The sequence below is a fragment of the Plectropomus leopardus genome, chromosome 18 (assembly GCF_026936395.1).
Source record: "Plectropomus leopardus strain MGB_pleo_1.0 chromosome 18, ASM2693639v1, whole genome shotgun sequence".
Classification (NCBI taxonomy): Eukaryota; Metazoa; Chordata; class Actinopteri; order Perciformes; family Serranidae; genus Plectropomus; species Plectropomus leopardus.
Window position 1 is genome coordinate 31,369,123 of NC_142193.1, and position 70,878 is coordinate 31,440,000.

Genomic DNA, 70,878 nt, shown 5'->3' on the forward strand with positions numbered 1-70,878 from the left:
AAAATATTGTGAAAATTTCTAAATACCATCTTAAAATAATGAGAAAGAGTCAAAAAAAAGAAAAAGAAAGAAATAGATTCAGGCTATGTATCCCAAAAGAAAAAATATCAAAATAATGAAAAACTTTCTTAAAATAATAAATTAGTTTCAAAATAATGAGAACTTTCTCAAAATAATGAATTAGTATTACAAAAATAGTGAATTTGTGTCTCAAAATGTTAAAAACTTACTCAAAATAATAATTAATATCTCAAAGCAATGAGAACTTTTTCAAAATATTGAGAAACTATTTTGAAATATTAATATCTCAAAGTACTGATGACCCTACTAAAAATGGAAAAGTCTTTACTTTGCATTTGAAAATAAAAAATCTACGTTCATATGATAACACTGTGAAAACGATCCTCGTGTACACAGACCGAAAACGCTGCTGTATGTATGTATGCCAGGCCAGTAGTTGGCGGTGTAATCTGACAAAAAATAAAAAAAAAAAAGGGAATGGATTTATTTTATATATTTAATGATGTTTGTCACATAATTTAAAAAATAAAATTATTACAACTATAGTTTTCCGGACATTTTCACCTATTTTTTGAGATAATTTTTAAATAATTCTCTCCTCTTTGTTTAAAGTTTTAGGTGGTTTTTCTTGTCACATTTTAGCAACTTTGTGCAGTTTGTGTTTGTTTTTTGTTGTTTTTTGTTCTCTGCCATGTTTTTAGTAGAAATCAAACCAATTTGCGTCCAACAGCTTGAAACCAGTGTCTGAGAAAACTGATGTCGAAGTGTTAAAGATGCTTTTCTCTAGATCAGAAAGCTGCAAACTCGACTACAACAACAAAGGAGGGAAAAATAACCAGTTAACTAATCTAAATGTCTGCAAAAGAAACCATATTATTTTGCCATGTGACGCTCTGTGTTTCTCCTCCTCGCCTTCCTGATTTAATTCAGTCCAATCAACGTCCGCCCCGCGGCGCTCACTGATCCCTCTCTGTGTTTCAGATCATGGACGACGCCGCTCCACGAACCGGTCGCTCTGCGTTTGCGTGGCTGGTGGGTGCGTCGCAGTTGCTGGGGCTGGCGGCGGTGGTGCTGACCGGCGTGTGGATGGGTCACTACCGCGGGGGCTTCGCCTGGGACGGCTCGGCACGGGAGTTTAACCTGCACCCTCTGTGCATGGTGCTGGGACTGGTTTTCCTGCAAGGTGACGGTGAGTCCAAACCCAAGGACGCTCAGAGCGAGATCGAACCCTGCAGGTGTGATTTTGGTCTGTTTGGATTTCTTTTTTCCAGGCTTGTTCTTTATACTGAAGCCCCGGAGCTTAAAAAAAGGAATTCAGGATTTCCCTTTCTTAAACTTGAGAAATTTGTCTCCCATCAATAAAAACGGACAGTAGAGATGGAATTATAACCTATCATGAGCTGTAATCATCTTATAATATGTGATTAAAACTGCTCTCCACCAAATAACAGAAAAGTCTCAACAGCGTTATTGATGAAGACTTGGATCGTTAAGGCGTCTCGATAATAAAAGTGTCTCATTTGGATTCAGTTTCTAAGGAGGCAGAGTGTCCAGCCAGCAGGGAACGTTCCCACAACGTTGGCTAACGTTACCTACAAGTTACAATAAAGTTTTAAAGAAAACATTTTAATATAAGAACGTTTTAAGGATGTTTATCAGTTCAAATAATGTTCCTGTAACATTCTGAGGATGTTTTGGTGATGTTGAGAGGTGACACAGCATTAAATATTATTTCATAAAACGTTCCCACAATGTTACATGAGAACAAAGGAGATTACAGACCTTTTTTTTAAGATACAAATGTGATGTGATATGTTAACAATATATTTTATTTATTATTTTTGATGTTTATAGATAATGTTGCCTGAACTTTAAGAAGAACATTCGAGGAACTGAAAAAAACAAACAAAAAACAACTTGCCAGTTTAACTACTAAAACATTAAGTGCATTTTAATCATTCTCGTAACGTTTTTAGAACCAGAAATTGCTAGCTGGGGTGGACGCTTTCTGCTCTGCAGCTGAAGACGATGCAGCTCAGTTTGCTGACTGCAGGGTCGCTGGTTCAATTCCCTGCTGGGCTTCTCTGTCAAAGTATCACTGTCCCAAAAAACACACACAGACTGCCATGTTCATAGACTCTGTACATCCCTCGTCCTCGCTGCAAATCAGACCGGCTGGGCGGGGGAACTGATAGTGTCTGGGCAGTTTTAGCTTAATGCAACAGGTCAGCTCACAGAGCCTGAGGCTAACACACACACACACACACACACACACACACACACACTCACACACACACTCACACACACACTCACACACACACGTTCTGCTGACCTTTGCTTGACTTAATTTACTAACTATGATCTGAAAATGATTTATTGTGACTGTATATACAAACGGATGTCAGACCAGTCGGGTTAATCTGAAAACATCAGCAGAGTCAGAGGCAACGCCTCACTTATTACAGTCAGTTTTTATGTTTTTAGCCAAATTAGAGCTCTGGGGAATGTAATCATCAGTCGTGATTTTTCAGGGAATAGATTCAGGAAATAACACACAGCATTAATGTAGTCCTCTTGGCTGCATTCAAAAGTCGGTCACTCCATCCTCTTGGACCAACCATGCATGTTTCTGGCTTTCCGGGTCTGGTCTTACAGTGGTTTGCATCCTACTGAGAAAACCAAAATCTGTGCCCTCTTCCGCTGAAACCATCTCCTGTGGAGTACCACAAGGCTCCATATTAGGCCCTAATTTATTTTCATTGCATACTCACGCTAATGTTAAAAACATTAATATTATTTTCTATTTTCATTAAGTTTTTTTTTTTTTTTTTTTTTTTAAATAAATAAATAATTTTAGAATTTTGACATTTTAAATGCCAGGTTTTTGGTATGATGCCACATTGTTTTTAGGTGAAAAGAAAAAAGGAAAAAAAATGATTTTTTTTCAATTAACTACATACTAAGTAGTTGTTTTTTTTTGACATGTCGATATGTCAATGTTTAGCAGCAACATTGATTGTGATAGTGCACTATAGTGGAAATAGCATGTATTTCCTCCATACGCCAAATATGGTCAAAATGACCTCATCAGGTGGAAAATAGTCAAAATGACAAATTCAGAGTCAAAAGCCCAGAATGACACCCAGAAATAATACAAGTCCTGTTTTTCTGCTCTGATGGCTGTGGGATCAAAAATGTCAGTTTGAATGGGTTTCAATGGAGCATTTTTGGACCTGAACAGTCTGAATGTAACTATTTAGTTTCCACAGTGTATTTTAGACTTATTGTATGATTCAATTAAAATGCACAATCTGGACAAAATCTATGCCATATGCATGATCACAGCCAAAATTATTAAAAAAAAAAAAAAAAAAAAAAGAATAATGAAAAGCGCCTAAAATGCCTCAAACGGTCCCTAAAGGGTTAAAGTTGAGACTTTCAGATTGTATTATCTGTCTCCTGAGCTTCACGCCTGCAGCTTACTTTTACTAATGACTGTAACCAGATTAGTTCAGAGCCGGATTGAATTAGAGCAATAAAATCAAAGGTCAGCTGGACATTAGACAAGGACAAGGGGGAGGTTTGTCCCCACACACAGACACAATTACACACAGACACACACACCTCGGAGCTGATTGTCTGTAATTAGGTTTGTTTTTGTTGCCTCTGGCCACCTCCACACTAATCTGACAACAAATGGTTTTCACAGTGTGCGTCCACACTCAGCAGCATCTGTGAAATCAGATTTTAACGCCTGACTCGTGGAGACTGGGTGTTGTGAACAGAAAAGCCACGTGTGATATTTTGTGATCGATATTTTGGAATCAGACACACTGTGGTCTTCGTGCTCGCTCTGAGAGCAACAAAAGGCTACACACTGTAAAAAATGTGAAGCTGCTTAGTGGGAATGGTATAAAGCTGCTGGCACAGGTGGCCAGCAGAAGAGATTTACACCAAACACAGTTAGCAGCTGTGTTTTCTCACAGCAGCTTATGTTTCACAAGATTTCAGTAAACAATCCAACAAACCAGAAAACTCGAGGCAATTAAAACCATTAAAAGGTATAATAACTAATAACAGCAAAACAGAGGGAAAAAAAGAAAGAACTACATGAAATAGATTAAAAAGACAAAACAGAGATTAAAAAAGGATTTAAAAGCTATAATTATACCAATACTACTACCACTACTACTACTACCACTACTACTACTACCACTACTACTACTACTACTAATAATAATAATAATAATAATAAAATAGTTAAATAAAAGCAAATCTAGATAAAATAGGGGAAAAAAAACACAAAATGAGAATGATGACAATAAAATACAGCGAAATATAGTGAAACAGTTAAATAAGCTGTATTGAAAAGGAGAATAAATTGATTAAAAAGACAAGTAAAAATTAAAATGCTGACAATAACATATAAAATAGTTTTGATAATAATAATAACGACAATAACAGTGAAAAGTTAAATGAAAGCTGGACTAGAAAGTAGATTAAGTATGTTAAAAAGCCAAGCAACAATAAAAATGCTGACAATAAAATGCAATCTATTTAAAAGCTATAATAACAACAATGCATATAAAACTAATAACGATACTACTAATAATATTAATAACAGTAATTATGGTACATCACTACTACTTCTACTACTACCATTACTAATAATAATACTAATAATCATAATAATACATAAAAGCTGGACTAGAAAATAGATAAATTGGATTAAAAAGACAAAATAAAGCAACACAGTGAATATAATGATGATAATAATAATAAATCTAATAATAATAATGACTATGACTGAAATTTTATGTCTCAGATAAACACAGTGATGGCAGTTTGTGTTTTCTCAAGAAAAAGTTATTGAAATTATTAGTACATTTACTGTCTCTCTCTGTCTCTTTGTCTCTCTGTGTGTCTCTGTGTGTCTCTGTGTGTCTCTGTGTTTCTCTGTTTGTCTCTCTGTGTCTCTGTGTGTCTCTGTGTTTCTCTGTGTGTCTCTCTGTGTCTCTGCAGCTATCCTGGTCTACAGAGTATTTCGAAATGAGGCGAAGAAGAACGTAAAGGTGCTTCACGGCATCATTCACCTGCTGGCCCTCATCATCAGCATCATCGGTGAGCGAGAGAGACAGACAGTAAATACCAAAGAGAGAGAGCGAGATGGAGAGAAAAAGATACCTTAACTATTTTGTGTGTGTGTGTGTGTGTGTGTGTGTGTGTGTGTGTGTGTGTGTGTGTGTGTGTGCGTGTGTGTGTGTGCGTGTGTAGGTTTTGTAGCTGTGTTTGACTTCCACAGAGCAGCAAAGATCCCAGACATGTACTCTCTGCACAGCTGGTGCGGCATGGCTACATTAGTCTTATTCTGCGTACAGGTAAAACACACACACACACACGCACACACGCACACACACACGCGCACACACACGTATTATTTCTGGGTGTCATTCTGGGCTTTTGACTTGGAATTTGGTCATTTTGACCATATTTGGCGTATGGAGGAAATACATGCTATTTCCACTCGGTGACCTGTCACAGTCAGTGTAGCTGCTGATCACTGACATATCCCAGACTGTCAGCAGCTACACTCACACACTGACATATCCCAGACTGTCAGCAGCAAAAAAAAAAAAAAAAAGACCACACAAACAAACAACACACATCTAAAAAAAATGACAAAAACCTGGTATTTAAGTTTAAAACTCGTGTAAAGCTTGAATTTGAGAAGCACGTGTGGTGCGCAGAGTGATACGAGTGTGTGTGATAGTTAAGTTGGGCCAAAGGGTTAAAGGTCAACTGTGGTATTTGAATGCTGTTTGTGAACATGCTCCTCAGTGGAAGTGGAACGGCTATACTTTTCGCCACAGAAGTAACGTGGACAAAAACAGGTACTGTAACTTTTCATTCCTCGTCTTTCCTCAGTGGGTGATGGGTTTGCTGTTCTTCCTGTTTCCTGTTGCGTCGTCATGGTTACGAGCCTCGTACCTGCCCGTTCACGTGTTCTGTGGTTTGGTTCTGCTGGTTATGGCCATCGGGAGCAGCCTGCTCGGCATCACGGAGAAACTCCTCTTCAGCATCATGTATGTCTCTATACATGTGTCCTTCATGCTCACTGTTGTGAATAAAAAAAATAATTTGTCTCCTAAAGCGTTCACACAGCGGGGTCATTTAACCGTTTGATTAACTCCTCGTCATTTTATTTATTAAACTACACAGTGGAGGTGAATGGATTTCACTCACTGTCTCTCTGTCTTTCTCGGTCCAGGCCAACCTACTCTCAGTTGGTCCCAGAGGGGGTGCTGGCCAACATTTTGGGGATCCTGCTGATTTGTTTTGGGGTGCTGCTGGGCTTTCTGATCACCAGAGACGAGTACAGACGTCCGCCAAACCCAGAAGAAGAGTCTCTGTCTGTCCATTTCAAGACCCTGACTGAGGGGGGGTCTCCCACCATGCCCTGAGCTCCGTGTTATGTCTGACACCTCCCCCTCACCTGGACACAATCTGTCAGTACGTTTACATGCACAGTTTACATGCGCTGTTAAAGCTGGATTAGATCATTTAATGTGACTCCTGTCCTTTTCAGAGTATACAACAGCGAGGGAGAATCCATTTTTTGATATAATTATGTCCGACTTCTGTGGCCGGTGAAGATACGCCCCCTTTCAGCTAGTTGCTATTGGACCTTTTTCCGTTTGACCTCTTACGTCTCAAACCAAACAAGCTAGCAAACGGCAAATGGTTGCATATCAGCGCTGTATATTTCATACACACTCTAAGCATTACTTGGTACCGTCGTCTTGTTTTGTTTTCTTCTCCTCTTCCTCTTCTTCTTTTGTTTGTCCCAGCTCTCTTCTACAAATTTATGCTTTTCAGCATCTGGGTCAAAGCCTGGCGTAGCAACTATGGTGCATGTAAAGGAGAGGTATACATGGAAGACTAAATCGACCCCCAATCTCATTATCTGGGTGTGTTAGTCTGACTTTGAGAATTTTCATTTCAAAATTCATTCACACCAACATGTTAACATGTATTTGAAAAGTCCCGTTTTAATCGGACTATAATTTGACTTTTTGTAACATGTAAACGTACTGAGAGTCCTGAGCTCTACTACAGTTTCTGTTCATACCTGAAGTCTAAACACACATGGACATAAACGTGGTCCGAAAAGACGGATTTCAAAATTTCACTGGCCACATGATGTCACTAGAAGTTGGTGTCTGGCACCATCTGGGCATATTTTAATAGAACTGTATTAACAAAAAAAGAAATAATCAAATTCCACTCCTTTCTTATGACAAAGCAGCATACTCTGGGACTAAAAAATGAAGCAAACTCTGAAGTGCCAAAAACTGCAGTTCCCCTAATGTCCACTAGAGGCTCGCTCCACGAGAGAGTCAATCCCCCATGTTAGCATTACCAAATACTCCGTGATGATGTTCGTAAAACAAGCTTTTGTGAAAGTTTTTTTCCATCACCCAATTTTTTAGGTGACAATAGTATTTATTCCCTTTCCTTCTCATTCTTCACTCCTCTCTTTGGAATCTGAGCAAACTGGCTGGATTTCTTTCAAAAACATGGGCAGAAGGCAATGAGTAATAAAAAGAAATGACCAAAAATGTGTTAATAGTACAAGAAAATTATCTGAAAATTAGTTTTTAAAAAAGAAAAAGAAATAAAAGAATGTAAAAACAACATAACAATGAAAGAAATGACCTGAAAAAAATTGCCTAAATTAATTATTTAACATGATTTTAAATATGTTATCATAATAATTATTAACATAGCTTTTTCCAACTTTTTTTCCACAAGATGTTTTCCCCTTTCTTTTTAAAAATAATAACTAATAAATAATAGTAATAAATAACTCCAGTGTCTTTAAATTTGTGAAACATTTATTACCAAGTTGCTCATTGTCATATTTTTGAAAGAAATCGCACCAATTAGGTCAGAGTTCAAAGCTTTAAAGTCTTTTTATTTGATGTCCAGCAGTATACCTGTCCACTCAGCACAGTTCATCCACAACATGTCAGACATAAACACGATCTAGTAGCTATTTATATTTCAATGGACTGTCATGTTATAAATATTTGTTCTGAAGTGTGTGTTTGGTTACTTGATGCACTAAAATATATTGAATTCATACCTTTGAATGTGTTTGGCCAAATTCTATGTGTATGTATAACATGTAGCGAGTTTTTTTGTCTTGACTTCAGGACTCAGCTCTAGTGCCTAATACAAAGCTTTTATTGAAAATAACTGGATGTTGTTTGTCTGATGCACTTCTTTATAATTTTATCTTTGAAAGATGAGTCTTAATCTGTAAATAAAGATATGTGAAACGGCAGAGTGTTCTGGTCCATTTGTGTTTTTTCAGGTATAATTCTACATGTTAACCCTTTGAAAAATAAGCACAGTAAAACTGATGCACATGATGAAATTTTGATTGTGGTTATGTTTAATTTAATTTAATTTTCTGTCTGCGCACACACTCTTCACAAGATGGTAACAGTCTTTATGTAATATTAAAGTCAGTGAAACAGACAGTGGAGCAATGCCAAGACTGTTATTAAGAGGAATTGAGAGAGACGGAGACATGATGAAATCTACATCAGACAAGCTGCCAGAGTTTAGTGGATGAGAGGAAACATTTGGCGATCGGACGGGATTAGAGGATTACTGACACAGCTGACTCCATCAGCATCACCGCTCTGTCTTTGTGTCTCTCTGCGTCCATCAGCTCCCCGCCTGCATTCAGCCGTGATCCAGAGGAGCGAGACGACACACGCGAGTTTATGATCCAGTGTGGAGATGTTTGGGTTCTTCATCAGCACAGGAGGTGAGTTATTTGGGAGAGGGGGGCTCAAAGTCAAAGATGATATCTGTGTCATGTGGATGCTGATTTTTTTATTTTTGTGTTATTTGAATTGTGCTCATTTTTTTTCTTGAAAGTGTAAAAACACGTAATGCCTGTCAATGTTTTGTTTCTCTCTTCTTTCATTAAAAATAATTAATTAAAAAATAATTTAATGTTTCTAGACAATACTGTACGTTATTTAGAAAATGTGTTAATAGTGAACAAGTTATTAGGAAAAAAGATTATTGGTTAGCTTCTGTCCATTGACCATGAAATAAATGCTGAAGCTTTTAAACCACGTTGTTTATTTCAGACAGACTTTAATCCTTTCTTTCTGCTGCTGTGCTCTTAATGACTATGATTATGTAATTACATTTAGATGGGACAGGGAGGATAAATCGGATAAAAAAAACCCCCCTGTGTTAAAAGGAGCGTAACAATTATGAGAAAGATTTAAAATAAGTCAGTTATGCAATAATGAAATTAGTTTTTTTCATGCTGGTATTTGATTGTAGAAAGCATTCGCATAAAGCGGCAAAAAATGTTTTGTTGTTGTTACTGGATTTATTATCATTTGTTTATTTTTTTAATATTTGTGTTTATTTATTTCATGAAGTTAATTTTTTTTTTTTAGATTTTTTTACCATATATTTTAACTTTTACTTTAACTTTAACCCTAACCCTTTTTTTCAATATATTATACTAGGAAACTGTTGACTCATTTTGTTAACATATTCTGTGGTCTGTAATGTGCAATTTTTTAAAGGGTATTTCTTAGCATGACTGTTAAAGGGTTAAATGTGTGTATTTAGGGCAATAAGTTACTTCTGATATGAGGAGATTTTCTGAGGTTCTCTATCACAAAGTAACAGCTGTAAAAGTTGTGACAGGATGAAGAAGTTGTTTGATGTAAATATATTCATAAATTAGATATCTATTGAAACCACAACCCTTAAATGTACAGATTTAATTAAAACTTGCTCTCTTATTTACAGGCTGACTACAAGTTTTGGCAAAAAGGAGCTTCTTTCAACTTTCCAAACAATAACTCCTCGTCTTCACGAGCTGCCCTCCGTCCTCTCGCTGTCTGGGGAAATATGTGTCTCATTTTCCTGCCCCTTCCCTTCTTTCTTCTCGCCTTTTATTCCCCGCCATCCCTTTTTCTGACCGTCGAGGGCTCTCGCTTGTGTCCACACCGCTGCCTTTGTTACGAGCACGCTGACCTGGTGGACTGTCGCAGCCGGGGGTTCGAGCACGTTCCCCGAGGCCTCCCGCACGGCACATGGCTGCTGGAGCTGGGAGGAAACAATCTGAGCGAGATCGGCACCCGAGCCTTCACCGGACTGTGGTCCCTGCGGGTGCTGGTGCTGACCAACAGCCAGATAGAAGAAATACAACCACAGGTGGGAACGACGGGACGAAAGAACTTAAAAAAGAAAAAAATATCTGAGGAAAATTGAAAAAAATGTAGGGCCGTCAAAGTTAATGCAAATTCATTTTAACGCCACTAAAGTTTTTGACATGCGATAAAGGCATTGTGTTACTGTGACCCTCGGCCCAGCAGTGACGTTGTGGATGGCAGCAGAAACAAACCTCCATGCGCAGAAATGGATTAAGAAAGGTTTTTTAAAAATGTTTTATTAATGACAAGTTGTGCTATAAAGCCCGGCCAGATGTTTCTCTCAACATGACCAAAGGTATTTGCATTTACTGTCGATGTGAGGTGGGTACCACCAGAGTACGTCCAGTCCAATTACTGGCCAATCTCATTCCTCAGTACCATTTTCTGAATGTTGCCTTGAAAAAGTTCTTCCGTTGTTCTCATGTAACATTGTGGGAACGTTTTATATAAAAGCATTCTCTGATCTGTCAGCTCTCAACATCACCAAAACATCCTCAGAGTGGTGCAGCTCAAACGTTACGTCTCATTTAGCATTTAACCTTACAGGAAGATTATTTACAACGATAAACATCCGTAAAACGTTCTCTGAACTTTAGATTAAAATGTTTTCTTTAAAACATTGCAACTTGAAGGTAACGTTAACCAGTATTATGGGAACGTTTCCTGCTAGCTGCGGACCATGCTGCTTTATACCACCATGTGCATTTGTTGACATCACGGTAACGGCATCCCGGAGCGTAAACAGCTGACGCGGAAGGATTCCTAAAACATAAGTAGACGCAGAAGGTCACTGACAGAGCGGCACCATGTGACGAGCTGGGATGAAAACGTGTTGGGCCCATAGATCAGGTGTACTAGATACTTCCTGCGGCTGAGTCGACTACTTCCGGTTAAGCGCTCTGCTAACTTGACAAAATTACTTAATCTTGTGGCACTTCTAGACTTTCCAAATGTTGTCAGATTGCATGGATCAAATCCTAAAAGTGAAATGAGTCATTTCATGATTAATCCAAAGAATTACAGATGATTCTGTCACAATCCAAGCTTTGGAAAAAATGTCTTTATGAGCCAAATGGTATCGAAAATTGCGATTTCACGGTTTGGCCACTACGAAAACTAGCTTAAAAGCCTAAAGGACTTCCTTGAGGGGCTGCTTTGTCCAGGTTGAAAGGAGTAATAGAGTTTGTTATCTTGATTTAGACTACAGAGTCTCTGTGTTGTTGTTTCATAATGTTCATTAGGTTTGTTGCTGCTTTTATTTAAAGGGCAAAAGCTCAGAAAAATCAACCTTGTTCTGAAGCTTTTTGGCTGCATAATATTGTCATTCTGTGTGAGAGTACAAAAACAGTCCAAAAAGATTTGCAGATGAGGGGTGGATAAAGTATGTTTGTGCCTGTAAAAGAGAAAAAAAGCGGCTAGTAGTAATATATATTCCTCTTTGTCTCTATTTTCTCTCCACAGGCATTTTTCTCTCTGTCGTTTTTGGAGAAACTGGATCTCAGCTGGAACCTTTTAACATCTCTACCTGTCGACTTCTCAGCCAGTCTGTCTGCTCTCCGAGAGCTGCGACTGGAGCACAACAACTTACACCACATATCTGGATACAGGTACCCATCTGGGCATTAAATCTGTCCTCCACCATCACACTCCATATTCCAGTAGAGCGCTCAAGTAATGAGTCCTAAAACCCTCTGTTGGCTGATAACGGCCAACGCTGCCACTAACAAACTCCACAAACCCATCGATAGATCCACCATCCACAGACACACACACGGCTGCTATTTTCGACTACAGACACAACTCATACCGACTCATACCTAATACCTACTCCATCATTTTGCAGACTCACGAAACATCCCCGTGCCAACTATTTCCTGGAGTTTACAGCCAGTCGGCGCTCCAAATATACTGCTGCTGGAATTAAACGGAATTAACGTTGCTGAGGGGTCTCCCATGACGATACAAAACTTTAACTTTCAGATCTGTTGTGATCTTAACCTCTGTGTCTCACCGTCTGTCCCCCTCCTGTCAGCTTGGAGTATTTGGACAACATGGAGAAGCTGGACCTGAGTTACAACCAGCTGGTGCTGGTGGGCCCCGGTGTGTTCAAGGGCCTCTCCAGGCTCAGACAGCTCTACCTGCATAACAACAGCCTGACCGCGGTGCAGCAGGGGAGTCTGGATATGCTGCCCGGACTGGAGGTGCATGCATGACTGCTGAAATAAATCTGTGTGGACACAACCCGGCTGAAAATGTTGGCATTGTACATTTATGCAAACTACAAATACGTTACAATGGCACATTTAATATTAATCATATCAAACCTAAGTGTTTTGAATCAAGCTGTCACTGAGTTTCCTGCAGCTATTTAGGCATCACGTCTCTGTCCTCAACTTTTTTTTTAGTCATAAAACGTGGATATTTTCTAGGAAACTATCAGGGTGTTTCCAGAAAATTTTAGGCATCAAATGTCTGCATTTTTCATCAACCTGTCAGTGTGTTTCCAGACACTTTTTAGACATCTAATGATGGTATTTTGTAGCAACCTGTCTCTTGATTTCCAGCTTGTTCTGAGGCATCAAATGTGGCTATTTTGTAGCGAACTGCCATTGTCTACAGCAAATTTTTAGGTATCAAATGGGGGTGTTTTGTAGCAATCTGAACACGTGTTTTCAGCATCTTTTTAGGTATCAAATGCTGGTGTTTTGTAGCAACCTGTCAGTGTGTTTCTAGTGGGAACTGTGCAACCAAAAATAAGTATTTAAACCAAAACATGATCTTTTCCTAATCATAACCAAGTGTTTTTTTTGCCCAAACATAACCACACATTAACCATGGCGTGTTTCAATGCTAATGCTTCAACATATCTGCTACATAATAACATACAAATGTATCTGTGGTTTGCAGAAATGCACAATACCCACAGGTTTCTGTTGACTGGTGTATACCACGTTGTTTGTATGTCTGTCTGATCACCTGTCTGTCTGCGCAGGTGCTCCAGCTGAGTAACAACAACATCTCTCAGATAGACAACGATGCTCTGGCGCCTCTCTACAGCCTGGCCGTCCTCGCTCTGGAGGGAAACAACCTGCATCACCTCAAGTTTAAGACCTTCATCAGTCTTCATACAACAGCGACACACATCCAGCTGTCAGGTTTACAATATCTACATACTGTTACCTCTCTGCTGCTCATCACCGCTGCTCACAACATGCATGAACGAATTCACTCCATGCACAGGAAGTCAACATAGTGGTAAAAGCTAATAAAATAATTATGTTAAAATGATGGCAGTGTATTGCTGCAACGAGAAAGAAATATTATTAGTTTCTCATTTAATGGGAAAAGTTTCTAGATAGTTTTTATGATATTATGACATATTCTGGCCATTCATAGATATAAGATTGTTCCACTGTTCCAGATTTTACCATTATCTTATAAACAGTAAAAAACCCTGTGTCAGAATAACCAGCCCATTCTCAGTGTGAACTTGTCAAATGCTGCCACTTGGTCAGTGATTTTGGCATCAGCTGCAAAAGCCACATTTTTGCCGTCTACAGTCACAACATTTAGCAGAGATTTTTACAGGCTGCTGCTGCAGCGTGCAGGCGTGCAGGCAGGATGTTTAGGAAGCGACTGATTTGAAAAGCAGCAGACTTTTCTTTACGCGGGGTTCGCATTATAAACCTCAGCATCGCAGAGGATCGTTTAACGTTTAACTGTGGGATTACAGTTTGGATAATTCTGCAGCCCAACTTTAAATAAACATGCTTTAAAACAAAATGTACAGAAAACTTGTGTGTCAGGCCGAAATCTCGCACTCTGAGTGTGATCGTTAACCTTTCTTGTCGCTCCTCCAGGAAACCCGTGGAACTGCGACTGCGACCTGCACCGCGTCTTCAGCAAGATCCTGCGCGTTCGCCACCTCCACATCGACGACTACCGCAACGTGACGTGCCAGGACCCGCCGCAGTTGGCGGGGGCCTCGCTGGCTTGGGTGGACAGCCAGCTGTGCATCGCAGAGACCGCCACCGTGCTCGTCATCACCATCACCGTGCTGGTCACCGTGGTGGCGGCTTTGGTGATGGCGGAGAGGAACAGGAAGAGGAACCGAGGGAAGAACTGGGACACGGAGTCACAGAATCAGACTTAGAGCCACCTGAGGCTGGAAAAGAGCAATCAGGAAGGAGATCCTGAGAGGCTGAAGGAGGACTCTCCGGTGGCGAGGAGGCGCGCAGCGAACAAGATGGCTGCCACACGTGGACGACTGCTTGAACGCACATTTTTCTGCTGATATTCAGGCTGCGGAGCGTCCTGTCTGTCTTACCTAAAAGGACTAATACTGTGGTTTCACTTTACAGTATAATTTTGTCCCTTTGTGTAGAATTTCCTTTTAGGTTTCTTGCTTTTGGAGAAAAAAATGTTTAACCCTTTAGGGCCCGCTTTAATATCACACACACTCGTATCGCTCAACACACACACTTTTCAAAATCAAGCTTTAAAAAATATTTTACATTAATACGATTTTCTACTTTCATTTACTTTAATGTTTTTGACCCACATCAGTTCTAATCATTAATATCAAATATTCACTAATTTTCAGAATTTTTTCCTTAAAATGGCAGTTTTTTTGTCATGATGTGTTTTTAGTTGAATATATATATATATATATATATTATTTTTAATATACTACATGCAAAGTAGATTTGTGTATGTAGCCAAGTACAAGTAAAAAGCAGCATAATATGGAAATACTCAAGTAAGGTATAAATACCTCAAAATTGTACGAGGGCCTACTTTAATATCACAACACTCGTATCACTCGGTGCACAAGATGCACTTTTCAAAATCAGGCTTTAAAAAATATTAAACATAAATACGATTTTCTACTTTCAGTGAGTTGTTTTTTTTGACCAACATCAGTCCTAATCATAAGTAATAAATATTCATTTATTTTTTCTGAATTTTAACCCTTTAAATGCCAGGTTTTTGTCATGTTTTACTGACTTTTAATTGACTGCTTTTCATTCTGTTAAGCATCTTTGAGTATTGTAAAAAGTGCTCTATAAATAAAATGTATTATTTTTAAATTTTATTATGATGCCACTATGTTTTAAAAAGAAAAACAAACACAAAAATGAATTATTTTCAATATACTACACGCAAAGTAAATTTTTTAAAATCATGACAGATAAACAGCTACATTGATTGTTATATATTATTATTTTTTCTGTAGTGTCAAATACTCACACTTTAACCACTCTGCACACAAAACACACTTTTCAAAATCAGGCTGGGCTGGGCAATATAGAATAGTCTTATCATGATATATTTTTTTTCAGTCGATATCGATATATATCATGATATACATCAAATCACTATTTCTGTCGAGCTTAAAGGTTCCCTTTGACTCCTAATGGAGATATGAAGATATCATAAGTTTAATTTTGGTTTAAATATTTATTTTCTGTCAGACATTGAACATGACAAATATACTGTAGAACAGCATCACCAGCTGGAGGACCTATTCTACTAAAACTCACAGAGAGCCAGTTACTAAAATTTCCTCCCAGCAAAGGTCACAGCCTCATACCTGAAATCAATCTATCTATTTTACTTTGATTATGATTGAAGAACGATTATTTTGCTTTTTTTTGTTTTGCTTTTTTGCCAACCTCTCCTGACTGCAGGACTCTGACTTCAGCTTCTGTCAAACTTCTGTGCTGTTAATCATTTTACTCAGGAATTAAAAACTTTTGAGTCGGCCTACTTCTCCTATAGCTGCCAACAGCCTGCCGACATTCACAGTTAGAGAAAGGCTGAAAATAAGCTCATCTGCTTGTGGCCCCGGGCCCCCAAAACATTACATCTGCCCCTGGTAATAATAATGAGAGCTCAGCGCGAGCGGCCGGATGAGACACGGAGCGATGCGTCCTGGTGTTTCTAAATAATTCATCCAAAGTCTGATTAAAGCTGAAGCTAACACAAAGTCGTCTGTAGAGTCTAAAGAAGTCACTTTCACCTCTGCAGATGTGTCTGTTTCAGCGCTGTGGCTGTCAAACACTCAGCTGTTCGACAGTCAAAGTCCTTCACTGCCTTTGGTTCTCCGTGGCGCTATTCTTATTATCATTGGCTGTTCGTGTCTGTCAAAACATGTCTGAAATGAGTTCTATCGACTACGTGTCACATTTCAATCAAGGAAAAGTTATATTGCGATTGATGTTGTTGCTGTTTTATCGCCCAGCCCTAAATCAGGCTATAAAAAATATTGTACATTAATGTGATTTTCTACTTTCTTTGTTTTTTTAACCAACATCAGTTCAAATCATAAATATCAAATATTCTTTAATTTTCAGACAATTTTCAGTCCTTTATGAGGAGCGTATGTGTGAGGACACCACACAGAGGATTACTGCTGACTGATGGACAGACAGAGACAAACTGTCCTATTGAGGTCAGAGGCCAGATGTCAAGATGATTACTGCTGGAAGGGAATATATTTATTAATATGTGTGTGTGTGTGTGTGTGTGTGTGTGTGTGTCGGGGGGAATTAGAGAGAAACCAGACAGACAGCAGACTGATAGTCTTACGTCCTTGCTGGCTTTTTTTTACTTAAACTGAAAGTAGAAACAGAAATAAAGTGTTGTTGTTCTCTTCTTTTAATTTGTAGGAACTCAAACAGAGATGGGGTTTAACACGACGGTAGTCTGACGGTTTGGAGGGACTTACCGATCATTCAGCAGCTTGTTCAGCGTCCGCCGGGGGGACAACACACAGCTCTCAGTGGGCCTGTGGGTTTGGAAAACATGTTTTCATCAAATTTGATGGTGATTTTTCTTTTCTTTTTAAAAAATAATTCTGTTTTTGCATTTTTTCTGTAATTTGATAATTTTTTTTGCTTTTAAAATGTCTTTTCAATGTTTTTAAACAAGACCAAATGGTATTGTTTCTTTTAAAAACATTTTGGTGATTTTTAAGAGACAAGCTGGTTGGGAAGGCACGTTTTCTTTTAAATTTTTTGCGATTATTCTTTTTAAATTTAAAAAAAAATTATTTTTTTTTAATTTTTAAAAAACCTTTGGCATTTTTTTTACCTCTAAAACTATTTTTTCTTTACTTTTGGTGATTGTTTTCTTTGAAAATCTTAATTTAATTAAAAAGATATTGTTGATTTAAAAAAAATCAATATCTTTACTTTAAAAAAGTTTTTCTTTTACAGTTTTTCAAAATTCATGTAAGCATCATTCAGTATTTTGTAGTCTTTGATTTGTAATTGTTTTCTATTTGTATTTCATGTAAAGCATCATTGAGTACTTTGAAAAGTGCTTGTAAGTCCAAAACAAGGTTTGATGATTTTTTAAAAACGTTTGGCATTTTTTTCTTGAATATTTTTTAAAGATATGTTTCTTTTTTTAAAATCTTAAATGAATATTAAAAAAACGAAAAATATTTTTTTGTTTTTAAAAACTTTTAGCTATTTGATTTTTTTGGGTAATTTATGACAGGCAGAAACTGTAAAAACACAATAATCATCGTTTTTGTTTTGTTTTTTAATTTCCAACAGTTCTCGAACATGATTCATGCATTTTCCCTCAATTTCCCTCAGTCACTCAATACAGCCTCTGATAAATAAAGAACAGTCCCTTAGGCCTGCTCCTATGTCTGAGAGTATACACACCTGTTTGCACCTGAGGCTGTTTTTTAAACATTCAGGTTGCTTTCTTCTGTTTAATTAGTGAAAAAATACAGAAAACAAAAGCCAGAAACACAAAGAAGACTCACGTGAACGTGGATGAAGTCTGCAGTCCAGGCATACCTGGAAATACCAAACAGATTTAAAAACTTCCTGGACAAACTACCTCACTAACAGCGGGGAGAAATTTAACCCACAGCTGAATCTGTAAGACGGTCGGCGCCATCACTGTTTCCATTAAGGTGTTAAGATGGACAACAACTCTGACAAACACTTTTCAGGCTCCACTTTTTATACTAAATCGTAAAAAAAAATAATACTAAAATAAAACTGACTTCCTTCTCCCCCATTACAAGGTCCCACTTGGTACAGTCCACACTGGGAACACCTGGGCTGCGTTCAGACCCGACAAATCGTTGCAGAATGTTTATTTGAAACCCGAGAAAATTTTGTTTAATTTCTTTTAAAAGCAAAGGAAAAGGCAACAGGCAACTTAGCAGGAATTTACAAAAAAACTTTAAAACTAACCGTGAAAAAGGGAGAAAGGTAAAATAATAAAAACAGGAAAAGACCAAAAATGATTGCAGAATAATATTTTACTGTAACCTAATTGTAAAAATATAATTTTAATAAAAATAGTTTTCTTTAATATTTTCCATATTTATTTACCTGTTTTCTAATGGTGCTCCACTCTGTTTCAGTGAAAGCTAAATTTCAGGTTACTTTCTTGTTACCTTTTACTTTTTAAAAAAAATGCATTTATTTATTTTATTTTTTGCAGTTTAGAGGACGTTTCATGCTCAGTTGATGGTTTCCTTTTTCCCCATTCTATTGAAACAAATTTAACCAAATTTGCTTATGTTTTAAAAGGGTTAAATGTTTGTGAAAGGCGTATAACAAAGCACACGAAAACTGACGTTGATCCAGGGTTGTTTTATTGTTATTTGTTTTTTCTTTTAAAATTTTTGCTGATTTTCAAAACAAAAAAAATCTGGATTTGTTTTTAAGTTTGATTATTTAAAAAAAATACTTTTAGTAATTGTTGGGGTTTTTTTCTTTTTAAATTTTTGGTGATTTTTTTTCTTTCAACTTTTTTGTTCTTTTTGTGATTTCTTTTAAAAAGGTTTGATGATTAAAATAAATGTTTCGGGGTATTTTTCTAAAATACTTTTTTTTATTGTTTTAAAAAAAATGACTTTTTTTTTCTTTAATTTTTTTTTTGGTGATTTATCAGAGCCAGAAACAGTATAATCAAACATTTTCGTTGAATTTGTTGGAGTCACGCCCCCTACCACATACAAGGGTTAAATGACAAAAAAAATCTGCGAAACTGTAACTTTTAATTTCAAACTTTTTAAAGGGAAGAAAAACATCGAGTCAAAACAAGTTACATCCAGAGCCACGAATAAATCAAACGGAACAAAATAAAAGCTTGTACAAAAAATAAAAGTTGGTATCTATGTTGAAGCGGCGAGGAGGCAGCGGAGCAGCAGAGCGGCGGCCACGCTGCACACGGACGCCCTCCGGCCTGCAGAGCTGGACATCACGTCCCTGCTGCGTCCCGGGCCGAGCAGAGGACAGCCCGAGCCGTACTTCGCTCCCAGCGTGGACACCCCCTCGCTGGCCAGCAGGACGCCGGAGAAGGTGATGGTCCTGGAGGTGGTGCTGGCCCAGGCGCAGCTCCCCACCTCCTGCTTCACCCACACCTGGTCGGCCCTCCTCAGCTCCTCCATGTAGAAGCAGGTGTTCAGGGTGGTGTCGGTGCCGGACACCTGCAGGACAGACAGCAGAGGGGGACACCGTTATTGGACACAATACCAGAGGAGATCCTCGTCATCTTCACCACAGACAAAAAAAATAAATATTTTTAGGTGTAAGTGTGTGTGCATAGGTACACAGGCACATGGTGTACTGAGGAAACACTATTATAAATACAATTAAACCTATAGATAAAATGATAAAAGTAAATAAATATAATATTATACATAAATAAATAATTTACTCTATATAGTAGATAAAAAGTTAAATGAAAGGATTCACAAACAATAATAGATATAAATATTAAAAAAATAAATAAATAAAAATAAAAATAGCAAATAAAATAATAAAAAAATCTAGTGGAACAGACTAAAATGTATAAATAAACTGTAGATAAATAAACAGGTAAAGTTCAATTTAAAGCCAAACTTAAAGGTTTGGTCTCGAGTTTACGTCTAAAACGCTCTCGTCTCCTTGTAGCTTCCACGTTGTTCCCACTTTTGGGCCTCAAAGCTCACGAACACATGAAGTCGGAAGAACGACTTCCAGACTCGGAAGCTTTGACCTTCTGACGTCACATGAACGCAGCGAATCTCCTCGACTGTCCTCAGGTTTCTGTTGACTTTTGATCACCTTTTTTTTTTTGAGTCTGGTTGAGGCTGGCGTACCTGAGCGTGGCACGCCATCCTCTTGTTCCCGTTGACCATGAAGTGCCACACGTTGTTGTGGTCTCCGCGGCAGAGCTGCGCCGCGAACACAAACTGGTAGACACCGGCCGCCGGCGCGATGAACACGCCCGTGTTGTTGTCGTAGCCCGCGCCCTGGTTCACCACCACCTGGTTGAAGACGATGGGGTTGTACAGGATGTCTCTCAGAGAGCCCTGGAAGGACACGTAGAAAAGGACGGCGCCCCCTGGGACACAGAGTCACGTCTCAACCATGTGTTTGTCCACATCACGTCCAACGACAAATTCAATATTCATTTCAGGGCTGTCGCCGTTAATCATGATTGTTTAAAGTCCGTACATAACACATTTTTAAAAAAAAAAACGACATTAATCGCTGCCTGACATTTTCATCTTTCAGACGTCGACTGTACCGGCCTGCATTTTAACCCTTTGAAACCCGGATCGACATCAGTTTTATGTGTTGAACTCTTTTCAAAAGCATTTAAACCTTTGAAACTTGAACAAATTGGTTTGATTTCTTATAAAAAAAAAAAGTAATCAGCATTTTGCCAAGAGATGCCAGAAAACTGCATAAAATTATGAAAAAGTGACAAGAAAATAAGCTAAATATTGGTTTAAAATTAGTTTAGATAAACAGGGAGAGAATGATTAGAAAATTATTTTCAAAAAAAGAAGAAACATCTCCAGAAAACTTTATTTATAATTATTAATATGACATATTTTAAATTATTTAATTATGATCATATATTATACTATACATTATTTCATTATTATTATATAATTTATTATTATATATTATTGTAATATGTTAATTTTTTAAAATTATTATTATTTATTTTTTTGTTTAAGGGGGTGAAATAGCACTCCGAAGTTTAATTTTGGCGATGGAAAAACAGCATGGTCATTTCAGGGGCCCCTTGACCTCTGACCTCCAGATATCTGAATGAAAGCGGGTTCAGTGGGGACCCATGAGTCTCAGCTGTACAGACGTGGACACTTTATGACCGTCCTTTGTGGTTTTTTGTTGTTTTCTTTTCATTCCCAATCAAGACAATCTGGTGAAAATCACTTTAAATTGACAAACTGGAATTAAATTGAATTGAAGTCATTATAAAATGTGATTAATGGTGAAAACATTATAGAAAATACCGGAGATTTAAAACAATGAATTGTTTGACAGCCCTGGTTAACGTTAATGTCTGCACAGAAACACATGTAACTAAATAACAAATAAATAAAGACGACAGTCAGTTTTTAACTCACCCTGCTGCCTGGCTGCTCTCTGACGGCGGATCTGTGGAGAATCAGCACACAGGCCGTTATTTTAAATCTGAAAAATATAAACTCACAGAAACACGTGAGACGACCACGACCTCTTAACACGCTGAGCTGAAATTATGTGGCGACACCACGGAAACAACGCCCGCTGAGAGTCAACCAGGATCCTTTGTTGTGGTGGAAAAAGTCTCTGGTTCAACGTCACGCAGTGGGTGCTGGTTCAAAAAAAAAAATCAACGTAAGAAAATGTTAGAAGAAAAAAAAAATGCCAAAAATGCCAAAAGTTTTGCCGATCATTTTTAAAAGAGAGAAATATTGCCAATTTTTTTTTTTTTAAAGAAAAACAAAGCTGCAGGCCTGCTTGTCTTAAAAAAACTTTATATTACCAAAAATGTCAAGAGAAAAGAAATCAAACATTTTTTAAAAAAACACCCCCAAAAAAAGGAAATATCTTGGGCCCACTTGTCTTTTAAAATCACCAAAAATTTGAAAGAAAAAAATTTGTGATTTAGTTAAAAAAATACCATCTTAAAGAACATTTTGGGACAAAAATGGAAATACGTTGGTTTATTCTGCATTTGTTCTCATCTTTATTTTTAAATAAAGATTAAATTAAAGGGTTTTTTTTTGGCTCATACTGACTGCAAGTTTGAACAACTTAAGTCCAACGAAACTCAAAATTTGAGAGTTCATAAATACTTTGTTTGTTTGTTCCTGATAACTGGCTCTGTTTACTCACCTTATATTTTTGCAGCATAAAAATTTGATTTGTGATTGTATGAAACTATAAAAAAGGATTCGGTGTATGTGAAGAGTTTAGATTGAGAATGTCTTTTTTTGTGCAATGTTGCAAACTTTGACATTTTTTTAAAAGTGAAAGTGGACTTCTTTTGTCTTAACATCTTTTCTGTAGTTTTGTCACGCTGCATGACATAATTTTGTAACTTTATAACGTACTTCCGTCTGTCCGTCCGTAACCAAAAACACATCTTTTTCTAAACATGAAGTTGTTTTGGTGTCTAAACCCGACGTGATGCCACCACCTAACTTAAAAACAGCATGTGCCGCCACCGCGTAATGCGGTCTCAAGGGGTCATGGACATTTCACATATGTGTGAGAGATCATGTTGGGATGTCGGTCAAAGGTCAAAAGTCAATTTACTTACTGGTTCCACTGGGCCGTCTACAACCAAACTGGTTACACACAACGCTGTCAGAAGAACAAAAACACAACATATCTGCAAGAGAAAGAAACCGAAAAAACTGAGACCAAAAAACAATTGACACACTGAGAACCAGACAGGACAGAGGGACAGACAGAGGGACAGACAGAGAGACAGACAGAGGGACAGACAGAGGGACAGACAGAGAGACAGACAGAGGGACAGACAGAGAGACAGACAGAGGGACAGACAGGACAGAGGGACAGACAGAGGGACAGACAGAGATACAGACAGAGGGACAGACAGAGGGACAGACAGAGGGACAGACAGGACAGAGGGACAGACAGACAGGACAGAGGGACAGACAGACACCTTGGCGGAGCTCATCTTCCTGCTGAGATCGCTGCAGCGCTGACTCGCTCTGTCAGGATCCTGCCGAAATATTTTTGTGCCCAACAGCCAAAGTTCAACTGCTGCTGCTTCATTACAAAATCTGTTTGAATAACTCTGCACACAAACACACACATTAACCCACACACACATACACATTTAATTTCACACACATAAATGCACACGCACACACACACACACACACACACACACACACACACAGACGAACTTAATTTACAATTTTCATGCTTCAGGAAAAACGGACAAATAATAAAAGAAAGAAGCCCTGCGATAGTCTGGCGACCTGTCCAGGGTAAACCCCGCCTCTCGCCAATGACAGCTGGGACAGGCTCCAGCCCCCCGCGACCCTTACGAGGACAATGAATAAATAAGTGCAAGAAAGACCCCCCCAACAAAGTTTTTATGCTCCCATGAGGTGATATTTCAGGTGCTTTAAAAAAGCCATATTTGTCCAAACTGCAGTGGAAACCCTGTTTAGTCTTTTCTAGGTCACATGACGCCGTGAGGTCACATGACGCTGTGAGGTCACATGACGCTGTGAGGTCACATGACGCTGTGAGGTCACATGACGCCGTGAGGTCACATGACGCCATGAGGTCACATGACGCCTTGAGGTCACATGATGCTGTGAGGTCACATGACGCTGTGAGGTCACATGACGCTGTGAGGTCACATGACGCCTTGAGGTCACATGACGCTGTGAGGTCACATGACGCCGTGAGGTCACATGACGCCATGAGGTCACATGACGCCTTGAGGTCACATGATGCTGTGAGGTCACATGACGCTGTGAGGTCACATGACGCCTTGAGGTCACATGACGCTGTGAGGTCACATGACGCCTTGAGGTCACATGACGCTGTGAGGTCACAGGAACTGGCTCCCTCATGATGCAGCAGCAGCTACAAGAGCTGTTATTGCATCACATAAGTCTGAGAAAGTTTTTAACCCACAATTCCTCTGTGAAATCGTGGACTACATCTCCCAGAAATCCCTCATACGTGGTCGCTCCCACGTATAAGGGGCTCGCCTTTCCATCACAGCTCCATAACACGCCTACGTGGCCTCGGATTGAAATAATGACGGCTAGTGCGGCGGCTACAATAGAAATAAAGCTGACAGAGAGCGTCGACTCTGCGAGGCTCAGCGGCTGCAGGGGACCGGACTTTGACCTCACGTTGGAACCACAAAAACAGTCCTGTATTGCTGTCTGCCAGGGTCAGACCAGTACACGTCAATTTCAGGTCAAGTCAGTTTTATGAATAAAGTCCGTTATCACAAAGTTTGACTCAGAGGGCTTTACAGCATATGATATTCCTCTGTGCTTAGACACTCACATTGACTCAGGAAAAACTAAAAAAAAAATATTAGAAATCTCAGTAAGAGCGACTTAGGAGGGACCCCTCTTCAGGATGGACAGAGGTGCCTGAGACATCATTAAAAACAATTAAATTACAGAATATAATTTATGATAGCATGTGATTTTACATGCAGATATTACAATTTATGTAAGTGGTGATAACAGTCACAGGTGCATATTAATAGTGGAGGCATGACTGATAGTAATGACGGTAGAAGTTGGCATCAAGCAGGACTACAACATCAGTGCAACCTCGACACAGGCACAGCCACAGACAGGACCACAGCAACAGCACAACAATGACCACGATCCAAGCTGAGCTGCAGGCAGAAATACAACATCAGCACAACCATGACTGTGATCCAGGCCAAACCAAAAGCAGGATCACAGCATCAGCACAACCATGACTGTGATCCAGGCGCAGCCAAAGGCAGGATCACAGCATCAGCACAACAATGACCACGATCCAAGAAGCCGAGTTAGTGTTTTGCAGTAACAGGACCATGAGTGTAAGCAGATAAAGAACATCCACTCACTCCCTCAACTGTCAGCTAAAAAGCTGCTTTATCCATATGTGCCCATATATTTTACAAAGTTTATGGATATATGTATATATATATATGGATACACAAGGAGGAAAGTTAAGCTACCTCAACTGACCTGTTGTATCATAAAAATAAAAAAAAAAGCCTCCAAAATAAGAAAGAGGGATCGATTAATGGTAGATGGTAGATTTATCTATTTACAAAGAAAAAAAGGGAAAAGATTGCACGCACATTTTTATTCATTTTTGAATCAGATGGGAAAGTTATTAGCAAGTGAGTTTTTAAAATCATTGTTCTGTTGTTGTAATACTCATTTTGACCACAAGAGGTTGACGTACGCTGCACGTTATTATCTGGTTTCAGTCGCTGTATTCTCGTTGCATCTGTGCATTTGTTGTTCAGATCTTGATGAAATAAAGTTAAATGTGATTTTGATGTCTGACATGTTTGTTTTGGGGTTTGTGTTCATTTAATGTGCAGAAAAGCTCAGTGCAGGAATTTAACTGCTGAGTTTTAGATTAAAGGTCAGTGCTGTAAAAGAAGTCTCTGTCCAGCAGATGGAGACACTGGACTGATAATGTCCATTTATCCCGAGACAGGACGTGGGACTTCATTCATGTGCTGCATGCTCTGAGGACAAATATTAACATAATTTTATGAAAAATAAGTAAAATGTACCTGTTAAGGTGGGAATATTATTTATGTAATGTTGTCAATAAGCCTGTTTTTTTTACTTTGTAAAAGGAGATACACACATTTCTGTATTTAAATAAGTTCAGACACATAACTTTATAAATGTGAAGGCCTGATATGCATGTCTTTTTATGTGTGTATAAATATGTTTGTTTATATGTGTATATGCTGTATATGTCTTTACCAGCTGAGCTACATAGACTCTATCACTTAAGTTTTCAGCTAAGTTTCAAATACTGCTGTTTTGTCCACATTTGTCTCTGCGGGATAAAAAGGAAACACTGACTCACCTGATGGGGACAGACTGAGGAACTCAGCTGCTGATTCGATGTCGTTGATCACATCTCATCACAGCTGCGTTGCCCCTAAATAAAAAAAACACTCAGAAACTGTTGTGTTGTGGCTTTTAGCTGTTCCTCTCTTTCCTATTAAGGGTTTTATTGGATTATCTGCAGATTAAAGGGAAAAATTAAAGACATTTGTCTGAGGACAGAGGCATGTGGTACGCTGTAACGCTGTGATTTGTGATAACGGGCTTTAGAAATAACATTGACTTGACTTGTACTTGTGGGTGATTTTTGCTTTCAGAATTCATGACCATCCGAACAGACGGAAAAAAACCCCACAAAGTATCCTAATCAAACATTTAGATTTGTGCTAATTATTTTTATGTTCATTTAGAGTAGAAATAAATCAGTGCATTGTGTTTTGTGTGTGTGGGTGTGTGTGTTTGGAATATATTTGATCTAATTATTACTAACGAAAAAAAATAGTTGCATTTGAGAGAAATGCAAAAGAGAAGCATCTCGGCTTGTGTTGGAAGATTTTTTAACCCCACTGAATATGAACCACCGCAGGCTGAATTTAAAGGATGTCGACCTGCCTGCTGCCCCGCCGCTCGGTCCGCTTGCTCTCTGCGGTCCGACACCGCTCAGCGTCGGCGCTCCACTGACGGCTCGAAGTGAAAACTTCATTGTGAAAAGGGAGAACCTCCACAGTCAGTCTGCTGCAGAAACATCTCTCATCTCCTGCAGGCCCACACCTGCGCCACATCACCTCCCTGCTCACTTCAACACGCCTCCTTTCAAGCAGGTTAATCCTGCCCCCTCCTTATCCTAAAATTTAGAGAGGACATCAGTCCATGCACCTTAAAAAACGCGACAATCTGCACTTTACGCATGCACATTAGCCACAATAGTTAAAAATAAAGAATATTTTACACGAAGGCTGAGCTGTTTGTGACAGTTTTTAGGTTATTTGCCAAGTTTGAACATTTGTGACGCTTCAGTTTCATTTGGCGTCTCTGTTTTTGAGGTCATCTTTGCAAATTTGTAAACTGCTCCAGACTGTATGCAAGTGTATTTTTAAAAGCTGCAAAATGCATGTAAGGATCTGAAACCTGAAACTGGCTTGATGATGAACATGGAGAAAAGGCAATGAGAAATTATTTCAGCGTTACAAGAAAATGCCCCAAAATTAGCCAAACAAAAATAAAAATAAAAGTAAAAGAACCAAAGCAGGAAATGACCTGAAAGGTGCTTAAATAAAAGAATAATTTCTGATAGTTATATTAAATATAAATATAGTTTTTTTGTTATTTTTCCTCGGTAATTTGAAAATTTAATAATGATTCTCTCTCTCATTTTTAGCTCATTTTTAAGGTAATTTTCTTGTCACCTTTTACATATTTTTTTGTAAAAAAACATTGTGTTTTGAAAGAAATCACACAAATTTACTGAATGTGTCAAAGGCTAAAAGGATTTTAAAGCTCTTTATGTCTGTGTGCTGTTACCTGGCCTCACCTCTGATATTAACCATCTGTGTACCGCTCTCTCCTGCAGAGCTTCCTCTCAGCACACAGAGCCTCCTCTGTGTGTGTGTGTGTGTGTGTGTGTGTGTGTGTGTGTGTGTGTGTGAAACTGGAGAGGTCAGCATTCCTCGGCCCAGGCCTCAAATAAAGACCCAGATTCTTGCAGAAATAATCCAGATTCCCGCTGGGACTGCAAACCTATCCGGGCTCCTGGGCAGCTGCCTCTCTCAAGGTGGACAATCGGTGTCTTTGTGATGCCAGCAGGCTGAGGACGCAGCCGGTCCACGTACCCAGCAGCCCTCAGTCCTGCTGCCGGACCTCTGTCTGCACACACTCTCCGCACACCTCGCCGTGGAAACACTGGATTATTTGGGACAAATATCCTCGACATCAGCGCTGGATTATCAGAGCTGCACACGTTTTATTGATGGATTACGGGTGTAAAAACTCTTCTCAGATTGGATGTATGATCAGCAGCTCTTTGGGATTACCTGACCATGACAACACGTCTCCGCCAGCTGAGAGGTAGGCCGCAGTTTTCCCTCTTTTGCACCCTGGGCTTCATTTTTACAGCACAAACCTACAGGCCCAGAGGGGACGACTATTTTCAGTGGTCAGTCTGGAAAACAAAGCAAACAAAATATTCAGTCTGCGTTTTTAAGCAAACAAGGACACACAAAGTGAGGAAATGTGCTGCTGGTTTCTCTGGGTTTTGTCTCAGTTGCATCTTTGTCTCTTCACACACACTCTGCTCTGTGTCTCCGCGAGGAGCACAAGCTTCAACCCAACGAGAGACAGGTTATCTTACTTTTTTCCTCATTCAGTCTCTGCACAACTTTTGAGTTGGTAAAAAACTGCTTTAACCCTTTGAAACCTGGAGCACCATCACTTTACTTCACAAGTATTTAAACCTTTGAAAACAAATTGGTGAAATTTCTTTAAAAAATGTGAGAAAAAAAGGCAGCACTGAGCAACTTGGCAAGAAATGTCCTGCAAATTTATTCAAAATTTTACAGAATTATTACTTTTTCTTAAGCACCCTTTTTTCGAGTACTTTTCTTTGCTATTTTTACTTTCCTTGTATTTTTTAAAACATTTTTTAAGGTATTTTTCTTGGCATATTTTAAACTTTCCTTATTTACTTATTTTTTATTTATTCAGGTGGTTTTAGTTGTAGTAATTTTCATGTACTTTTTTTTAGACTTTCCCCTTTGTTGTAAATATTCAGGTATTTTTCTGGGCTTTTGTTTTTACTTTTCCCTTTTCCTTTTTTTTAAAGGTTATTTTCTTCCATTTTGAGAATTTCCTTTTTTTCTGATTTTTTTCCCCTTGAGGTTTGTTTTTGCTAATTTTCAGGTAATTTTTTTGTATTTTTTCAAACCAATTTGTGCTATTTTCTGGGGTCATTTCCTCCTTCTCATTGCCTTCTCTCCACTCTTTTTTTTTTGGGACAGAAATCATGCCAATTTGCTCAGGTTTCAAAGGGTTAATTCTGGGCCAGTCAGTGAGTCAGTCAGGCAGGATTCAATGTTAGACCACTTAACATGCTTTATTTCAGCATTCAAAATAATTAAAAACATCTCAATTTATTATACATATACAAAATAGGTACAGATCCTTGTGGTGTTTTCCCCCATGTCTGCCTTCTCTCACAAACTCTTGGCTCTTTCTTTCTGTGCACTTTTAAAAAAATGTCAAATTATTATGATTTTTGGTTGTTGTTGGTGAGAAAATTCACCCTTCGCACAAGACAACAAGAAACAAACTACAACAGGAGGGAAATTTGGAGGACAATGAGATTCGGGGAGATTTGAAACATTAAAAAAAACAAACAAAAAAGGTGAAGAGAGATCACTTGAACTCAGAGATCGAGATAGAAGAAGTCTGTCTCAGTCTGGACACCAAGAACAAAAACTGCGGTTTCATTTTAGCACCAAGAGGAGCCTGAACACAACAGCCAGGAGACCTCAAAGAAAGAATAGCACCTTATTAGTATTTTTTTAGCTGTTTCTGCTTCTGGTAAAGTGTCGGGAAACCTCGACGCCCCGCCGACCGCCACAGGCCTCACAAACACTGGGCCTTTTTTTTTAACAGTTGGTACTCCTTGTTTTTCTGAGGTAGGATTTTCAAAAAAGAGGTTTAAACCCATGTTTCTCTGCTGGTGGTTTTAATGTGACTTTTCTTTCAAATTAAAAAAAAGAAAAAAGGGAGAAATAGAAACAAGAACAACAAACGAATCACAACAGCTGCATCACAACAGGACGGGCAGAACAACAAAGACAAAGTGGCTGTCAGTTTCACCGTTTATTCATCAACACCTGAAACGTGGTACAAAGCAATTGGGTTCTGTCTGTTGGGACTGTCCTTTCATTCCTCTCACCACAGTGGTGTATAAAAATACAAAAGTCACCTGTGTGTGTTTCTGTAAACTCCAGAGAGGCCTGGTTTGGCTGGATGAAGAGGGGAAGTCAATTTTTTTTACACTTTACAGAAGCATATATTATTTTCTTGTTGCCAGTGAAACAAAATGTCTTCTCTACAGGATCCTTGGTGTTGGTGATGGTAAAAAAAAAACAAAAAAAAAATCAAGAGTCAGGAAAAAAAAAAAAAAGTAGTGGTCCCAAACGCGACGATGCAGACTCCGCAACATCGCCGCCGTCTTGTTCGAAGTGCAGGTTTTTAGGCAAAGTGGACCATCAGAACAATGGCCGAATGGAAATCAGGAGGTCAGATTTTTTTCAGAAAAATGGCTTTAGAGAAATGTTTTGTTGGGCTTTTTTTAGAGAGAGATGACTGCTAGAAAAAAATAAAACACACACACACACACAACAACAATTTCAAGTCCAGATTTCTCTTTTTACAAGAAACAGACGGGTCCAACTTCAAGGCCAAACTCTTGGTCTGGAGCACCAACGTCCATAGGAGCGATATCAATGATGGGCAGGCGAGATGTTTTCGTTGTTTTGTAGTCGATGACTGTCTTGCCCCACGCACCGGTGTGTGACTGCAGCGAGAGGACAAGAAACGGAAGTTAGCGTCCAAACTTTCACCTGATTTGAATTTTAGCAAAATATTATAAACATAAAATATTCAGCTGAGGAGACGACCCTCCTTTTTCAGAGGTACCCACTTTAAAACGAACGGTTGACAATGTAAAACTCAAAAAACATCAATTGGCCAAAACTATTCCTTTTTAAATAGGTTTCATGTTTTTGTTATGTTTCTTTCTTTTCCCTACACTTTATTTATTTGTTGTGCGATTACGTTCATTTATCCTGAAATATTTTCTTTGCAATTTTATTATGAAAATCTAGAACATACATACTCCATGCAACAAATGCATCCAATTACGTTTGGAAAAAAAGCTCAAAATTTTCCACTTGGTTATTGCAGACATAAAATTACTGCTGTTGACAATTAAAAGTTAAAAAAAAATAATTTTATATTGGAAAAATTGTTTGACTATTTAGACATCTCATTTTCACTGTGTCTAAAAAATGATTTGTTTTGGAATTTAATTTATTTTTACTCAATTTTTATATTGTGCAATATATTTACAATATTTTTTGTTAAAATCCGTAACATGCATTCTCCATTTAATAATTGCATTCAATAAAATTTGGAAAAAAGGGGGCATCAAAATTCATACTGCACAGTCGATGCTGAAAATTTTGCCTGAACTTGCTCAAAGCAGATGAACTGTAAGACGAGCAAACATGTCTGATGAACTCCCTCAGGTCTCTGCTTTGACTCAAGGTGCTGAACCTCCGACCCTCAAACTCATGCTACTGGTTGTTGCAGGTAAATCTGCATAAGAGTATCGACTAACGACTTGGACTTTCTGTGTTTTCGTTGTGCCCAAAGTACGACGACTGCACGGACCGAGCTACAGATTTCGAACTAAGCAGAAATCTGTCTTTAAAGGAGAAATAGAAAATATGTTGCTTTTCTCACCGTGCATCCGTCTTCCAGGACACTGTAGGTGAAGCGGCTGTTGCCCTCGGCTCTGATCTCGATCTCGTTGGAGCCCTGGAGGAGCACGGCCTTCTTGAGGTTGCCGGCGGAGGCGTCCATGTAGGCGACGCTGTTCTTGCAGTGGTAGGTGACGTTCTGGGAGGCCTCAGTGGACATGAGACGCAGGAAGGTCAGCTGGATGTTGACGTCCTCTGGCTTGGAGCCCTGGCTGCCGTACTCGAACTGTGGAGGACAGGAGGGACGGGGGAGACGTTAGTGAGTGAGCGCTCAGAGGTGGAGCGGTTAGTCGAGGATGGAAGAAGAGCTCCGTTTGTTCACCTGGAAGCCGTCGGTCATGGCCTCTCCGAACCAGACGTGCTTCTTCTCCTTGATGTTCTTGCTTGTGTACCAGTTCTTCTTGGCGACCTGGCTCTGAGTGGGGGATACGCAGGTCTCTCCGGTGTCCATGTTGCAGTAGACCTTGATGGCGTCCTCAGTGCTGCCCTGGTCGGGGTCGATCCAGTACTCGCCTGGAGGAGTTCGGAAAAGGGCAGAAAAAAAAATCAGAGCTCCAGCACTTTTCTCGTCCTTCGTGCAGATTCGACCGCTCTGGCGTCAAAACTCACCGCTCTTCCAGTCAGGGTGGCACATCTTGAGGTCGCGGCAGGTTCTGACGGGGTTCTTGCGGGTACCATCGGGGCTGCGGATCTGCTCGATCTGCTGGCTCAGGCTCTTCAGGGTGCTGTCCACCTCCAGGTCGCGGTCGCGGAGAACGTTAGCGTCATCAGCGCGGTACATGCGGAAGGGATCGGGGGCCTTCTCCTGAGGCTGGGAGATGAAGCCAATGTCGAATCCGCCACCAGGGGCACCGGGTGCTCCAGGAGGTCCGGGAGGTCCAGGAGGACCCTGAGAGACAGGAAAGGGGAGAGAAGGCAGAGAGGAAGCTGCTTACTTGCGGATTGAAGCTTTGAGTTGCTCCAAAAAATCGCAACCTCTATATTCTGTCAGGTAAGAGACAGAGTGAAAGGACAGATGGACTCACAGCAGGTCCCATCTCTCCAGAGCGTCCACGAGGTCCAGGAGGTCCACTGGGTCCAGGCAGGCCAGTCATACCATCCTTACCAGCGGCTCCAGCAGATCCAGACGGGCCCTGCAAACAGCATGAAGGGGATTCTTAGAGTGCTGATATGAAACTTACGGCCTAAAATTTTATAAACGTCCTAAAATCCAAGAAAGTCCAAAAATCCTAAAAGTGTCCTAAAATCTGAGAAAAATCCAAAATGCATCCTAGGATCCTAAATATGTCCTAAAAATGTACTAAAATCCAAAGAAAACCTCAAATCTGAGAAACATACAAACATCCTGGAAATGTCCTAAAATGTCTTGAAAATGTTTAGAAATGTCCTAAAATCCAAGAAAGTCCTAAAATTTTATAAACATCTTAAAATCCTAAAATTGTCCTACAATCCAGGAAACATCCGAAGATCCAAGAAATGTCCTTAAATCCTGAAAACATGTATGGGGCTGCTGTAACTGGCCCCTGTGATTTTGCAGAAGTGGCCCCTGAGCGGAGCACATTGAGGCTCCCTGCATGAAAGTGTCTCCGAACACTTGGAGACACGAAAACCTCCAAACCTGTAAAAGTGCTCAGAGCTCTGGAGGACTGTGTGGTGTGTTGACTCACTCTGGGTCCAGCGGGTCCAGCAGCACCAGCGGGTCCCATCTCTCCAGAAGATCCCTGTGGGTCCACAGCAAAAACACATCAGAGACTAAGTTTGTATATTTTGTGTGTGTTTTGTCGGTGTGTGTGTGTGTGTGTGAGAGAGGGGACGTACAGCGGGTCCAGGAGGTCCCTGCATGCCGGTGAATCCTCTGTGTCCCTTCATGCCTCTCTCTCCAGCCTCTCCGGTCTCTCCCTTGTCTCCACGAAGACCAGGAGCTCCCTGTTTTGGGGGAAAAAGGAGACGAGTGTTGTTTTGCTTCACTCCACGAGCTGTTTTTTCTGTTTGTGTGATCCGGTGCTGATGTTGGTACTCACAGAAGGACCACGAGGTCCAGCAGGGCCAGCGGGGCCAGCAGGTCCAGCAGGTCCCTGAAAAACACAAAAATCACTTAAATGCAGGCAAACACAATCTGAATCCTTCAGATACTTTCATTAAAAGACAAATACGAATCTGAAAAATCGTCACTCACAGTCTCTCCACGGTCACCGTTCTTTCCAGCGGGTCCGACGGGTCCAGGGGCTCCAGAGGGTCCGGGGGCACCGGGGGCTCCAGCAGGACCGCTCTCTCCACGGTCTCCCTAAAACATAAAAATAAAAGATTTAGATTAAACCAAATATCTCACAGGACTGTCAGCGGTTTTGATTTTTTTGAACTCAACATAAACTCATTTACACGGAAACGTTTCATAAATTTGGTGAATAAACTAAATCTGGCTGTGCAAACACAAAATTGCAAAAAAAAATGCAAGATATCTAAAGAAAAAAATTTCAAACTGCAAAGGTCATCAAGCAAAAATAAAAAAACCTCAAATTTAATCACGTTTTGCACCTTTTTCACTTTTGTGTCAAGATCAGCTGTAGAGTCTGCAGAGACGGCCGCCAGCTTGTTTTAACACAGATTAGTGTGCTGTGCTTTTGCTGCCACTAGATGGCACAAAAAAACGTCCACAGGTGAGGACGAAAGGATCCAGTTCAGCAGAGCGAAGTATAAAGCGCAGCAATCCCAAAATATGAGAGCCTGAAAAGACTTATGGAGGTCATTTTGTTGAACTCTTCTGGTCAGTTTTACTTAAAAACTTTAGTTTAGGTAACTCAATAAAAGCAGTTTGGACACTAACTTTTTATAAGTTAAAACAAAAGAAAGACTTTTTAAGGTGCATACAAAACATTACAGGTGTCTCTGGTCTGGCATCATATTGGCGTCATGTCAGTTTTTTTTACAGACATGGCTCTGATTTTGTGTGCCGCTTTCTTTTTTCTCCTTTTTTGTGTTCGCTCAGTTAAACATGAGAAAAAGTCCAGTTACAAGAAAACTACATGAAATTTAACAGAAAAAAGGGAAGACAAAGGGTAAAAAACAAACAGAAAACAAAATTCTAATAGCTGATTATAATAATAATAATAATAATAATAATAATAATAATAATATAATAATAATAATAATAATAATAATAATAATAATAATAATCATAATGAAAGTTTTCTTGTTTTTTTCCCCATTTAAAAAATTACTTCTTATAGTTTCTCCCTCTCTTTCTCTTTTATAAAAACTAATTTGTAGGTCTTTTTTATTTCATTTTTTCCTAATGTTTTGCAATTTGAGGGACGTCTTTCAGCGGCTTCTTAGACGTTTTCTGCAGGCAGCGATGCTTTTGTTCAGCTCAGCCTCGCTGACTCTTCTCACTGTGCCGTTTGGAAACAAATCTAACTCGTTAAGCTTTTCACCGTGGTGACTCAGCGATGAGGTGGTTTGGACTCACCTTGGGTCCAGCAGATCCGTCGCGACCAGCTGCTCCCTCGCCACCGGGCTTCCCTGAAACACGGCGAACACAGAGCAGGTTTATGGATTTGGATACTCCAGTGTGAAAAAGTCAGACAGATATGAGCGTATGGGTTCTTCTTCATACCTCACGTCCGGGCTCACCAGGGGCACCAGCCAGTCCAGGGGGTCCCATGGGTCCGGGAGGTCCGCGCTCACCACCAGGGCCAGAAGGTCCATGCTTTCCAGCCTCTCCCTGTGGGTGAAACCGCCACAGTCAGGCCGGTCCTAACAGCCTCAGGTCCTTCTCAAAGCAATTATCTGGACTCGATCAGTGTTGCAGGTTTTAAAGCCGGAATAATTACTACCTTAAGGTTAAAGTTTGCTGGAGGTCACATAATGTCACTGTTTTTTTCTTTGAAACCTTTGAATTGGCTTGATTTCTCACAAAAAACATGTCAAGAAGGCCTTAAGTAACTTAAAATTACTCAAAAATTAGCAAGAAATTTGTAAACATTTACCCAAAACAAATCACCTGAAATAAGTAATAAACTGAACCTGAAAAAAGTATTTAATTAAAAAGAATCATAAATATAAATAATATTAATATTTTTCAGTAACCTAATTTTAAATATATAAAAATAATAATTACAAATATTATTTTCTTGATATTTTCCCCAGTTATATTATAATTTTCTAATAATACTCTTTTTTAACAGATAACAGATCATTTTCAGGTTATTTTCTCGTCCTTCACAGTTGTTTTTTTTTAGTAATTTGTGAGACATGTCATGCCAAGTTGCTGATTGCTTTTGCTCTCCATGTTTTTGAGAGAAATCAAACCAAGTTGATCAGGTTTCAAAGGTTGAATATTTCTGGATCTGGATTTGATTTGTGGCTGGTTCAAGACGTTTGGGCGCTCTGCTTCCAACCGTTTTTACTTACAGAAGGTCCGGGCAGGCCAGGGAAACCTCTCTCTCCTCTCTGTCCGGGCAGACCGACAATACCACGCTGTCCAGCGATACCCTGAGGTCCAGGCAGACCAGCACTTCCCTGCAGGGGGCGACAGAGGAAGACAAAGAGTGGGTGGTTAGACACCGAGGTTCAGGGTGGCAGGAAGTGAACACCTGAACTATGTCTGCATGTTGTCAGTGAAAATTTGGAGACTTCAGTCTTTCATTTTTGGGCACTGCTTGGTTCTGTGAAAAGGTTTGTTTTTGTGGTTGGTTACTTACGCTTGCACCCTCAGCACCAGGGCTACCCTTCTCTCCAGGAGCGCCTGGGGGTCCAGAAGCACCAATCTCACCAGTGCGACCAGCAGGTCCAGTCTCACCACGGTTTCCTTTGGGTCCCTCTTTGCCAGTGGCTCCAGCGGGTCCAGGAGGTCCAGGGTTGCCCTGTGGTAGGGAGCACAACATTGCTGAGAACCATCCTGGATGGTGAGCCTCGCAGCAGCAACAACATGTGCTAATAACATTAGAGAAGGACTTACAGAGGGGCCGGGAGGTCCAACTCTGCCAGCAGCACCAGGGAAGCCAGTAGCACCCTAAGGAGACAGACAGACCATGAAAAAACAAGAAAACTCCAGACCAGTGTCTCTGCTCAGTATGAATAAATGTAGTAAAGGGAGAGACGGACAGCTTAGAGGAAACTTAGTGACTTACAGGAGGTCCAGCAGCTCCGCGGGCTCCCTTGGGGCCAGTGTTTCCAACGGGACCCTGAAAGAACATACCATTAATCAACATGCGAGAACCAGGACCAGGCAACGTAGCCCCGACTTTGAATATTCTCTTGGAACTATGGGATTTTCTCAATGCATGAGTTTACAAACCTGAGGTCCAGGGGCACCAGTGGGTCCAGCAGCGCCGGGGGGACCAGCATCTCCCTTAGCACCATTATCTCCAGCCTCTCCCTTGGCACCAGGCTGTCCATCACCACCCTGATGGCGGACAGAAAGAGAGAGACTCAGTAAAGTCTGAGTTGAAGCTTCAAGCTAATGAAAAGCAGTCGGTGAGATGATGACTATGACTTACAGGAGGTCCGGCAAATCCAGCAGGTCCAGGGGGTCCAGACTCTCCGCGCTCACCCTGCGGAAGAACAAGAATCAGTCAAGGATTTCAAGATCCGAACAGCTTGAGAAATTTGAGCTTCTTTAGGTTGTACTTACAGGGGCTCCACGAGCTCCGGCAGGTCCAACAGCTCCAGCGGGGCCAGGCTCTCCCTTGTCTCCGGTGGCTCCAGCAGGTCCGGGAAGTCCAATGGGTCCAGTCAGACCACGGGGTCCATCCTTACCAGGAGCGCCATCAGCACCCTTGGCTCCTTGGTCTCCCTGGGTAATGGGATGAAGAGAGGAAGTGAGGCACGGACCTTTTCATTGCTATTCTGTTGCAAGTACAGCAGCTTTGGTCTGTTGTGAGTTGTCCAGGTCAGGGTCACTCTAGGTCCTAAATCGTAAGCAACTGGACTTGAGTTTCTTGAAGATGTACCCGAAGAGCTTCTTCAGTTCTGGCCAGACAAGTGGAGTAACATCTCGGGATAATCAGAACTGAAGAAGCCGCTCGGATGAGAGGTTTATTTGTTTGTTTATCCCCATTACTTGCTACCAGGGTAGTAACTACTCTTCCCGAGGTCCGCACATAAAAAAACATACACAACATACAAACATATAAACATTACCCTAAACTTAAACCCACCCAGCACACCCTAGACCACCCCTTCACTACCCAGAACACTATAAAATCCAAAGAATTATAGTCCGGTTGATATCGAAAATCATTAAGTACGACCCACCAGTAACAACTACAGTAAACTTGCAACTCATTTTTTAAAGTTGTGTTTTAAAGGGGACATGGAAGCATATTCCATGGTGTTGTAGCTCTGTACAGTTGGCACTAAGTTACCCGTCCAGTGATTCGACTGTGCCTGTCATTGATATGTGCAATCTTTTAGAATAAGCTTTCAGGCTCGGCCATCGCACAAATATAACGAAAGAAAACTAGGAGATTGCACAATAGTCTGGACTTGACTTTTATCCAGGAGACAGCATTGTGAATGCCATCGACACTTCTGGTTCTGGATGAACGCTGAAGAGCCAAACATCCTCAAGAAACTCAAGAAAGTCCAGCTGCCTACGATAGAGCATCAAAAAGGAAATGGCTTTGGTCTACTTCCTGTCAGATACTCGGAGTACTGTTGTGGCGACTCACTCTGTCTCCCCTCAGTCCTGGAAGTCCAGCAGCACCGCGCTCACCGGGCATTCCCTGCAGTCCAGGAGGACCCTGAGCTCCGGGAGCACCGGGGGCTCCAGCATCTCCCTAAAAAAGACAACAAAAATCAAGAGGGTTACATGACAAATCTATGAGAACCTCTCAGAAGTTGTTTTCCTTTCACACTTTTAAGGTTTTACCTTAGCACCTTCGTTTCCAGCAGAACCAGGGGATCCACGGGCACCAGTGGGTCCAACGGCACCAGGGGCACCACGCTCACCGGGGAATCCTCTGTCGCCCTGAGAAGGGGTGGACATAGAGTTAGGTACGGTGAAGTCCGACAACAGTCGAAATCCCGAGGATCTATCGGAGGGCGGATTGCTTATCAATAAGGTTGATGATGAGAAGCTTTCATCCCAGAATACAAACTATTTGTCTGTTATACTTTCAATCAAAGGTCAAAGGTTCGATCTCCTGCAGTCTACATATCTATATCTATACATATCTTGGGCAAAATTAGTCCCGTTTTAAATGTGCATGAATGATTATTAGACCTCGGTCATCAGATCTCGGTCTGTGTGTGTCAGTGGGGTAAATGGTGGTTGCTAAGACCTGAAAGGTGGCATCTAAATACAGGCCACAAATTTTCAAAACATACTTTCTCATCAAAAGGACAAATTCCAAGAAAATGTTGTTGATATTTACCAAAGGGAGGTACTAATGTGAGGTGGAAAGCTTTCATCCCAAAACTATTTGTCTGTTATACTCTGAACAGTTGTAGCTCAGGTGAAGCGAATGTCTACCAATCGGAAGGTCGATGGTTTGATTTTCTGCAGTCTACGTATCAACATGCCTTTGGGCAAAATACTGAACCCCAAACTGCTCCCTAAATGAGCGTATGTGAACAAGATATTCACCTCATTGTCGGTGCAGTCGGTCCCACAAAATCAATAAAGAAAAATGACCCCAAAAAAGTGCAGAAAATTTTAAAAAGTATATATATATTTTTTTCCTCTAATTTATTCTTTAGACAGATAATTTGTAATAATCATAAATATTGTTTTCTTTCTCTTTAAAGTTTTCTTTTTCAAATTATCTGACTTTGGCCACCGGTGTATGAACGTGTGTGCGGATGAGGCGAATTGTCCCTGTCGCTAAGACTAGAAGGACAGAAGATCGTCGTATGTTTTAAAGCCCTCTGAAGCTAATTGTAATTTGCAATATTGTACTTTATAATTGAAATAGAATTGAAATAACTATTTGCACATCCCTTTGGCGCACCCTTTGTGACTGAGTTAAAAAACTTTGACTTTGCAAATGTATTTCGCCAACACCCCCTTAGCATTAGCCTGCTATTAGCCTATTAGCATCACCATCAATGTCCGATCAAGCATCAACAGGTGGCCTTTTTTTAGGACCTGTGCATCAGAAATATTGATTTATCAATACATGTTGAGTCTGAATAGTTGAAACAGTTTCAATAGTCATTTTCTGCAGTATTGATAGACCGGCCTATTATTAATGTTTCCTACAGTCATTCTGTTTTTCTCTGCGAGTAACCAAGAAAAAAAAATCACCACATTAGAAAATGTAAGGTTCAGTATGTATCCTGAGATGTTTATCTTTAAAGTTTTTCATTCAAAATAGCAAAAAATTAGTTTTTTGGTTTCTAAATTTAAAAAAAAATGCACAAAACTTCAAAACATCCACCTGACATAAAACATAAGAAAATATAAATAACTCAATTTTGACAAAAATGTAAGAAAGAACCTAACCTATATAGCTATTTTATTTATTTTTTAAATAAAAATCAACCTGTATTATTTGCCCTCAATGTCGATTTTCTTTACAATACCGTTTTTTAAATGTGCTGTAATAAATGTAGATATTGGTAAAACTTAACTTTTTATAAACTAGTTGACATGAGCGCGTGCTGCTGAGTAATTGTGAATACGATGATGATGAGGGACTTACTCTGGCTCCAGCAGGTCCTGTGGCTCCAGCCTCTCCGGGCACACCCTAAAAACACGGAGAAATTATGAATCTGTGAATTTATCTGACACTATGAACTGGACACAAAATCAAAGTCAGTCTTGTCAGTCAGTCAGTACCTGCTCTCCGGGCTTGCCAGTCTCACCAATGGCACCCTGGGGTCCTGGAAGACCCTGGAATCCAGGAGGTCCGGCGGGTCCCTGCTCTCCCCTCTCACCAGCGGGACCCTGAGGGGGGGCGAGAGAAGGACCGTTAGAGCCGATGACGTGATCAGACGTGAGGCGATCACAGCAGACAGCGTCGGAAACAAAGCGACGCTGTTCGCTCAGGTGCGCTTCGGGAGCCTTTGGTACAAAACTTTTTGCACGAATGGATGACGGACGAACATTTTCATACAGAAAGCATTTTGTTTATGGTCTTTAATTAAAGGGACGCTCCGCCGATTTTCAGCCAGCTTTATACTGATTGAAATCTTTATTTCAAACATTTTTTTATCCCAAGACAGTAAACATGCAAACCAACAAAAGAATAGTGCATAAAAAAACCTAACGTTTGAAAAGGAAGAAGTGTAAACTTATCTGATCCCGCCCCCTCTCCGTTATTCAGTTCAATTCACGGAGGCTTTATTGGCATGACCATTTTGAAACAATACTGCCAAAGCACATTTTAACAGCTGTTTTTCACAGGGAACCGTGTGGAACAAGAACTATGTCCAAAACATAACAATGTAGGAAAAAAATATTACTGTTAAAATGATTTACTATTTTTTGTTTAAATTACATTATTATATTCATTTTATTTTTTATTATATTACTTTTATTTTTATTTACTAAAATTATTATTCATTAACTAATAAATCTGCATATGCTTCTTTTCTTAGACATAACTCCTTGAAAATAGAATTGAATTTGTAAACAATTTATCATAAACACTATAAATTACATATTGAGTTTTCGTCTTTACCTCCGCATTTTCGTATTGCCCGCCACCGCGGACACAAAGAGTATAGAAGTGGATCAAGAGACAGACCCGCCTCTCTCTCTCAAACTCAGACCGAAATCTGATCAAACGATACATTTTGGCAGCGCTAGTTATCGGATATAAACCATATAAAACGCGCGCGTGTGTGTGTGAGTGAGTGTGTGTTTTTTACTTACGGCAGGTCCAACGGGGCCCTGAGCGCCAACATCGCCGTCCTTTCCGGGGGCACCCTGGGTAGAAAGAAGGCAGACTTTCAGACACGCGGGTCCAAACTTTTAAACAGCAGAGCACAAAGAGAAGCAGAGAGTAAGAAACTCACGGTGGGGCCGGTGGGTCCCATCACTCCTCTCTCGCCAGACTTTCCAGCCTCACCCTAAAAAACAGGAGCAGAAAAACACATTTAGCAGCCGACTTGTCAGTAATTCCAGATAAATCCATGATTCTGAGCTGCAGTCGGGACGCGTTACTCACAGCGGCTCCCTTGGGTCCGGGGAATCCCATGACTCCGGGCTGGCCTCTGGCTCCAACAGAGCCAGGAGGTCCGGGGCGACCATCTTGTCCAGCGGCACCCTGGTGATGAGAATTCATTTTTTAGGGCCCGCTTTAATATCACACCCATTCGCATCGCTCTGTGCACACAACGCATTTTTCACAATCAAGGTTTATATCAAATTTATTTTAATTTTCTGAAATTTAACTCTTTAAATGTCAGGTTTTTGTCATGACGCCACTATGTTTTAGATGAAAAAAAAAATATGTTCAATATTTTATATGCTATGTACATTTTTTTAAAATGAGGGGAAAAAAAGAAAAATGAATTAATTTCAGTATACTATATGCAAACTACATTTTTTTTTGCTGCTGACAGACAGGATATGTCAGTGTGTGAGTGTAGCTGCTGACAGTCTGGGATCTGTCAGTGATCAGCAGCTACATTGACTGTGACAGGTCACCTAGTGGAAATAGCATGTATTTCCTCCATATGCCAAATATGGTCAAAATGACCTCATCAGGTGGAAAATAGTCAAAATGACAAATTCAGAGTCAAAAGCCCAGAATGACACCCAGAAATAATACAAGTCCTGTTTTTCTGCTCTGATGGCTGTGGGATCAAAAATGTCAGTTTGAATGGGTTTCAATGGAGCATTTTTGGACCTGAACAGTCTGAATGTAACTATTTAGTTTCCACAGTGTATTTTAGACTTATTGTAGGAGCTGAGCTGCAAATTCACTGATTACACTCAGATACACAATCTGGACTACATTTAGGACACATGCATCAACACACACACAGTTATCAAAAAAATGAAGAATGAAAAGTGCACCAAACAGTCTCGAAGGGTTAAATACACAAAATAATAAAGCTGAAATGTTTTAGTCTGAACGTGAACTTACAGTAGGTCCAGTCTTGCCATCAGGTCCAGGGCTGCCGGGGCTGCCAGTCATACCCTGCAGGGAGGGGTCAGAGGTCAGAGGTCAGAGGAGGGTCTGTGGCAGTGAGACTTGATAACGGACAGTTTTTTGGGGAGTCTCACCTTAGCTCCGGGCAGACCGGGCTCTCCAGTGCGGCCAGACTCACCAGTGGAACCTTTAGGTCCAACAGCACCGGGGGCACCGCGCTCACCAGTGGCGCCCTATGACGGGACAAAAATGGTCGAAAGACAAATATTAGTTCAGTCCAAAGTAAAAAGAAGAATTTAATCTTGTTTTAGTTCTTTTTACTCACTTTGGGTCCAGCAGGGCCGTCAGCACCAGGGAAACCACGACCGCCAGGAGCGCCCTGCACACAAAACAAGCACGTCTCGCTTTAGCTCCAACACGCTTACATGCAGACCAGGACGGACTGCAACATGATCCTAACGTGTCAAACCACGTCCACACTGGGACGTCCACACTGAGACGTCCGCTCAGGAGGTCCACTCTGCCTCACTGAAATGGGACTGGATTGGACCCAATCTTAAGAAGTGGGACCAAAAAAAGCCTAAAAATTACAACTTATCAACACGCTTATTCTGTTTCTGGATTTAAAAAGTATTTTTAAGGATTTACATATGTGAAATTTTATGATCTACTTTCATTTTTTTAAAACTACTAAACTCGCCCTGTGTGAAAAAAACACCAGAGTTACTTACAACAATTAAGAAAAGTGTTAAAATGTTCAAAATCAAAAACTGTCAAAAAACTCCTGATTCTCTTAATTCCAAAAAGGTGTGAATGCTGCTCAGTTACTGGAGAGCTTTTTATTTTACGATAAATTCATTAAATATTATTTCTGTGTGAACAGGTCAGCTCTGTCACTAAATCAAAACAAATTAAAAATGATGGGTTAAAAATGAGTATTTTTAAGCATTACTCTCATTAGCTACTACTGCACTGAAATTAATAAAAACATAACCTTATATATGTAAAATAGATAATTATCTTAATAATAAATATATATAACTTTTGTCAGATATAACCTCTGACCTCCATCATGTGTGCTATTCGATAAAAAAATTAAATCGCTGAGAAATCGGCCCATTAGAGGGTAAATAGTCAATACTTTGATCTTTTAAAGTATATTTTTTCAACCATATTGAAAAATAAAAAAACAAAAAATACCAAAATTTACCAAAGTTACTGTCTTACTGTAACTTCAGGTTTTCTTCCTATAGTCACAGAATAATCCAAATTTAGTAAAACTGTCAAAAATACTTTTTTCTCTGTGCATTTTGCACAAAACACCAGATAATTTATCAAAAATAATGTTTCCAAATATGTCGAATATTTTAAAGATTTATTTTCCTGCATTTACAGTCGTAATTTCTGACCAGCAGGAGGCAGCAGAGAGTTTGTTTACATGGTCTGACAGGTCAAAGGGCATCTGCATTATTTATGTCCCGCTTATGTCCTGTTGGTAACATTTCGACTTTTTTCCTCCTTATAGTTTTGATTCTTGGCGGTAAAATGTTTCTTTAAATTCTTGTCATTTGTATTTTATGGGAATATTTCGACCTTTTTCCTCATCAGTGTTTTAATTCTTGCTGGTAATGTTTTTGTTTCTTTTTATATAAAATCTGACCACGTTACAATTTTGCGGAGATTAAAATAAATTAAATTCTATATAAAGACATCGATCTGTTTCTCTTTGAGGTAAGAAAGCACCACCAGAGGGCGACTCGGTCACTTCCATCACGATCACATTTAGAAATAAAGACTCGAGTCTTCACTATGACAAAGTGAAAATAAGATATAATATAATAATATCATAAATAATATGAGATGCATACTCGCTCTCCAGGAGCTCCACGAACTCCTGCAGCACCAGGCTCTCCTCTGGCTCCTCTCTTGCCCTCCTCACCAGAAGGTCCAGGGGGTCCCTGAACTCCTGGAGCACCCTGAAACACACACACACACACACACACACACACACACACACACACGGTGTAAGTGATGGGACATGTCTTCATAAATGTGCGTCCACAGCGCTGCGCTCCATGTGGATAGATTTTAACTTCAACTTACAGCCTCTCCCTTGGCACCGGCCTCTCCCTTGGATCCTGGGGCACCAACCTCACCCTGAGGGAAACAAATAAGCAAACGTAAACAAACTACAAACATCGAAAGCCAAAAAACAAAACAAACAAACAAACATTTTTTTATCGATCCCTGCGGGGAAACTGCGATTCATTGCCATCGATCTGATGTAAGCATAGAGAATTCTAGATGTAGAAATAACAAGTATGGAAAAAGAAATGAGTAAAAAAAATAAAACTAAAAATATGTTTAAAAAAACTGAGAGAAACTGTGCATTAATGAAAATATAAAATTAAATTAAATGGGGAAAAATATGTTCATATGTTAAAATATAAAATAAAAATTAGAAACAATTGTGCTTTTCCAAAAAAAAGTGCATTTGTTAAAAAAAGAAAAGAAAAAACTAAAAATATGTGCATTAGTAAAAATATTTTAGGAAATATAGAGAAAAAAAAGTGCATTAGTAAATAAAAAATAAAATTTTAAAAAATATGTGCATTAGTAAATAAAAAATAACAAATTGAAAATATCTGTGTTAGTAAAAAGAATATATATATAAAAAGAAAATATGCATACTTTAGCAAAAATATCACCCAAAAATGTGCAGTACAATGTTTTGTGCTGATTCAGTAGTTTCACTTTACAATATGTAGACTCATTTTTAATGATGTCCATCACAGAATACAGATGTCAGAATATAGATATTTATATTTAGACAGTTCTGACAGAGCTTCATACTCACAGTGTTACCCTTGGGTCCGGGGGCACCAGCAGCACCCTGGGGTCCGGGGGGTCCACGGGGTCCGGGGAAACCGGGAGCTCCGGCAGCTCCAGCAGCGCCCTGCAGGGGGCAGCACACACCGACAACATGATGGGTCACTGAGACACAGGCTGCTTTTTCACTGCAAACTTTTGAGCCAGAGCAGGATTCAAACCCTCAACTCTGACGTGCACGTGGAGTGAAAGTGTTACTCACAGGGACTCCCTTGGGTCCAGCGGCTCCATCAGCTCCGGGGTTTCCCTGAGAGGAGAGGAGGAGATTTTCGTATGAAGGAGGATGTTGCTGCTGTGACGTCATCGTGAAGCTGATTTCACTGAAGAGTCACTGAAGGTTATCGTTTGTACTCACAGAAGGTCCAGCGGGGCCAGCAGGTCCGGGGTTACCGGGCTCACCACGGGCTCCAGAGGGGCCCTCGGATCCACGACCACCCTGAGGTCCAGCGTCTCCCTGTGGAGAGCAAACAAAGAGTCAAATAATCGTGGATCACTAACATGAAAACAAAAATAAACCAAAACAGAGCAAAACATGAAGCGAAATCTGCAGAAAGGACTGATTAACCCCTTGAAACCTGGAGCGACTTCACTTTAACTTTACTCGTGCTGCTTTCTGATGCTTCTCACAAGTATTTAAACCTTTGGACTCTGAGAAAAGTGCTGCCAGGTTTCTCAAAAACATGCACACAAATTGCAAGAAATAAGTGGATTTAGATTAAATTATTTTTAAAAAGCTAGGGACAAATGTTTTGTATATATTTTCTTTTTCATCTTTTTCTCAAACATCTCAGGTGATTTCTTACACTTTTTGCTATTTTCTTGGAATTGTTTTGGTCATTTCTTCTTTCATAGTTTCTTTCCATATTTACGAAAGAAATCAAGCCAATTTTCTCAGATTTTAAAGGGTTAAAAAGCAAGTTTGGTGTCATTTAAAACAATCAGCTGTTTTTCAGCAGCCAACCATGAACCAAAACTGTGTGCCAGTTCCACCCCAGATAATAATAATGATAATAATAATAATAAAATACACTATTTCTTCATATAATCTTCATATAAAGCTTTTGCATTTGATATGCAAGAAATTAAACCTAACGAACACAATAAATGTTTTATTTTGAAGGAGCACTTGTGCAGTGTGCATCAGCAACAAGAAATAACCAAATTTGATTAAATTATTCTGGTAATTCTGCCGCTTTTTTTAAACACATTACAAACTCTATATCTTGGCATAATGTATCACATTTCAAGTGTCAAAATTTTAGTTTATTATACCTGTCAAATAAAAACAGAAATTCCTGAGCAGCAACAACTCAAGATGTAGGATGCAGAGTGGAGTTTAAAAACATAACTCAGAAGTCATTTTTACTGTCATTTTTTTTTACCTGTCCAGGGACTAAAATCAGCTCGACTTCCCTCTATCATGCATCACATTTCAAGCATCAAAATTTCTGTTTATTCCAGAGAATAAACTAGAAATAAAAACACCTGTGCAGCTTTGGTGACCTTATGACCCCGACCCCACATGACCTCAGTTTACACAACAAGTTACTGTCATTTTTTTGTATTTATGAAGGAAATGGAACAATAATCGTCAATGATTTCCTCCTCAACAAACAAAAATGTAGTCAAAACGATAAATGTGCAACACTATCTTCAACACATTTCGGAAAGAAAGATGGTTGGATTTCTTTCAAAAGAAAAAAGAAATAACCCAATAGACTGTGAGAATTTAGTGAAAAAAGTACAAAACAAGGAAAAAAACTACTTGCAAATAATAATAATTTTAAAAATAATTATTTTAAATATATTATGTAATTTTAAACATAGTTCTCTGGTATTTTAGTAGCTTTTGTATAAATCATTTTCTAAATTTCTCACCAAGTTACTCTTCGCTTTTTTTCTCAGAGTTGAAAGTACTGAACACCAGTGAAAGGCGTCTGAATGTAGCTCAAGAAAAGTGATGCTGATCCGGGTTTTAAGGATTAAAAACGGTTCTGGTAGATCATTGTTGCGGATGGTGTTGGACGTACCTTGGCTCCAGGGCCACCGGGGAATCCAGGAGGTCCAGCGGGGCCAGTGGGGCCCTGAGAGGAAACAAAGAGAGATTCAGACAAACAATCAGGGGCCACCACACATGAGGCATCCTTTGATTTGACTGATTTTATACCAGAAAAAAAGTGTTGTGGAGAATTATTATTAAAACTTTAGAAACTTACGGGAGGTCCAGCAGCACCAGCAGCACCATCGTTACCACGAGCTCCCTGCAGCACAGACACAAACACGATTGGTTGATCGGTTCATTGATTAACTGATTGATTAATTGCAGTATTTCATTTTATTGTGTGTGTGTGTGTGTGTGTGTGTGTGTGTGTGTGTGTGTGTGTGGACTCACAGCAGCTCCAGCAGCACCAGCGCGGCCTCTCTCACCGGGCAGACCACGAGGTCCCTGACACAAAGAGAATCACCGAGTCAGTCGGCGTTAAATTGGCGGGAAGATGGCGGCTGTGTGGCAGAGACGGGGTGCTTGTTTTACTCACCATGGCGCCGGGGGTTCCGTTCTCACCGGGGGCTCCAGCCTCTCCCTAAAAAATCACAGGCAGGTGAGCTGATGACGCATAAACTGCAGCGTCATTTGTTCATAATATTGAGCCGATAAAGCTGCTGCTGTCTGATTCACCACTGACGCTAAAACTGACACAGAAAGTCAGTTTACTCGTCATTTTGGGCTTGAAAACTACAGTTATTGTATAAGAGAAAGTCTGCATTATGACTTAAGTTACGTATCAGCAATTATTCCATTTTCTATTTATTATATTCAACTATGCAGCACGGACCTAAAGGTACAATCATTCTTGTTACACTAGCTGTGCAGAAATTGGTGCAATATTATTATTGTGACTTATTCTCACCAACGCTGCTCTTGAATGTATCTAACGTATGATGCACATATTTTATATGTACATTTCTTATTATCATTTTTTCTAATGTTTATGTTGTGTTGTATATTCTAACATAATGCATAATTCTTTGTTTCTAAACCTTTGTTTTGTAATGTGAAGGCACATATTTATGATAGTTTTTATATTTCTCAATGCTCGTTTTCCTTTTTTTTCTTCTTTTGCATGGTTACTAATACACGTATTTGTTCTTGTTTTATATTCTATTTTTTCCTGTTTTTTTCCATATCTTTAGTAATGTACATATGTTTTGCTGTTATACGTGAAATTTCTTGTTGTTCTTGTTGTTACTTCGTACTTGTTTTTTGGACTTCCATAATTCACTGTTTATGAATGACTGTTATGAGTCCCATCTTCCCACTAGGGATCAATAAATTGTCCATGATTCTGATTAACTGGGTTTATGGGTTAAGGGTTAAGTAGTTTGACAAACATGGACATGGACACTACAGTTGCATTATGGGAAATGTAGGACCCCGTTTAAGACTAAAGTCTCTGCTCAAATTTATAAAAAATGTCTTTGTGAGTGCCAAAAATAAAATGACGAGTACTTTTAGTTCTGCTTTTAGCAGATACTACACAGATACACAGATACTACTACTATACATTTTAGTACTTTTACAACGAATGTGGACATTTTTCTGCTCGGAGACAGACTGCAGCAGAGTGAGACAACAGAGAGGGGACAGTCACCTTGGGACCAGCGGGGCCAGCGTCTCCCTTAGCTCCATCCAGACCGCTGAATCCCTGCAGAGAGAGAGACATGAGGTCAGTCACAGTCAGAGGACAATGCTGCAAAGGGGGACTGTCAAACCGGGGGGACGTCACTCACTCTGTGTCCCTTGATGCCGGGCAGACCGGGGGTTCCTGGGAAACCACGAGCTCCCTGAGAAAAAGAAAAATCACATTTTATCATCACGGTTTCATCTTTTTTAAACATCACGAAGAATCACAGCGCCGAGGAGACTCACCTGAGGGCCAGAAGGTCCGCGCTCACCGCCGCGACCGGGTTTGCCAGACTCACCCTGACAGAGACAAAGAGAGACAACGGGATGAAGATTACGCTAATCTGAGATGTCGATGGTGAATGTGAGCAGATCCAGTCCACTTACATCCTCTCCGTTCTTTCCAGGGGGGCCGGCGGGGCCACGGGGACCCATGGCACCCTGCGGAGGAGGAGACACGCTCAAGGTGAGAACGACCAAAGACTAACAGGGTGCAAACTGAGGTGTGTTTCTGTTTCTGCGTCATACTCACAGCAGGTCCGGCCTCTCCAGGCTCACCAGGGGGGCCAGTGAATCCCTGAGGTCCCTGCAGGTGGAAACACACAGAAAAAACATCACGCACACCACCGAAAAATACAGTTTCACCCTCACACGTGCACACTTCGACAAGTATCAGTCGTTTGAAATGCAGAGTATCTCTCTCATGTCTGTATATATTTTCTGTGTATTTGGATTCCTGTCGTGCTTCAGCTGCATCCACAGATCTCCTCAATCACTCTGGATCAGGAACCTAAACCTAACGCACCATTTACAGTGCAAAGCAAACACAGCAACCACTGTGCAACCAAACCGGGAAAACCTTTTGTGTCTTTCTTCTACACTTATCCCCAAAGTTGTTGTCTGTGAAAAGTATTTAAAAAAAACCCTATTAAAATAGTGTTCAGGCTGCCTTAAATGTTAGACAAGTTGAATCAATAAAAAAAAAAAAAAAAGCCTCCTCAAATTCAGTCAACATAACCTTTTAAGGCAGCTGGGAAACTAATATTTTTCTATATATATTTTTATTTTATTTTATTTTTTTCAGTGTACTTGTGTTTCATGTAAGCATCTTTCAGCATTTTGTATTCTTTTTACATTTTTTTTTCTTTTTGCATTTCATGTGAAATTTGCGCTAAGTCCTACCTATTATTATTTTTAATTATGTATTTATTTTTTTGCAGTTACTATCTCCAAAATAGTGTTTTGTGGAGCTATTAAATTGTGGAAAATCTATCAGGCAAAGAGAAAAGAAAAAAAAATCCTGCTGTCTTCTGCTTTCATTTTTTAAAGGTTTCAGTGAACTCTGCTGAGAGGAAGCACTGAGGATAACGACAGAAAGGTTCAGTCAAACCAACGAAACGCTTAACTAGACTCAACGTCCCGTCAGCGTGTTCAGACACAGCTGACCGCTGTGTTTATTCACCACAAACCGCCACTGAACCAACTACAGCAGCCCACAGGCTGCACCCGCACCGAAAAAAAAGATTTTCACTGGTATTTATCTAATATTTTTGTATGGAAATTTTGCCTGTAAATAAGGTCCCAAAAAGTATCAACGTTGAGCTACAAATGTCCTCAAATCCTCGAGACGCACCTGCAACCACCTGAGCTGCAGGATGGATTTGCCTCTTAGAAAAAGATGAGCGATGACAGCAAACATCGAAAGGTTGAGACATGCAGTTCTTTTTTTAAGTTTATATCTATTTTTTATTCTGTTGTAGAGAATGACACAAGAGTGGATTTGCTCTCCTGTTTCATCCCATTTTCACAAAATAATTCCCGTCTGATCCCGCTATTCCCGAAAAAATAGCGTCACTGCACTTTTATATCTAAAACAGACTTTTTGTTATTATTATGATATTATTTTCCAATCCCGAGGGAATACCGTGACCCACAGGATTCCCAACAAAAATCCTACGTCTACCAACGTCTTTCCGTTGACGTCTTGTGGAGCGGATCGCGTCTGTCTGAACACACAGTTTGTGCACGTGTGCAGCCTTTTCTAAATCCCTTTAAACAAACTTTTTTTTTGCTAAAATAATAATCAGATTATGACACATCATGATTTTCATTTGGAAATAAAGTGAAGGAGCAGTGAAGGAGAGGACGGCTTCACGCCAGCTGGGCACCAAGGGGAGGACAGTGATGTCATGATGATGTCACTGTCCTCCTAAACATGTAGAAGAAGAAGTCAGCGGAGTACTCACACTAGCACCAGGAGATCCAGGAGGTCCGCGGGGTCCCATTGGGCCCTGTGATCACACAGAGGCGAGGTCAGGGGTCAGAGGTCAGATGAAATGACAGTGAAATGACTCTGTGTGTGTGTGTGTGTGTGTGTGTGTGTGTGTGTGTGTGTGTGTGTGTGTGTGACCTACCATAGGTCCAGGCACAGGCATGGCAGGTGATTTTTCATCATAGCCACCAGACATCTGAGGGGAGAAGTTCTGGAAAAAAGCAAACAGAGATATAAATATTGATTCATAATAATAATAATAATAATAATAATAATAATAATACATTACAAAGTGCTTTACAGATAGAATCACAATAAAACACACACAGGAAAAAATTTAAAAAGCAAAATACAACACAAGAAAAATATAAAAATCAATGGTTGAATTTAAAATCCTTTTTTGTATTTTTAGATTTATAATCTGAAAATACAAAAAAGGAAAGACTGATGAGTTTAAAACTCTCCATGACATGACTGAAATGCCCTTTTCACATTATTTATATACCATTTATATGTGAAACAGTTATATTTATTTTCACACAGAAAATAAAATTAAGATTTATGCAGAAGCGACCTCATTAAAAACATAACAGATATATAATGAATATAGGAAAATTTGATAAATTTGGGGGTCAAAACGTGCTCAAATATTAAATGTCTTCATCAAATCCTTTAAATTTAGATAAATACAAATTACATGCAAAACATATGTAGATATAAAATCTAGCCCAAAACATCTTTGTGTATATTCTGATTAAACCTGAAAATTCAGATTAATGTAAAACATGATAACATGGACACAAACAGCCCGTTTATGAGGTTTATCCCGGTTATGATCGTATTCAGGATGTGACGTTCACACGCAAAGAGAGAGAGAGAGATCAAATTATTGATATTCCCAGAATATTTCCAGGTTTCTTTCAGAGCTCCAGAGAGAATATTCCGGTTTTCCATAAAGAGAATTTGTTGTTTTCATGCTCAAAATCATAAACGGGATACCCGTAAAAAATCACAAATGAGTTGTTAATGTCGATGTAAACGCACTCTGAGTCAGAGCAGATATGTTTCCTAATTTCTCTACCATAGCATTTCATTTCTGTGCAAACAAGCAGAATGTTTCCCTGTAAACCAGAGTCATCTCACAACCATTGACTTCATCCATCGTATTATTGCTTATGTTGGATTTGAGCTCAAGGAAAATTATGTGGATGCGGCTGCCGGAGAATATGCAAATCGAAGTGAAGTAAATCTGGGCAAACTTGGCTTTAGACTCAGCATGCTAATTTAGGATGGAAATCAATGGCAGACTGAATCATTGCATGCTCAATAAGATTCCAAAAGTGACCAGTGTGTAGAGGCAGTGGTAAATGCTGTACAAGGATGCTAAACTTGATTGAGATAGTATGACATATTAGCTTAGCCTGGTGAATTAATTAGCATGTGAGTCAATGATAAATTCTACAAAAAAAATGCAAAATTAGGAGAGAGGTCTATGGCAAAATGAATCATAGCATGCTGAAATAGTGACTACATTAGCTGTGTGTGAAAGAAGCATGTTAGTAAATGAGAAGTTCTAACATAAGAATGCAAAAATGGCAAAATGCAAAATTTGAATAGAAGTCAATGGCAAACTGAATCACAGATGCTAAATTTGGTTGTGATTCCATTAGCTATATGTGGTAAAGAAGCATGCTATCTTCGCCTAGTGACTAATTATGCAAGCCAATGATAAAGCTTTGTGAGCTAGCATGTTGGTCAATAATAAATGATATTGAATGTAAAATAAGGAAAGAAGTCAATGGAAAAACTGAATCAGCATACTAAATTAGAATGTGATTAGCTAAGAGTGTTAGCTAAATGTCCTTAACAACATTCAGAGTCAGCAGGAATGTTTTACTGAAATAGGATGGAAGTCAATGGTTAACTGAATCATAGCATGCTAAAATAGATTGTGTTAAAAGTAACTGTTGAAAATTAGCAAAACATCTGTGCAATACATTAGCCTCATACTTTGTGCTGAACTATGTGAAACTGCATTGTCCCTACTGAATATAATAACAATAAAATAAAATAGAAATTAGGTAAAAATAAAATGAAATAAAATAAGGAAAAATAAAATGAAATAAAATAAGGTAAAAATAAAATGAAATAAAATAAGGTAAAATTAAAAAAGATAAAATAAAAATAAGATAAAATAAAATATGGTTAAAATTAAATAAAATAAAACAAGATGAAATAAAATAAAAAAATAAAATAAAAATGAGGCAAAATAAAATGAAATAAGATTAAATGAGATAAGATAAAATAAAAATAAGAAAAAGAAAATGGGATTAAAAAATACAAAACAAAATAAGACAAAATAAGATACGATAAAATAATATAAGATAAAAGAAAACAAAATAAAATAAAATAAAAATAATTAATAAATTAGTATATAGGCATCAGTGATGAACTTGACACAGTACAACAAACTAATCAACTGATGGACCAGAAAAACATCCAGAACATCTCTACATCTCTGCATCTATTCTGTGACCTTTTGACCTTTTAACCCCAGACTGAGAGCCAAACTCAGAGCCAAAGTCAGAGCCAATCACGTTACATCACATCAATGAAAAGCTCGATTTTAGCTTAGAAAACGTCACCAAAAAGGACATTTGGGAACTTTTCTGCCAGGTGGTGTGACGATGCTATCCAACATTTGGGGCCCCTGTGGGGGATAAATGGTCTGAAAATGGGCCCTACAGGGGATTTTCAATGGGTATAAAAATGGCCCCATTCCAATAGCCAGTATGGGTGGTTAACCCAATGTGGCCCATTTTGAGCCCAATCCCACCAGACTGCCCGAACATAAACCCATGTGGGAACTGGTTTGGGGCCATTATGGAGTAGATAATGGATAATCCCACATGGGGCCCATTTTTCAGCCTGTTAACTGCCCACAGGGGCCCCAAAGGACTTATGGTTACTGGGATTTGAGCGCTGAGGAACTAAGAGGAGCAAAACCAAAGTGGGACTTGTTTTTGGTTGATTTTTTTGTTCTTTGATTTTGATTATCCTTTAACTTTAATTCTGAGCTGCTTTAAATAGTCTGAAAAAGTCTGGAATCTGCTTCGCTTTTAGCTGTAGGGACCCTGAATCGCAGCACCTTTGTCCAATATCTGAGCCACATGCCTGAGACTTTTGTCCCCGGCTCCTCGAGTCTCAGACCTGCTCAGGTTGGACGCATCAAATGCAGAAATAAAAAAAAATCTTAAACTTACTCCACCGAGGCCGGGGGGTCCAGGGGGGCCGGGAGGTCCAGGCAGTCCAGGCTGACCGGGGATACCATCGTTACCGGGGGGACCAGCGGGGCCCTGAACATTGGGGACAAGACAGAGAGACAAAGGGTCAGACTTGAGCGTTAAAATCAGAGTTTCACCTGGTCGTGACACAGCAGTCACATGACTGACTGTGACATCATCAGGTCTGTGACATCATCAGATCTGTGACATCATCAGGTCAGATCCTAGTGTGTGACCTTTAATGTCCTCTTTGTATGTGTGTGTCTGTGTGTGTGTGTGTGTGTGTGTGTGTGTGTGTGTGTGTGTGTGTGTGTGTGTGTGTGTGTGTGTGTGTGTGTCCTCACAGGCTCACACACTCCCTACACATGAACCTGCATGAAGAGCAGCTGACTCCTCTGTGATCATGTGACCAACCAGGGAGCAACCAGAAGTGGTCATGTGACATCAGGATACAGGAAGTGAGTAAAATACTTACAAAAACTGCTTCTGCAGTGAAATATGTCATCATAACAGACTCAAAATAAATTATAAATGATATCATAAAATGTAATCATCATTACTGAAAACTCATAATTAGATTATATATTTTTAAGAAATTATCATAAAGGACACAAAACTCAGCTGTGGGAGAGCTGACCTTTCAAAATAAAGTTTTTTTTTAGTTTTAGATCCAAACCCTGTAGCTGAATTTATTTTAAAAAATACTAAATAATCAAGTCAAAATTAAGATCAGTAAAAGTATCATGATAATAAAATAATAATAATAATAATAAAACCCTCTTTGATTTTCTGAGAATAAATCAGTTTGTTGACAAATAATTTTGTGTGAAAATCTCTCCCTCACAGTTTCTAACTTTCCTTCAACAAAGCAAACTTTGCACCTCCTCAGTCTGCATGTCTCAGCCTGACCTCTGCATGCTTTCATTCATGCATATTTCTTGCCTTAAAATTCACTTGTGGCTTCATAATGATTTCTAGAAACAGGAGACACTGACCTCATTCAGAGGACGAAGTACACATACGGGCTTTTACTTTTGCACGACTATTTTCTGGACCTTTTACCTCATTCTGTGCATTTAATGAAGTTACTTTGCAAGAAAAACATTTAAATGCAAAGTTAAATATTATGTTTATATATAAAAATATTTGGAGCAGCTGTCACACAGTCGTCCATCAGTAATTTAAATGCTCACTTAGCTGTTAAACTTTCATGTCTGTGACGTTTCAGACCGAGCTGAAGCATCCGAATGTAAACACGTGTAAACACATCAGCATAAAGCTGCTTCAGCTCCATCACAAACACTCAGAAATCTGCTCAGAGAGCCAGACAGTAAACGCACCACATGATGACCACAAATCAGGACATTTAATGTGTGAATCAGAGGAGGAAGAGAGTGAGGACATACCCTGTCTCCCTTGGGTCCACGGTCTCCCTTGGGTCCCTATAAGGGAAGAAAACAGAAAAAAACAGCGTCTCAGTGTGTGATTCATATCACTCATATATGAGATTATTAATTATTATTATCATCATTAAAGATGCTTCTGATCTAATTAACTCTCTGATATCACAGAGCAATAAACGAGATCTATAGCAGATTTACACAAAGAATAATCATCCATCTACCATTTGATTATCGTATGTCCTCACCATCAAAAATCAATATTACAATCAAGAGCTACATCAAACCAATTCAGTGTTTTTGTAACTCAGTTTTATTGTTTGTGTGATGATGATGATGATGCATGTTATTAAATGAGCATAAAATGAATAATGATCAATAAATAATCGATATTTACCTCAACCTGAGGCTCCGTGAAGCCTGCGGAGAGACAACACACAATGTTAGATTATTTAAAAAAGGGAAACACACACATGCACAAAGTATCTCAATGTAAAAATAAAAAGCCTTAAATCTGCAAAATGAGTCCTAAAATCCAGAGTTAATCAAAAGAGAGAGGTTTTCTTGCAGCAGCAGGGGAAAGTAAAGCTGATCCTGCAGGGAAAAGTGTGTGTTTGTGAGGATGTTTGGGGGGAAAACGTGTTCAGTCATGTTGGAGCCACATGTGAAAGAGGCCAGTGAAGGTGTGAGAGCGGATCAAGTGTTTAAATGTTCTGGATTACAATTTTTTTGTAAGAATACAAAGGAAAATATATATATATATATATATATATATATATATATATATATATAAACGGGAATAAAATTTTAAAAATGAACGCATGTGACATCAACAATAAAGAATATTGAAAAAAAAAACATATAAAGTCCAGTAAATAGAGACAGAAAAGGCGAGCAGGGGCAGCGGAGGGGGGTGTTACCGTCGTCGGGGCAGATGGGGCAGCACTCGTCGTGGGGGATGACGGGGTTGGGGCAGTCAGTCGTGTCCTCGCAGATGACCTCATCGCACATCACCGTGCCGCTGTCGCACACACAGATCTGGCATGGCTCTGGTTTCCAAACATCCCGGTCCGCAAACACCTGGCCGTCCAAGGTGCAACTTCCGTCCGTGTCTGAGGGGGGCGACACACGCACAGGTGAGACACCTCAACACACAACAGAAATACAAGTGCAAAAAGTCTGGATGGAGATGAAAAAAAGAAAAAGAAAAAAAAACCCCTGACATATAAACAAAAACTACACATAAACTACATAAAAACACTCCACGATAGGCTATTAAACAATAAATCCCTTTTATCATTGTGGTCTTTTTCCATATTTCATTATTTTCTATAGATGAAAAAAGTGTAATTTTAATAAAAATATTAATAATGTGTATTTTTTTTATATAATCTATTGCATTAGTGATTTAAACAGGCCTAAATGTTTGTTCTGTGTAGCACCAATAGCATGTTTTTATAAAAGTTTTAAAGTGTTTTATGATTAGAAAATGCGCAAAAATAATCAATATTTCGTCACAAACTGAGCCCGAGCAGAGAAAATAGTCCTGGCTGTAAAATACAAGCAGCAGAGTGTTGTGAAAGGTTTGGACAGGAAGTGAGAGGCCTCAGAGTGGGACCAGAAAGAGGACAGGCTGAGGTGACAGCGAGGACACAGACATGGATGCAGCTCACATCAGCTTTTACGCCCAAAAGATGCGCATTTTACGCACAGAAGAGACGCTTTTTACGCATGGAGCAAAACGCGTCTCCGACACATTTCATTTCCCTCTAACGACACTGACACGTAATGGCCCCTCTGCTCTAACTCAAAGTCACATTTTCCGACCTGAGTTGCATCACTGCTGCTGCTGTGGACTTTTCGTCCAAACTCAACCCGGACTGGGGCTCCTTTTAGGGGTTCGAAGTGTCCCTGCGTGCCAAAGTGCTGAGCTCAGAGGGAAAAGCGGCGCAGACTGTCGGCTTGGCAGCAGCTGCTGGAAACACGCTCCGCATGTGTTTGTAATTAGAGGAAACAAAAAAAAAAAGAGTGGAAAAAAGAAGGAGGAGGAGGGAGGAGGCGCTGTGGGGGACGTGGCGGCCAGATGTGCCTGCAGGTGCGCAGAGGAGCCTCTGGGTGGCGCTGTGAGACCGCTCACAGGGTCTAACCACATCTGCTTCACATAGACAGCTGAGTCCTTTCCAGAGCAACATCTGGAAAAATGGAATTTCAGCTCCTTTGGTTCTTGTTTCCAGAGCTGGTTTTCTTTGTCTCCTTTGCGAGAGGAAAAAGTTTGAGCTCAGAGGCCTCGCTGACCGCTTTTAAAACCCATCTGAGCTCCTGGAAAGTGTCGCACAGCACAAAGTGGAAGATTGCTCAGGTTGGAGAGGTCAAATGTTTCCGGCAGACAAGACTACGCCTGCTCCCTCCCTGTGTGACTCTCTCTTTGGCTCACCTGGCCAACTCGACACTTGGCTCCAGGCGCTGAATTACTGCCACATCAATCAGGCCTGTGGAAAGCTCCCTATCTGCCCTGCATCAAAGTTTGCTCCTGATGGCATAAAAACAGCACTTTTCCCTCCAGTCTTAACATCCAGAGCTTTGGAGTTTACCACCTTTTTGGCTGAGATCAAACTTTAGGCCAAGTTAAGGGTGTCGAATTGATAAAATCACATGGGAGGACAAATTGGATGTTTTCTAAGAATTAAGGTTTCTGGGAGGTTCAGTTTGGATAAAACATGCATTTTGTGCTCCGTTAGAAAGCCTCGGCCTGGAGGAGAGCCTGGAAAACCTGCAGCAACTTGCTCTGCATGCATGGGAGGGGGAGGTGGAGGAGAGACAAACATAAGGACAGAGAGAGAGAGAGAGAGAGAGGGGGGCCTTCTATGCATTATGTACACCCTGTACTGTCCAAACCACTGCACAAGCTCATCCATCCATCTATCTATCTCTCCATCTATTTCTTTATCTATGGACAAATGAGCAGGAAGCATCAAAGTTCTTATTTCAAACTTTTTCCTTTCTTCTGTTTTTTTTCTGTCTAAGTTCTCAGCAGTCGTCCACCCATGAAGAGCAAATCCATTTTCAAAAAGCAGTAAAAAAAAAAAAAAAGGCTTGAGAAGCTCCAGACTTACTGTCTTCCTCGCCCTGCGCTCTAACCAGGAGCACCGCCGCGCTGAGCAGCAGCGCCAGCCGCAAATCCACAAAGCTGAACATGTCTAGATGCCACTAGACATGTAGACTCTTTGAGGCAAGAGAGGAAAAAAGTTGGGGATGTTTTCTCTTCCTGCTACACTCCACTCATACACGGGTGGTTGGGGCAGGGTCCGCTCGTCTGTTCACAGTCCTCCTGACCCCAGCAGAAAACTCCCTACTGCCTACACTCACTTTCCACCAGGGTTTTTATATGGGAGCCTGAAGAACTGGGAGGTGCTGGGGACCGGACCGAGTGGGGACGCACCCTCATTACCCCGCCGCTGCCGCTCACGTTTAGGGAAGACAAGAATGGACCCCTCCTTCAAAGAAGAAAAAACAGAAGGAGGAAAAAACAGCAGGGCCCTCCTTCCATGATTGTGCAGCAGAAGTTTGGATCAGAGGAGGAAGGGGGGCTGAGGAAACCTGATCCTGAGGAGCATCGGAGGGTCGGAGGAGGATCTGCTCCTCCAGCAGCCACGGCGTTCATCCACATTTTTAATTCTACTTCCTGATTCACTCTGATTTCAGTAGATTTTTAGCTTCAGATTCAGCTTCAGTTCACGAGCTTCTGTTGCAGAAGATGACAGTTTCAGTCCAGTTTTGGTTTTAAGGTTCTTGAACTTTTTTCAGTGAGGTGTTTTTTGTAGATTTGTTTTTGTAGTTTTAGTTTTCCAAAGTGTTTGATGGTTTTAGCTGTCAGACTGCGAACGTGTGCTGAACGTGGCTGAACGTGGCTGAACGTGGCTGCAGGCTCAGTCAGTGTTTGGTTTGGAGTTTTTGTTTCTGTTGTTAATTCAGTTCTTGTCAGAGAGGAGGTTTGACTTCAGGTTCAGAGAGCCTCATTGTTTGCACTGTTATCAGAGCTTTAAATGAATTTTGCATCAGATTTCATCACCTTGTTAAACCTCAGCACCAGAACCAAAATGACATATCTGAGAAGTTGTTTGCAAAGTTCCTGTTTGTCAAATGGACAGTGTTTATGTGAGGAGCATTTGGTCGCTGTTTGTATAGTTTAACAGATGTTTTTATGTATTTATTTCTGGTCTTTTATGGTATTCTGTTGATTGTTGAGAGCTTGTGGATGCAAAACAAAGTTCTGTGAAAAGGGATAATAAAGTATCATCTTTTCGCACTAAATGTTCATGTCACTTTCTTAAACTGCATCAAAAACACGGTGTGTGGTTTTAGAAAAAAATGGGCATCACCAGAGAGGGAGGGTGTGATGAAAAGATGCTGTCCAGTTGCATTATGGGAAATGCAGGGTCCAACTGGATACAACATTTGAGGCAATGTTGTTTCTCAGCATGAAGCCAAAAACGTAACTTTTCGGGTATAAAGTTACGCAGATCTTTGGCATCGTTGAGCCGGCACACGAGAGACTGTCACGGCCGAGCGGCTAACTTCCAGTTTATGGTGAATGGTTCTGCACTCGTAAAGCGCCTTTCAAGTCATTTTTGATCACTCAAAGTGTTTTTACATGAAAAGTCACATTCACACACTGACGGCCGAGGCTGCCGCACACGGGCCACCTGCTGCTCAGTTTTTAAACATTCACACGCTCTCTCAGGCTGATGACACGGCTTCAGTATGTTGACTGAAGGAACTGGGGGTTGAACCACTAAACTTTAGATTAAGGAACGACTTGCTCACAAATTGCCATTTTAGCGCAAAGTCAAAAGATTTAATCATCACCTCTTCCAGAGTTTCCAAACGTTATCGGACAAGATGGATGAAAACCCAACATCTTATAGTGTTTTTCTTGTTTTTAATTGTGAAGGCATTAACTGTGCAGCACTGAGTCCAAGACAAATTTACCCTCCAGAGACAATTAAGTATATGGTATCATATCATATCGTATCGTATCGTATCGTATAAGATGGTGGAGGTTCTTCATTAAAAAGCTCTCCACCAGTTAGCCATGGCACTCGTCAGATTCACTTATCAAAATCGATGCAGCAGAGCCATAAACTTCCTCTTTTTATTCCACATTCTCGGTCAGAAACGTTTGGTTGGAGGGTGCTTTGCCAGCGGCGGCTCAGTGTGGCCTCAAACAGAGCTTCGCCTGGAGACACAAAAAGCTTCATACGACTTTTCACACACCAGTAAACTTCCCTCCGACCTTTGACCTATAAAAACTGCAGCGTTACCTTCAAGAAGCATCAGACGTATGAATTTGCATTTTTACATGGATGACATGACGCCGAGCTGCAGATCACTGCTCAACACCAACTAACAAAACCAGTCATGTTTTTTCTGTCTTCTTCTCTTCTTTCTATTACATGTGACTTTTTAGGCACCAAATGTGGGTGTTTTCTTTCGCAAATTTTCAAGCGGGGAGAGTGTCACCAAAAGCATGATCTTTTCCCTTTTTGTGCCTAACTCTCACCACACTTAAAGCATTGTTGAAAGTTACTATGAATCCTCTACATCAAAGCATGCTAATATAACGTATCTGTGGTTTGCTGAAACATACAATGCCATTTTTTATTTTATTTTTTCTGGCGATTGAGTTGCAAATTTCTGAAACAATGAAAAAACAAAATAAAACTCATGTTCTTCTCATGTTCTTCATAAACCTCACAAGATGAATCAGAGGATCATATCGACGATTTTACGATCTTCACCAGAACTAAACTGTCACAGCCGCCCCAAAAAAAAAAACACCAATAATTATCATAACTAAAAATATCCACAATTACTAACAGGTAGGCAAAAAAAGTGTATTTATAGAGCATCATTCAGACACGTTAGAAAAAATACATCAGGAAAACATGAATCCTTTGAAACCTGAGCTAATAAGTGAAATTAAACAATTAAAAATAGAATCAATATAATTTTTTTGGATAGTTTTTTTCTCTCGATTTTTGATATTATCAAAGAATCTCTCCCAACGAATCTTTTTCTGGTTTCTGTCGCAGTGATTAATATTAGCTGTAAACGTGGAGAGTATTTTGATTTCTTTTTAAATAATTCATTTGCAGCTACTAACAAACAAAGAAAGACACCAGTTAAACTTGTTTTTACTGAACTTACCTGTGTGAAAACGAACACTCGAACACGTGTTTCTGATGTTTGTTGCGTTAGCGATCTGTTTCCTGGGACACTTTTGAGAACACAGTAAACTTTCACCGTCACACTGTGTTTTCAGACTGGATAAACTGAATATCTGGATAAACTTAACCTTCTTCTCTGAGGTTTATTGGCAGTTTGCAAACAACATTTTGGTGCATTACCGCCACCTGCTGGTCTGGTGCTCTGTCTCTACAATAGCGTCTGTTTCTCAAAGTCCTACAATGCTTTGCACTGCTCACTAACGCTGACGTCATGATCATATTCTCTATATGAAACAAAGTGTCGGAGCTCCAATTTGTGACTTTTGGAAAGACGGTGCAGAAACCTGCTGCAGATTATTTGGCCTTCAGATGGACCACATGCTGACTCTGGAAGGATTTCACTCGGTGCCGAAGCTAAAGTTTGGAAACTGGTGAGAACCTGCAGACTGAAGCTGAAGAAAAGTCATGCAGATAGAAAAGTGATGGAAACGTTCGAAGTGAGTCCACTGAGATCAACACCTGAATGAACACTTCAGTCTGAGGGCTGTCGGAAGTAAAAGGAATGAAAAATGTAAAAGAAATTCCTAAACAATACAAGAAAATTACCTGAAAATGATCATAAATAAAGACAAGTAAATTACCTGCAAGAGCATTTAAAATTATAATTATTCTGTTTTACCTAGCTTTTTCTTTATCCCTAGACATTTCCCCCAACTTTTTAGAAATACTTTTTAAAATGTGCCAATTTCTTGCATTTTGTGGAATATTTCTTACCAAGACTGTAACTTGAAAACAGTAACAGAAAGTAGTAAACAGTAAAGTAACATGACAAAAACAAGAAATCACCTGAAAAAATGCTAAAATAAAATAAATGCATGTAATAAAAATGTTTTTGTAACTTTTTTACTTTCTTTCTCTCTTTTTTTTTTTGCAATTTGTAGGACATTTCATGCCGAGTTGCAAAGAAAACGCACTAATTTGCTTGGAGTTCAAAGGTCAGTGTACTTGTGAAAGGTGTCTGAAAGCAGCAAGAGAAAAGTGATGTTGCTGCAGGTTTCAAAGGTTCAAAAAGATTTGACAGAAATGCGTAAAAATAAGAAATTTAAGGTGCACGGTGACAGCAAGATGCACTAAACTCCATGGAATCAGATAGATAGATAGATAGATAGATAGATAGATAGATGGATAGATAGATAGATAGATAGATGGATAGGTAGATGGATAGATAGATAGATAGATAGATGGATAGGTAGATGGATAGGTAGATTGACAGATAGGTAGATGGATAAAAGGAATGGCTGCCTGATTGTAAAACAGTTTTTTTTGGAGTAAACCAGATGTTTTTGGAGTCGCTCAAACTGCCCGTGTTTTGAAATACCTGCACAATTGTGGGGTTTGCACACGTTATGATTGTTATTGGCTCTCAATAATAAAAGCCCTTTTTTAGCAGCTGCGTGCCCCCCCTGGCCCAAATAAAGGTTTATATGGGCGAGCCTCTCTGTGTGCTGCGTGCAGCAGCGCCGGCCGGGCGTCAGGTGAGCTGTAATTAAGCAGAAAGCAGACATTATGGAGCACAAGCTCTGCAGCAGCTTTCTGCCATCTGATCCAGCAGCAGCAGACACGTTGCACAGTCTGAAGCCGGCCAAGCAAGCCTCTAATTCACTCCTCCTCCTCCTCTCTCTCTCTCTCACACACACACACACACACACACACTGTGCAGATACCTTCACATTATCCATGTGTCTGCCTGTTCCTTTTTTACAGGGAAGAGGCTGGAATGCAATTCGTCTTTCAGGAAGAGAGCAAGGCAAGAAGAGAAGAAGAAAGGGAGGAAAGCGCCACCTCATCATTCCCCGGATCGACCTCCAGCTCTGATCAGATCCTCGCAGCGTCACAAACCAACACACACACACACACACACACACACACACACACACACACACACACACACACATTTAGCTTTGTTCCAGTGTAGGCCTGATGAAAAAAACATCAGTTTCATTTCAGCAGCACATGGATTTAACTCTGTATCTTTCCTGAGTGACGTTTCTCTCAGTTATACATCATAATGACTAAAATGTTGAGTCGAGTTTAGGCACGTAAACTGAGTTTAGGCGTTTAAGAGAGCAAAGTCTTCAACAGAAACCCTCAAAGCATGAAGCAAAAGACTGCTGTTCACAGATTTTTACTTGTATCTTGTACACAAAAGTAGCGGACACTTATCTTTGCGTCTGCAGGACCTCTTTGTGCTCTCTGTCCCAAATGCAAAGACAGAAATTGGGAAAAGGGGCTTTTTTAGGGTATCCTGCACCCTCAGCCTGGATTTTTTGCTGAATGATTCGAAACTCATTGATGAAGTGTCATGAAATGTTTTTAAATCTAAACTGAAAGACTTCGAGGCAGATTCTGGTTATACAACTGACTCCTGACTGTCTTTCTTTTAATGCTAATTTTAATGCTTGTGAATTGTATTGTGTCTCAGTCTCTGTCTGTTTGTTTTTAGAGTTTAGGACTGAGGGACCTCCAATTATTGGATTTCAACTTGTCCTCATTCCAAAGTCGTCAGATCTCACAGATTTTGCACTCCTTTCAGCGTCAGATCACAAAAAAACACACCAAAAACGTGATTGAGCCTTTTCTGTTTTTTCAACCTTAAAAATAATGGGACTTAAATTAGAGAGCAGAGAATCATGCACATTTTCTCCTCGGCTCTATAGACACACACAAAAGCTTTGAGTCCTGAAAAGTCGGTCCGAACAGACGTCACGTCCACAGAGCTGTGGATAATTAGCCGAGAGCTGATTGGTTGCTTTAAGTTTAGCGTGTTGGTCGAGTTAGTGTGATGAGTTTGTCCATGCAGAACGGCGTCTTTGACCTCAGAGATCTGCATACATATCATAAGATCTAATTAAAGCATTTTGAGACGCTGTAAAGTCGGAGAGATCATCAGAGCAAAATGTCCGACTCTGTAATTTCCCTGCAGAGCAGAGCGGGACAGACAGCAGGGACAGACAGCAGGGACAGACAGCAGGGACAGACAGCAGGGACAGAAAGCAGGGACATGTTTTGGATTCCTGCACAGGAGAAGAGATGAGGCTGAAATGACAGATTCAACTTTTAGTTGACTGATTTGAGGTTCACATGCAAACATTATTAAGTGAAAACTCATTACTTCATTTATTATTTACATTAAATAAAGGTAATTTCTCTGTGGCTCGACTGCAGCCGCCATTATTCTTAACCCATAAATGTTGATTTAGTACACACACTTACACATAAATGCTAACTGCACGTGAAATACAGACCACGTTTTCATGAATGTGCAGAGAATAATATGAAGCCTTTTTTTTTTTTATATGACAGGCAAAGTGGTCTGAGGTTCAGCACTGTGCGAGGATAAGTGGTTAGGACCCGAGTATGCACAGTGCCAATACCCTAATGAAAAAGAGGGAATTATTTATTATTTTCTTTATTCATTTTAATTTTAATTTTTTTATTATTAATTTTATTTTTTAAATTAAGACCAATAATTCATATTTTTAAAGGTGCATGAAATTTCACCAAATTTTGCACATGCTTTCAGCTCGTTCTCACTCTGAAGTCACTAAAAATCGCCGTTTAGTCAGCGATTTCTGCGTCACACACTGACCCAAAAGACACCTGTCGCAGCAGTATGACACGCTGCTTTAGTTAAAAAAACAACAAAAAACACTGGTAACAACAAAATATAAGGAGCTGTAAAGTCCCTGTGTGTGTGTGTGTGTGTGTGTCTGTGTGTGTGTGTGTGTGTGTGTGTGTGAGAGGGGAGGTGGACGGGTCCAACAGTCCCTGGACTTTCACTCAGGAGCCCGCTGTTCACTTCATGTATGAGAGCAGAACCAAAAGCATCTAAAAGCAGAAACTTCACATTTCGTGTGAAAATGGAAGTTTATTTTGAAAAGACACAATACATTTAAGGGGAATTTGACACGCCGTCCTTGAACGTCAAAAACAGACGCAGGAGGACACCTGGTGCGTCAAATAAAGGCGTGAACGGCAACGACCAAGTCTCGATATTTGACCAATTGGGATGTGAATGTGTGAAAAATAGATCTTTTTATGAATCTCATACTCATGTGTGACAAATGCTTCACCTACATGTACAAAAAACTGGGATGCCCATGTGACATCCCAAAATTTTAATCCCACCGACTTTAAATTTTGTTTGTGTTAATTTTCCATCAGTACTAAATGTATAAAAAGGTTGATACGGCTGTGTTCGTCTTTTTCGGTGAACTGAGGTGAAGTAACTAGTTACATAACGCAGGAGTCGTCCACAGGTTGAATCCTGGCACAGAGGGAGGCGACGGGAGAGAAATGTTGGCTGAAGAGAGGAAGACTCAAATTCTTTTTCATGGAAAATTTGTGAGGATGAACTCGAGGAGCCACGACACATTTTTAAATGATTCTCTTCAGCGTCCCCAAGCACTGATATACTGATTTTCTTTTTTAAACGGAAAAACACTGGATAAAGTAACTAACCTGAAATGCTGCAACACCAGAGGAGACACACACCAGGCTGGATGCAGAAAGAAAACTTTTTTTTTTACAAAAAGGTCAAATGAAAATGATACCAAACACAAAGAAACAAGTCAGAGAGAAACGAGCAGCAACTGATAAAAGCTCTGCACACAGCTGCTCTCAACCAGAACAATCAGCCCCTGATCAATATGATCTGCACCTGAAACAGAGACACACACACACACACACACACACACACACACACACACGATGTAGATATAGCATTAATTTTAATGGCTTATTTTTAGATCGGTGCAATTAAAAGATGAAAGAAGAAATAAAAAGTGTGCTTGTGTGTGTGGAAAGCCATCCTCTGGAAAGATATGGAAAATAAAATAAAATAAAATAAAAGTGTCATCTGTCATCATCTAAAGAACAAATCACCTAAATCTGATCAGTCATATACTTTCACCACCAAAATTATCGCATGTATTAGGAGGTTTTTTGTGGAACTGCTTTCCTGTTGTGTGTTTTTGTGCAGCAGGAAAGAAGCTTTAGAGAAGTTTCTATACAACTGATCTGTGATCTGTGAGAGCTCCTACACTCATTCAATCTGAACACACACGCACACACACACACGCACACACACACACACACACACGCACGCACACACACACACACACACACACACAGTCTGCAGAGAAGGTGAGAAAAAGCCTGAGAGACAAAACTGTTAACAAGGTGTGAAACTTGTTTTGCTTTTACCTGTTAATACATCTAACACTTAGACGTCAACACACACACACACACGCACACACACACACACACGCACACACACACACACACACACGCACGCACACACACACGCACACACACAATAACTCTATTCGATACTGAATATTTCAGCCCGTCATTTTGGACTCTGAAGTTTGACCTTTGCCTTCTTTCGTCAAACATCCCAAACCTGCTGCCTCCGTCGGTGTGTGCAGATTACAGTCATCGGGTTGGAGGATGCTTCGAATATTTTCTCATGCTAACACGGCGTCCCCTTCATTCCCGGCAAACGGACAAATGACACGCTTCCTGCTTCCCTGAGAGCTCTAAGTTAAACGTGTTCTTCCTTCAGGCCTCATATTAGCCGACCGGCCGCCGCTGTCATTACCGCCGCTGCTGTTTCTGAGGGAGATATTAGCTTCTCTGCTGACAGACGGATGAGCGGCTGTTTGTTTCACCTGCGGGTCTCGATGAAACGGTTAGAAATGGGTTCACTTCACGTTTTTGTGTTTAAATCCACAAAAACGTATCTCGAAATTTTATTAAACATTTGGTTTGCAGTTCGGGAGCGATCAGAAAAAATGAAAGTCATACTTTGGTTGCAGATCTACATGAGAGTCTGATGTGTAACGCTGACGGTACATTTACAACATAAATGTTAACGTTAAGTGTGCCGTACCTGCAGTGAAGTCTCTGCACGGTACAACCGACCTGTTCTCACCCCGAAACAAAAACACACAATCTTACCAAAATTTGGGCCACATTCATGAGCAGCCAAAATTATCACACAATGAAGAATGAAAAGTGCGTATAAAGTGAGAAACAGTCCCTCAGGGAGGCTGTTGTGCTGATAATGTCCAATCTGTGTCCACAAACCTTTTTTTTCTGTCGGGACGCTGTCGACATGAATTCGCGTTTTGAGGGACAGTGAAGGAATGCCCCGCCCTGCGCTCCCTCTGATTGGCCAGTAGTCTTTGCCTCAGTTGGTTGGATTGGTCAAAGTGTCCTTATCCAAAGTTGTCACGTGTTGCTGCTTTGCAGCGGACTTCCGTGTCCACTTACGGGATGCCAGTCTGTCAGTGCTCTCGGCGTTCGAACGTGACGCCTAAAGCCACCTTCTGCCTCCACCTGGAAAGTTCCTGGACGGCATCAAACGTGGACGCCAACTGACCGGTAGCGTTGTTATTATGCGGATAGCACTGGGCACGTCCACATGCAACGCGCACGGGCGGCATTGGATGCGTGGGAACCGGATGCGTGCACATGAAGTGTCAGGCAATAATGCTGCCGGTATCAACATGATGTAACGTACGCCACTGCACGTTTATGGCCGGCGGAACTGACTTTTGCCTCAACCTCACCATGGTGACAGTCGCCGTTGGTTACCACGTGCTCATATTGTGTAAACATAATGACGTGTTGCATCATCCCTCCATGTGCATTTGTTGACGTCATGGTAACGGCATCCTGGAGGGTAAACAGCTGACGCAGAAGGATATATAAAATATCGTAAGTAGACGCAGAAGGTCACTGACAGAGCGGCACCACGTGACGAGTTGGGATGAGAACGTCTCGGAATAAATGCCCGCAAAAACAGCGTTGACTTTCCGCGGCGCCTCAACTATAAATCAGCGTTAACCCTTCATGAGAGGAGGACGTGTAGGCTGTGATAATGGTCATGCGGAGCGATGTTAGAGCCATGAATCTTGTTCAAAGATCGTTATGTAACTTCATAAATACTCACTCATCCATCATAAAACTGCCTCAGAATTCCAGAAATGCAGTTTTTTTGTGAAATGAAGGGTTTTCGTCAGAGAGCAGAAACTAATAACAGTCATAGCGCCGCTGGTCTTAATAATAATGATCAGGACTTAAAGTGTTAAAGCCGCCAGGATGCAGAGAGACGCAGATTCAGGTGATGCTTCCGTATGTCCATTGGACAGGATGTGCTGATGTTGGCCAGAATTTAATCATTGATCTTTATTTTTTATTATCATTATGAAACTTAAGCTGTTACTGTCTGCAGAGCTGTGCTGTGAAACACACACACACACACACACACACACACACACACACACACACCTTTAAGTGTCCAGGTGTTTGCACTGTTTGGTTTCTGCGTCTTTCAGCAGAGGCAGGTGGGGAGGAGGCAGCTGTTTCCCCCCCGGGAGTGAGGCTCTTCCTCACTTAGGTTCCTGACGGTGTCGTTAAAATCCAGATCGAGGCGGCTGACGGACAGCAGGATGCAGAGAGGAGGAGGGATGGAGGAAGAGGAGCGGAGAGGAGGAAAGATTCAATTGTTCCCAATAAATCATCCACATCGGGAGTTTTGAACCGTGTTATTAGCACGACGTCCTCGAAACCTCCTCTGATGAAATCACCTGCTGTGTAACTCCACGTTTGTGCACTTTCTCTCTGAGCTGCAACTCTTAATTCACAAAACAGCACAATTAACCCTCTCAAACTCCTTTATCCTCAAAGGTACACAGAGAGAGTTTGTTTGTATTTGGGACTCATGTATGACGTTCTCTGCAAGGCGATGTTATACGGATAATAAGAAAGTATTGATCCTGTATTTTATTTTATTTTATTTTAATTAATTTTATTATTTTTATCTAATTTTATTTTATAACTATTTTTTTTAAACTTTTAGTTTATTTATTTATTAATGTATTCATTATTTTGATTTTTAATCAAATAAAATATATTTTTTAATGTATTTCAGTTAATTTATCATCTGTTGTTGTTATAACTATTATTGTTATTGACATTGTTCATTTTATTTTCTTTGTCTGTAGAAATATGTGACTGTATGAGGAGATATATCTCTGTACATTGATGTACATGATTTCATACACACTTGAATTTTCAATAAAAATATTCTTTTTGAAAAAAAAAAAAACCCTCTCAAATTAGTTTGCACGTGGCTGTGAGTCGTGATTGGCCGGTCTTGAGAGGAAGTGTCACCGGTGGGTCCCTCGTTCAAGCATTTTTCAGGCAATTTTCTTGTAATTTCAATTTTTGTCCTTTTTTCTAAAGTTGCATTTTTCCCACGTTTTTGAAAGAAGTCAAGCCAATTTTCTCTAGTTTCAAAGGGTTAATAGAGGTCAGGAAAACAGAAGAATAGTAACGTAAATAATCACACGCTACATA

The 70,878-nt window shown here is 40.0% G+C and overlaps 4 protein-coding genes and 1 long non-coding RNA gene across 5 annotated transcripts in view; 3 read left to right on the plus strand and 2 right to left on the minus strand.

Annotated features, from left to right (window-relative positions):
• The window catches only part of cyb561 (cytochrome b561), a 9,306-nt gene extending 938 nt beyond the window's left edge, over positions 1-8,368 (plus strand). The window contains exons 2-6 of the mRNA XM_088069337.1: positions 1,003-1,210; positions 5,044-5,142; positions 5,296-5,399; positions 5,947-6,104; positions 6,290-8,368. Of these exons, the coding sequence (XP_087925463.1) occupies positions 1,006-1,210; positions 5,044-5,142; positions 5,296-5,399; positions 5,947-6,104; positions 6,290-6,482 (759 nt within the window). The 5' untranslated portion in view covers positions 1,003-1,005 and the 3' untranslated portion in view covers positions 6,483-8,368. The remainder of the gene's footprint in view (positions 1-1,002; positions 1,211-5,043; positions 5,143-5,295; positions 5,400-5,946; positions 6,105-6,289) is intronic.
• A 340-nt stretch (positions 8,369-8,708) lies between these two features.
• On the plus strand, positions 8,709-15,370 carry LOC148186547 (uncharacterized). Its single transcript, XM_088069331.1, has 6 exons — positions 8,709-8,860; positions 9,874-10,281; positions 11,742-11,887; positions 12,313-12,481; positions 13,273-13,435; positions 14,141-15,370. The coding sequence occupies exons 2-6, from the start codon at positions 9,976-9,978 to the stop codon at positions 14,431-14,433; spliced, it is 1,077 nt and encodes a 358-aa protein (XP_087925457.1). The 5' UTR covers positions 8,709-8,860; positions 9,874-9,975; the 3' UTR covers positions 14,434-15,370.
• A 3,927-nt stretch (positions 15,371-19,297) lies between these two features.
• On the minus strand, positions 19,298-28,072 carry LOC121956901 (uncharacterized). Its single transcript, XM_088069095.1, has 6 exons — positions 27,880-28,072; positions 26,162-26,215; positions 22,866-22,909; positions 21,685-21,715; positions 20,401-20,645; positions 19,298-19,746 (listed from the first exon to the last, which is right to left on the minus strand). Exons 1-6 carry the CDS (start codon positions 28,070-28,072, stop codon positions 19,432-19,434), a joined length of 882 nt encoding a protein of 293 aa, XP_087925221.1. The 3' UTR covers positions 19,298-19,431.
• Positions 28,073-29,204: 1,132 nt separating this feature from the next.
• Positions 29,205-59,594, minus strand: col1a1a (collagen, type I, alpha 1a). Its single transcript, XM_088069338.1, has 49 exons — positions 59,338-59,594; positions 57,145-57,336; positions 56,622-56,644; positions 56,231-56,266; positions 54,804-54,896; positions 51,683-51,751; positions 51,515-51,559; positions 49,801-49,854; positions 49,656-49,709; positions 49,515-49,568; positions 49,376-49,429; positions 49,237-49,290; positions 48,124-48,168; positions 47,979-48,032; positions 47,803-47,847; positions 47,617-47,670; positions 45,942-46,040; positions 45,789-45,833; positions 45,555-45,653; positions 44,801-44,854; positions 44,566-44,673; positions 43,023-43,076; positions 42,832-42,930; positions 42,692-42,745; positions 41,768-41,866; positions 41,616-41,669; positions 41,473-41,526; positions 40,435-40,542; positions 40,298-40,342; positions 38,524-38,622; positions 38,324-38,431; positions 37,285-37,446; positions 37,151-37,204; positions 36,949-37,056; positions 36,782-36,835; positions 36,610-36,663; positions 36,353-36,514; positions 36,063-36,170; positions 35,266-35,373; positions 35,119-35,166; positions 33,829-33,936; positions 33,674-33,727; positions 33,471-33,578; positions 33,320-33,373; positions 32,678-32,785; positions 32,262-32,541; positions 31,975-32,165; positions 31,636-31,878; positions 29,205-30,685 (listed from the first exon to the last, which is right to left on the minus strand). Exons 1-49 carry the CDS (start codon positions 59,417-59,419, stop codon positions 30,539-30,541), a joined length of 4,338 nt encoding a protein of 1,445 aa, XP_087925464.1. The 5' UTR covers positions 59,420-59,594; the 3' UTR covers positions 29,205-30,538.
• LOC148186548 (uncharacterized) lies at positions 57,253-60,535 on the plus strand. Its single transcript, XR_015774857.1, has 2 exons — positions 57,253-57,360; positions 59,249-60,535. It is a non-coding gene; the product is annotated as an uncharacterized LOC148186548 (long non-coding RNA).
• The last annotated feature ends 10,343 nt before the right edge of the window (positions 60,536-70,878 follow it).

Coding starts and splice junctions, on each gene's coding strand:
- LOC121956901 (XM_088069095.1), bottom strand. CDS start 28,072: ATGTCGAGGATATTTGTCCCAAATAATCCAGTGTTTCCACGGCGAGGT. Junction 22,910..26,161: donor CCTCAGTCTGTCCCCATCAG/GTGAGTCAGTGT, acceptor TTCTTCTGACAG/CGTTGTGTGTAACCAGTTTG. Junction 19,747..20,400: donor GGATGGCGTGCCACGCTCAG/GTACGCCAGCCT, acceptor TCTGTCCTGCAG/GTGTCCGGCACCGACACCAC.
- LOC148186547 (XM_088069331.1), top strand. CDS start 9,976: ATGTGTCTCATTTTCCTGCCCCTTCCCTTCTTTCTTCTCGCCTTTTAT. Junction 10,282..11,741: donor TAGAAGAAATACAACCACAG/GTGGGAACGACG, acceptor TTCTCTCCACAG/GCATTTTTCTCTCTGTCGTT. Junction 11,888..12,312: donor CACCACATATCTGGATACAG/GTACCCATCTGG, acceptor CCCTCCTGTCAG/CTTGGAGTATTTGGACAACA.
- col1a1a (XM_088069338.1), bottom strand. CDS start 59,419: ATGTTCAGCTTTGTGGATTTGCGGCTGGCGCTGCTGCTCAGCGCGGCG. Junction 51,752..54,803: donor GACCCCCCGGCCTCGGTGGA/GTAAGTTTAAGA, acceptor GCTTTTTTCCAG/AACTTCTCCCCTCAGATGTC. Junction 41,867..42,691: donor ATGGCAAGACTGGACCTACT/GTAAGTTCACGT, acceptor TCTCATCACCAG/GGTGCCGCTGGACAAGATGG.